The sequence below is a fragment of the Phascolarctos cinereus genome, unplaced genomic scaffold, assembly GCF_003287225.1.
Source record: "Phascolarctos cinereus isolate Bilbo 61053 unplaced genomic scaffold, phaCin_HiC Scaffold_4;HRSCAF=312, whole genome shotgun sequence".
Taxonomy (NCBI): domain Eukaryota; kingdom Metazoa; phylum Chordata; class Mammalia; order Diprotodontia; family Phascolarctidae; genus Phascolarctos; species Phascolarctos cinereus.
In genome coordinates this window covers 275,769,135-275,841,223 of record NW_027555847.1, presented here as the reverse complement: position 1 = coordinate 275,841,223, position 72,089 = coordinate 275,769,135, and the positions used below count along the sequence as shown (strand labels likewise).

General features: G+C 35.5%; 1 pseudogene; it reads left to right on the top strand.

The window, feature by feature from the left end:
- Positions 1-27,196: 27,196 nt before the first annotated feature.
- Positions 27,197-60,762, top strand: LOC110195896 (protein SDA1 homolog pseudogene; annotated as a pseudogene).
- Positions 60,763-72,089: the final 11,327 nt, after the last annotated feature.

Genomic DNA, 72,089 nt, shown 5'->3' with positions numbered 1-72,089 from the left:
AGATTTTGGGTTACATAAAGTTTGGAACTACTCTTAGCCTACTCAAAGCCAAGGATAGGGCTTTGTACCTAATCAGTACTTAGTAAACATTTGTGAAATTGAGTTCATTAAAAAAAAATAACACCCCCCCAAAAAATTTTCCCGTATTTTGGATTTTCCTTTTTTTCTTTTTTTGATAATTCATCCATTCAACCATTCATTAAACAAATATTCATTGGCATTTTCTGTGTGCTGAATACCATGATAATCATTATGGGGGGATTATAAAAGAAAAAAAAATAGGAAAAAAAAACACTACCTGACTTCAAGATGCACAAGATTTTATTGTGAAATGATACAGATGGCTTGGGACTAGATAAATAATATCATTCGTTTAGGGAACTATAGATGAAGAAATGGCCTTTAACAATGAAGATTGTCATTCTCAGCAATTTAAGTGGCTTTCTTAGATTTACTAAGAATCTAAGGTGTAGGGCAGAGCCAAGATGGCAGAGTGAAAGTAGTGACTTGCTAGAGCTCTCCTCCAAAGCCCTCCAAATACCTTTAAAAAATGGCTATAAACAAATTCTAAAGCAGCAGAATCCACAAAATGACAGAGTGAAACAAAATTCCAGCCCAAGGCAATCTGGATGGTTCATCAGAAAGATATAACTTGCCAGGCTGGGAGAGGATCTCAGTTTGGCATGGGCGTGCAGGTAGCATTTAACCTGGAGCAGGCCTCAGAGTACTGAATCCTGGGCAGCTTTGGAGGCTTCCAGACTTCTCAACCCAGGAATGCCAAAGACAACTTAGAAGGTCAGTGGGAAAAGTCTGTTTCTGTGGTGAAGAGAGGAGCCAGGTCTCAGAGTAAGTTTGTGAGCACACAGCATTGAGTGATGCCCTGGGGTGGTGGCTGCCTCCTGAGCTTCTGGACCACAGACTGAGGGGGAATCTAATGGCTGATCCAAAAGGAATTGCAGTGCTGAGGCAGGAATCTCTTGCTTTGCCCATGCTTGGATCTGGGTCACAGTGCTGGGTGGTGGTCCTGGGGTGAGGAGGAGCGCTGGCAAGGTGGAGCTTGTAGTAGCTGGGGAGAGAAAATCTTCCTCACAGTTCCAAGATAGAAAAGACTGCTTGTGGTCACTCACAGACCAGAGCACAGGCCAGGAAAGGAGTAAATACCTTGGACCTTATCATACCATCTTGGAAGAACTGAAAATTTACAGGTCCCTAGAAGTATCTCTGAAAACAGCTGTACAAACCCCCAAAGCCTGGGACAGTACATTCTCCACGTTGGAAGCAGACTCTTACCTTAACAAAGAGTTTAAAACTCAAGTAATTAGTTGGGATCATGAGCAACCTCACACAAAGTGTCAGGCCATAGAATCTTTTTTTGGTGACAAAGAAGATCAAAACATTCAACCAGAAAAGAGAAGAAAGTCAAAACTCCTACATCCAAAGACTCCAAGAAAAATATGAATCAGTCTCAGGCCTTGGAAGAGCTCAAAAGGGATTTTGAGAAGCAAGTAAGGGAAGTAGAGGAAAAACTGGGAAGAGAAATGACAGTGATGAAAGAAAATCATGAAAAACAAGCCAACAGCTTGCTAAAGGAGACCCCAAAAAATACTGAAGAAAATAACACCTTAAAAAATAGCTTAACCCAAATGGCAAAAGAGGCCCAAAAAGCCAGTGAGGAGAAGAATGCCTTAAACAGCAAAATTGGTTAAATGGAAAAGAAAGTCCAAGAGGTTACTGAAGAAAACACTTCCTTAAAAATTAGAATAGAGCAATTGGAAGAGAGTGACTTTATGAGAAATCAAGACACTGTAAAACAAATCCAAAAGAATGAAAAATTAGAAAGCAATATGAAATATCTCATTAGAAAAATAACTGACCTGGAAAATAGGTCCAGGAGAGAGAATTTAAAAATTATTGGACTATCTGAAACCCATGACCAAAAAAAAACAAGCCTAGACATCATCTTTCAAGAAATTATCAAGGAAAACTACTCTGATATTTTAGAACCAGAGGGCAAAATATAAATGGAAAGAGTCCACCGATCTCCTCCTGAAAGAGATCCCCAAAGGAAAACTCCTACCAATACTGTAGCCAAATTCCAGAGTTCCCAGGTCAAGGAGAAAATATTACAAGTGGCCAGAAAAAAACAATTCAAGTATTGTGGAAACACAATCAGGATAACACAAGATTTAGCAGCTGATACATTAAGGAACCATAAGGCATGGGAGATAGGATTACAATCAAGAATCACCTACCCAGCAAAACTGAGTATAATCCTTCAGGGGAAAAAATGGTCATTCAGTGAAATAGAGGACTTTCAAGCATTCCTGATGAAAAGACCAGACCTGAATAGAAAATTTAACTTTCAAATACAAGACTCAAGTGGAACATGAGGAGGTAAACAAGAAAGAGAAATCATAAGAGACATATTAAGGTTGAACTGTTTACATTCCTGCATGGAAAATTAACATTTATAACTCATGAGACCTTTGTCCCTATTAGCGTAATTGGAGGGAAAAAATTATGGATAGATAGATAGATAGATAGATAGATAGATAGATAGATGGATGGCTAGATAGATAGATATAGATATAGACATAGACATGGATATGGATATGGATATGGATATGGATATGGATATGGATATGGATATGGATAGAGATAGAGATAGAGATAGAGATAGAGATAGAGATAGAGATAGAGATAGAGATAGAGATAGAGATAGAGATAGAGATAGAAATAGGGATAGAGATATAGATAGAGGGCACAGGATGAGTTGAAGATGAAGGGGTCATATCTGGAGAATAAAATTAAGGGGTGAGAGAGGAGTATACTGGGAGAAGGAGAAAAGGAAAGATAGAATGGGGTAAATTATCCCACCAAAAAAAAAAAAAACAGAAAAGAAAAGGCTGTTGCAGTAGAGGGGAAATAGGGGAAGGTGAGAGGGAATGAGTGAATCTTATTCTAGTAGTATTTGGCTTAAGGAGGGAATAGCACATACACTGGAAATCTGTTTTACCCTACAGAAAAATAGGGGAGAAGGGGAAAAGAGAGCAGGGGAATGATAGAGAGGAGGGCAGATTGGGAAAGGGGGTAAGCAGAAGGAAACATTTCTGAGGAGGGACAGGGTCCAAAGAAATTCTAGAATAAATGGGGAGGGTGGGATAAGATTAAGGGAAATAGAGTTAGTTTTTCACAACATGACTACTATGGAAGTGTTTTGCATAACTGCACATGATAACCTATATTGAGTTGTTTGCCTTTTCAGTGAGGGTGGGTGGGGAGGGAGGAAGAGAGAAAATCTGGAAGCCAAAGTTTTAAAAAATACATGTTTAATAAAATGTTTTCACATGCAACTGGGAAATAAGAAATACAGGAAATTGGGTCTAGAAATCTGTCCTGCCCTACACGAAAATAGAAGGGGAAGGGGATAAAAGAAGAGGGGAAGAGATAAAAGGGAGGGCAAATGAGAGGCAGGGATATTCAGAATGCATGCCATCTTGGGATGGGGGGAGTGCCGAGTTGGGGTGAAAATTTGGAACTCAAAATCTTGTAGAAGTGAATGTTGAAAAATAAAAATAAATAAATTTGGAAAAAAAAAAAAGAATCTAAGGTGTACTGAGGTGGGATTTGAACGTTGGTTTTCCTGTTTACAAGGCTGGCTTTCTATCCACTACCTGATGGACTGGTGGTGGAGGTGATGGTGTTTAGAAGCATAGATAGTTTTCCTTTATGCAGACTCAACTGTGGACTCTGACCATGCTCACTTGACTTTGGGAGCCAGTGAAGATACCTACTCAGCGTGCACTTTCTGAAGGAGCCACTAGGTGTAAGTGTAAGTGTACTCCTTCAAGTTCTCATGCATTCTGGTCTATCATCAGTCTTCTAGGATTTTTTTAAATTGCCACCGGACTCTGATGACTCTGGAGGAAAGAGTGAGGCTGATGAAGACTTACATGGCTCTGCCTCACTTAAACCCAATTCAGAAACAAATTAAGACATCACCTTATGGTACCATTGGTCTTTTCTGAGAATGAAGGATGAATAAAAAACACTACCACAACAACTTCAAACTATCAGTAATAGACTAATTTTGGTTCTTCCATATCTTTTTGCCTCTTTCAGCCTTCTGAGGTTCTATCTCAACTTGATCTAGCATTTCAAACACAATGATGTAAATCCCTATTTTGTAGACTCACTAAAATTGGCTCCTTTGTGCCATTACTTATTAGGCTTCTTATTTCTTTTTGAGCTTTCTAAATGCCAAAGGAATATAGAGAAGAAAATAAGCAATTATCAAATGCTTGATATGTGAGAGGCAGTGTGCTAAGCACTTTATTGTTTCCTTGGAAGAACGCTTTGGGTAGGTTTTGTAATTATCCCTATTTTAAAATTGAAGAAATTGAGGCAAATAGAGGTTAAGTGACTTGCCCCAGGTCATGGAACTAGTAAGTGTCTGAGGTAAGATTTGAATTCACTTCTTCCTGTCTCCTGGCCTAGTGCACTGTGCCAATTAGCTTCCTTAAATATGCATACATATATTATAGATGCACTTACTAAATGTATTTTGGCATGAAAACATACATTAATGTTTCTCTGGCAAAACTGAAATCCTCACTTTCCTCCTTCAGCCTAGTGCTGTTAGGTATGCTTTGTTGACCAATTTGGATAGTATAGTCCTATGCTACACTTACAGAGACAACAAAGGATAAGAAAGGAATTAATTCACCATTATCTCCAACATTATTCAAGGTACTTTGGAAAGCAAGTCATCAGAGGATTCAAAGTCAGGATCCTTCTTGGACTCCTACCAAGAGGCATTGCATCTGTCATCTGTCACAACTGTAATAAGTATATTGCCAGGTACCATCTCTATCTTCTTTTCTTGCTGGCATCTAGTCAGTCTCTGCAGTGTGTCTTCCTTACTTGTAGACAACCTAGAACCAGCTATACTGATGACCTACAAAGCATGTGCACTCTCTCTCTCTCTCTCTCTCTTTCTCTCTCTCTCATATCTATATCTATATATATATATATATCTATATATATATATATATATATATATATATATATGTATGTATATATGGTGGGGTTACCATAAGGCAGTTAATTTTATTTTTAGAAAACAATTGCAGTGTGATATTAACAAAGAATGCCCAGGACAATTCATTTCCTGCTGTAAAATTTCTTTTCTCTTTTATACAATTAGACAAAGGCAGAAAATTGTGAGGTTTAGGAACCAAGTCATTTCCAAACACAGGTTACTAACAACTTTTCATTAGGGTCACCACTGGGGCAGAGACAAGCATTTCTCTTTGAGTCAGTGGCCTCTAGTCACCACCTTCCTTTCTCACCCTATTATTTTAATCCAAGATCTTTAAAATTTTAAATTATTAACAAATATTTACTTCAGGATAATTTCACAAAAAGGAGATGTTTAAAGGTTAACTTTTAATTTTGAATATCATGGTGTTAGTGGTAGCCTGGCACCAGTGTCCTTTTAGTTCAGGTTCAACGTGAGGATGAAATGAGAAACTCTTAAGTCACAGAAAAGTTGATAAAAAGAAAGTTTATTTCACCCTGGCACAGGAAGGATATGCAACAAGGATATAGTAGCATAGTAGCATAGCTTCTATGCTAGCAATCTCATCTGATCAACAGGGAATGCATGGTGACTGGAATAGTCTTTAGACATCCACCAAATTGAAAGGACCCCAGTGGGTGAGACATGTTATGTCCTTAGGTGACCAGGAGATTGAGTCAATGAAAGGAAGGACCAGTTAGATCCTGGAGATAGGTTTTTGTTGTCTTTTAGGGAAAATCAATTCCTAAAGTAGAGGATAAAGGTGGTGCTTAAACTATTACATGAAAGCTTATCTACAGTTCTGAAAGTTTTAGAAGTGTTCAATGCTCGTTGTCATCAGAAGTAGATCTGAAAGAAGTTGTCCCTGTGCCAATGAACCTTTTCTTTGGAATGTGGGCCATATAGTCACAGAAAACCTTATTTGAATAAGGCCCCTTCTGGGCCTTCCTTAAAAATTAAATTGACAAATTGTAGGCTCAAGTTGATAATTTCTTCAAAATAAGCAACTAGCTAATTGTGCATAATAATTTGAGCTTTAATTAATTTGCAAAAATATTTCATTTTTATCCCATATTTCCCAGAACAAAAAAAATGTTGAGGAAAAAAGAAGCCATAATAATCAGTTATTGCTTATCTTGATGTGACTATTCATGACTAATTTAAAATTCCAGGTCTACTTCTCCAAAGCAGTCCAGCACATTTCTGACCACTTCTTCCCCATGCCTTGAAACTATCTATATATATATACTGACAAAAAAAAAGTAGAAACTAGCCAAACAAAAGGCAACAAGAATATTTCCTCTGCTAAGGAGGATAAACAAGCAAGTTGCCTGAAAAAAAAATCTTTAGAGAAATGTTATTTTGGCTATCTGTTCATCCAGACATATTTTACTTCTACTAGTCGGAGGTGACTCTGCTGACTAGAGAAAAATTTCCATGTTTGGTAGCGGAATAAGATTTATTGAAAGATTTGCATATGTCACATATCACAACCTTCTAGTGTTAATCTGTATCTATGTTTGATTGGAGCCAACCTAGAAATAATGGAATTAATGAAATAAAGATAGCCATTCTGATCCTCATATGACCTAAATATTAGTAGTTTGCATACCAAGAGCTTTTCAAGAAAATTCCTTTGGCAATTTCTGGCATCATAATTTACTTTTTTTTAAACATAAACAATATTTTAGTTTTCTCTGAATCCCGCCCCCCCAAAAAAAAAGCTGGAAGAAAAGGCCTTTTTAGCCCAAAACAGTGATTTCCTTTCTTCAAGGAACATATGAAGAGAAGAGGGCTGGTGATTTCTCCAAGTCTGCACAATTAGCAATAGGGTTCAAATTCAGGGCCTCTGATAAAACTTCTTTTACATTCTTGTGCTTTTGTGTGGTAGGGTAACATGTTGTACTTCTGTAAATTAACATATCCATCAGAGGCTTTTGACAGCCTTTTCTGGTCTGACTTCCTTCTCTTGATTATATGTGTGTGTGTGTGTATACACGTGAGTGTGTGTGTGCGTGTGTGCAATCTTGTTAATACATAGTTGCTTTAATTTTGTCTCCATTGCATTGTGAACTTCGTGAGAACAAGAACTTTCTTTTCATTGCCTATTCAGTTTTTCACACAGTTTCCCATAGTAAGCACTTTATAAATGTTATTGACTGATTTTTAACAATCATTTCCCTTCCTACAAAAAAAAATATTCAATATTCAACCCAGCACTTAGGAATCTCCCTCATAGCATTCTATATACTACTCATAAAATAGGTGATTTAAAAAATCTACCATTTTGTAAATTAAACATCTCAATTGCCTATATTTCACCTGTATAGTTTTTCTTTTGGCTTCTTAGTGCCAAAGGTAAGACATCTTGTTTACAAGTGAATCATATGATACCTTTTCCCCCTCTTTCCTATCAACATCAGACCAACTAAATAAGATTAATACACTGGTAAAAGGAGTATACATATATTCCTCAACTGAAATGAGTCAAGCATTTGGTGATGTGGAAGAGTTAGATATGATTTATGGATTTACATGATAACTTTATGTTGGATACATGCCAGCAAACATGAGTCTTTGAAGGTGAATGAAACAGGGAATTGAAGGGACACAACGTCAACTGAAGCTGTGCTTGTTCTATTTAGATATGAAATTATAAACTGATTTCTCTGGGAACCCTGAGTTGCACTCTATTCCAGTGCTAGATTGATGAAAAAAATAAGATTTAAAACACAGTAATCATCCTATTTTAGGCCCTCTTCCCCTCTCATTTGTAATAGACTTATTTTCAAAATTAATTTTATTGCTAACTTTTGTTTTTACATTACTTACATTTCCCCATCTATTCCTCCCTATCCTCTTCCAGGGAATGATCCAATATCACAAATAATTTTATGAGAAAAAAAAGAGGAAGAAGAGAAAATAAATCAGCAAACTGATTAACAAATTTTAAAATCTAAAAATATTATGCAATGTTCTATACCTGTGTGCTGTGCCTTCTCCCTTTCCCTTGGCTGTAAAAGGAGTAGAAGTATCATTTCATCTCTCTTTTTGGGAGTCACCACTCTTCTTTTTAATTTTGTAATATGTTTTTCATTATTTTGTTGTAAGTACATTGTACTTACTGTTTTATCTTTTTTGCACTCTGTTTTGCATCATTTTGCATCAGTTCAAAAATGTTCATGTTTTCTGAACTCTATGTGTATATATGCAAGTAATATTAGAATAGAATAATACAGTAATTATGTAATATATGATTATACAATATTGTGAATAAGTAGTATGCTACTCAAACATGTAGATTTTTATATTCATATATACATATGTCTATATATATGTGTGATATATGTATATAAGTATGTTATTTCCCTCAATTGAATGTAAGCTTCTTGGTGGAGGGGCTTATTTCTTTTTTGTCTTTTTGTACTAAGTGCCTGATATATAGTATGTCTAATAAGTTCTTGCTTATTGATTAGTTGGTTGCAAGACAAAGTGAGAATAGTTGGGAGAAAGATAAATGGAAGTAGTTAATGCATAAATTCCCCAGTTTGAGAGATATTGATGTTAAATATGTAGAAGTAATTATGAGAAGGATTGAAAAATGGTGTCAAATGGAATGTAGTAAAATATGGCTTCAAAGCAGCAGTTTACTGGTAAATATTTCACAACTGATTTTTTCACTTTACATTTTAATTTTTTAATAAATTTAAATGTTTGTATGTATCCAACTTAAAGTCATCACATTTTTTTAAATCTTAAAAAAAAGATTTTAAATTTTAATTTGCATGATTAATATTTTCTCCATCACTTTTTTGAGACTAGAAAGTCAACAAGACAAATCTATCCTTGATATGAAATGCTAGTGGATTTTAATGATTTCCTTCTTTCCTTCCTTCCTTCCTTTTGAAGGCAATCAGAGAGAAGTGATTTGCCCAAGGTCACAGAGCTAGTAAGTGTCTGAGGCCAGGTTTGAAGTCAGGTCCTCCTAACTCCATATGCTCTATCAATTGCACCTTCTAGCTACTCTGATTTTGATGATTTCTGAGGTGCAAATGCCCACATGAAAATTTAATAATTAGCTTTAGTAACTGGGTAGGAGTTGATTCTAGAAAAACTAGCAACAAAGGCACTGAAAAGGAAAGGGTCAGTGAAGAAATATGAGGAGCAGAGATAATCAGTGATCAACTGTCTACACTCAGGAAGCAAATCAACTTCAGTTCAGATTTTTTTTTTAACATTTTAAGATTCTTGTTTATACTCCAGGACATACGTTGAATCATCTTGCTTTTGATTCCCTATTATTCTGCATTAACCACCTCATTAGATGCATGTGGATTGCACTGGACCTTTTTCGTTTATTAGATATGTTTCACAGTAGGTACAATATGAATGTGAAAGATTTCCCAGTCTCTCATGGTATGTTGATGTACATCAACTAAAGCAAATGTAACACAGTTTAGTGATGCTTCCAGTCATTGTTATATTTGACTTTGTTCATCAAACATGTAATGATTATAATGGTCCAAATCAATAACTGCAATGGTTAAAATGATAAGATTTGCGGTGGTACGTGACCATATCAACATAACCCAAAAATCACCTATGGATTCTTTCCTCTCCAGAAAAAAGAATTTTGAAAAAAATATTTTATTTTTCTACATTCCTATTTCGTCAGTCAGAGCTATTTCTACATGTTTTCTTTGTTCTTGTTTTTCATGGCAATGAGAGGTAATTTCACAATTCCTGTACTTTCTGGATGGTAAATCATAACTAGATATCATGGTTATAAACACTGATAGATTGGCAGAAATTCATTTTCCAAAATCATGCCATAAATCTTTCAACTTCTGGAAAGACTAAGTGCTCCAATTATTTTAAAAAATATTATCATATATCTCTGGGTGAAATGTCACTATCAAACCTATGATAAAGATAAAATTACCCTATATCCTTCTCCACAGCCCCTTTTATTATTCCTCTATCATCCACAGATAATGACAATGCTTAAGAAAACTACATCCTTCGCTCTTTGAATAAGAAATGAATTTGTAATGTTACTTCATGCAATCTGTCTAATAATAAGGTACTCTTCTCACTTCTAAAGTTTTAAAAATACTATGCAGTTTCAAATATCTGTTAAAAATGTCCTTAATATTAAGGCAATTCAAATACTTGTAAAATGTCTTTTGTTTCTCTTGCTGTATTGCCATGTACTTATACATTACCTTTATTTGTTTCAGAAAGTTGTTGATATTAAGCAACATTTGGGGAATGTCTTTCCATTATTGTAAATATTATAAAAGAATATCAGGACTATGCTAAGAAATTGATTTACCCTCTCTTAAGAAATGGTATCTGAATTAAATAAAAATTGCAGATCTATGTAAACTATATAAGAAACCACTTAAATTTTAAATGAAGGTAAAATTTGATTTTGTTTTAACAATTGAATAGATATACTTAAGGTCATAGATTTAGAGCCAAAAAGAACCTTAGAGATCAACTAATGTAATTTTTCACTTGAGAAACTGAAGTCCAGAGAAATTAAATGCTGTGCCTAAGGCCATAAAGATGCCAAGTAGCAGAAAATTATTCTGGCATTGTTTCCATTAATCTCAAAAGTATGGTGAGGCCAATAAAAATAGGTAGATATTGTTGGACTATGTTGTCAATGTATCTAAAACTCATTTTCAACTGTATTTAATTGACCTATGAGCAATTAGAATGTACCCTGCTTCACCACCTAAAACGTGATATGATCTAGTGTCACCTCTTTAACCTCTTCTAAAAGTGGATCATATTAACTTACTGTGTAACAAATCCTCCAAAAGAATCATTCCTTATTTCAAGTAGTATTTAAAGAATCTCTCTTATAGTGACATAAAAGAACTACTTCCCCTTCTAGTACATTGCACTCTTGGAAAAATTATTACTAAAAAAAATATTAAATCAAATTTTCTTTCCCAGTGAAATGATTAGAATGAAATGAGTCAGCTCTTGTTGAGTTTAACGAAGCTTTATATTTGGACAAAGGGAGGTTGACTGCAAAGAACATGTAATTGAAGTTTAGAGTAGCCAGAGCATGGATGGTGTGCCAGGTAGTAATTATAGGGATTTAATAGTCTCTCAGTGTACCCCAAAACTTCATTTGGCACTGTTTACAAGCTTGAACTCCACTGAAACACCTACTCCTTTTCTTTTTTTTTTAGAAAAAGCTTCTTTTTTATCATATCTCACACCCACATAGTTATGAAACTGCCTTTTTGAACCAAAGTATAAGAATTTATATCTATCTCCATCACATTTCATTCTATCAGGTTCAACCAGTGTCCTAATCTCTTAATGCATTTTTGTATCCTGTCTCTATCATCCACTATATTATTTAACTGCCTCAAGTTATGTTATCTGTTGCTAATTTGATAAGCATTCCCCCTATGGCATTATATACATTTTAATAAAAAATGTTAAATAGAACAAGGTGAAGCATAGATTACTATGGAACTCCACTAGTGTCCTACTGTCAATGACGTGGAGCCATTAAAGGGTTACTTTCTAACTACTAACTAGTTCAGATTTCTTGTACTTTAAATATCATGTAAACTTCATCTCTCCATCTTTCCCACTGGAGAATTACAGTATGAGATTTTTAAAAATGATACGTGTTGCTAAAAGATTAGATACCCTATTACAAAATAAATATCATTAGTCTGACATCTCCTGTTCTTAATTAAGCCTCGCTGACTTTTTGTAATAAGTAATAAGTAACTTCATTTACTTATCAATAAACAATTATGTGTTACCCACCTACTAAATGCTAGGTAATGTACTTGTCACTAGTGGATTGTATACTATTTGAGGAGGCAACATGTACATATATAGGCATACATAAAATTTAGGTAAAATGAATCCAATGTGAGAGGGGAAGAACCAGGAAAAGATTCATGTAGAAAGTAGTTCTTGAAGTGACTTTTTCAGACTTTTATGTGAGGTAGTTGGGGTTCAGTGATTTGCCCAGGATCACATAGCTGGCAAGTGTCATGTGTCTGAGGCTGAATTTAAACTCAGGTCCTCCTGACTCCAAGGCTGGAGGTTATTCACTGCACCAGCTAGCTGCCCCTCTTGAGCTGAATTCTAAAGGAGATCAGAGATTCTAAAATGGAAAAGAGGAGTGTTTTCCTGGGATTGGGCATAGTCATTACCAAGGCATGGACAGCAATAGGAAGGCCAGTTTGTTGGAATCATAGAGTACATAAAGGAGAGTCATATGTAATAAAGTGAAAAAGTAAGTTGGGGACAGCTTATAAGAAGCTTTTTTTTTTTGTTTTTTTGGCTAGGCAATGGGGTTAAGTGACTTGCCCAGGGTCACACAGCTAGTAAGTGTTACGTGTCTGAGGCAGGATTTGAACTCAGGTCCTCCTGAATCCAGGGCCGGTGCTCTATCCACTGCACCACCTAGCTGCCCTTAGCTTATAAGAAGCTTTAAATGTCAAAGATAAGAGTTTATATTTAATAGTAGAAGAAATAGGGAGCCACTAGTATTGGTAATTGGAGATTGTAATGGATGGATGGATGAATGAAATCAATAATAGTGCTTATCATGTGTGAAACTGTGTTAGCGCATTGGATAGAAATAGAAAAAAACAAGACAGTTCATGCTTTCAAGGAGCTCCTATCCTAATAGGGAGATAGGCATGTGTGTGTGTGTGTGTGTGTGCGTGTGTGTGTGTCTTCAGTTTCAAGTCATATGAAGACATAAATTCTAAGGGTACAGCAACAAAGCAGATACTAATGAATGTATTTTAATGCCATTTCCATTGATATAACCATTTCTGTTTCTGATATTGAATCATTTGAGAGTTCCATTTGATGGAGATAACTTTGTTTTCCCAGTCTTCAGTAGTTACAGCTACTAAGGAGTTTGGGGCTATAAGACTTAAAGAGACAGTTTCTAGGTGACATATACACAAGAGTTGGTTCCCTGGAGCATGGCATAAGAATGCTGGGCTGGAAGCCAGGTTAGTAGGATGGGTTCTGCTATTCCTAAGGGTCTGGGGCTTACAGTCCCAGGCTATCTCCACCAGATTCTGGAGAGGTTGATAAGGGGATGTTATTTGATCCACCTTGCACATGTTACATGATGTTTTTCAGGGTGACATGATCAGACTTGAACTTCCTATTTATTGCTGGTATTCTGTTTCAACCTTGTTTACTATTTAAAAAAAATTACCTGATTTTATGGTTTTTTTTTAAATTTTTCCCTCTCTTTTTCCCACTCACTGTTTGTTAAATAGAATTTTCCTTTCTTTCCTCCCCTTGAACCACTCCTGTTCACTGATGTTTTAAATTTAATTGTTGTACCCATTTTCAGAGATGACTTCTCTCCCTTAATCTCCTTATTCTCCGTCCTTTCTATTCTTGCATTATTCGTGGAATCTAAACTTCTGCAGTACCCATTTTGGGCCGTTCCTGCCACTGCCTTGTAGAGGACCCCCGTCCTCTTTTCCATTGCCTCTCACTCCCAGAATAATGCCATTTCCCTCTGGTGATAGAGAGAACACTGCTAAATGACATGACTCCATTCACCACATCCCAGATTCTTCAGCCCACCTCTGACCTATATTCTCTCCCTGCTCACTTTCTTCCCCATTTACTTCAAAATTTTATCTCTGTGCCCATGCCCTCCAACTGCCCCAAGTGACAGTTACACCTAAAAGCATTAATCCTTCCTCATAAAAGTGTTTTCTTTAAGCACCAAATCCTTCTGGCAACATCACTCAAGGTGTTCATTTCTCTTCACAGATTATTTCTTTTCTCACTTAGGAGCATTCATCCCTCCTTTTAAACCACTCTTCTCCTCCATGACTCCCTTGTAGGTTCTACTTTTTTCCCTAAGAGACCATAGGAGCTGCCCTCTTCTCGTTGCTGTCTTTGACTTGACAAGTGCACATCACATACTCCCTTGTGTTCTACTCCACCACAACTTTTTCTCTGTTCACCCTCTAATTTGTTAATTAGTCCCACAAAATAATTCACCCATAGGTGAGGCATAAAAAGATTTTCTCTCCATAATGTCCCAGTCTTACCTCTCCATCATCTCTGCCTGAATTTAGGTACTTTTGTATATTTAAAAATAAATTTATTACCCATCTATCTTCTATTACACTATTGCTCTTCCCATCATCAGCTACTACATGTATTCACCCCTCTTCCAATCTGTTGACTTCGGTGTTCAAGAATCAAATATTCCTGGAGGCAGAGCCAAGATGGTGGAGTGAAAGCAGTGACTTGCTTGAGCTCTCCCCCAAATCCCTCCAAATACCTGTAAAAAATGGCTCTAAGCAAATTCTAAAGCAGCAGAACCCACAAAAAGACAGAGTGAAACACATTTCCAGTCCAAGACAACCTGGATGGTTGATCAGAAAGGTATATTTTGACAGGTGGGGAGAGGAGCTCAGTTTGGCATGGGTGTGCAGGCCCCAGCAAACCTGGAGCACACCTCAGAGAACTGAATCGCAGGCAGGTGTGGTGGTTTCCTGACCTCTCAACCCAGGAATGCCAAAGACAACTTAGAAGTCAGTGTTTCTGTGATGAGAGAGAGAACCTAGGTCCAAGCCCCAGTTCCCAAGCACAGCCCTGGGATAGAGGCTGCTTCCTGAGGTTCTCGCCCACAGACTGAGGGGGAATCCAGTGCCTGATCAGAAGGGGATTGCAGGGATCTCTTCTCTGGTGCAGAATTCTCTTACTTTGTCCATGCTTGGATCTAGGTCACAGTTCTTGGTGGCTGTCCTGGGGCGAGGAGAAGTACTGGTGTAGTGGAGCGTGTAGTGGCTGTGAACAGGAAATCTTCCTCACAGTTCCAAGGCAGAAGAGAGTGCTTGTGGTCAGTCATAGACCAGAGCACAGGACAGGAAAGGAGTAAACACTTCACCCCTTATCATAACACCTTGGAAGAACTGAAAATTTACAGGTCCCTAGATGTATCTCTGAAACTGTCTGTACAAGCCCCTGAAGCTTGGGACAGTACATTCTCCACATTGGAAGCAGACCTCTACCTTAATCAAGAGTTTATAACTCAAGTAATTGGCTGGGATCATGAGGAAACCTCACAAAAAGAGTCAAACCATAGAATCTTCTTTTTGGTAACAAAGACAAAACCATGCTACCAGAAGAAGACAACAAAGTCAAAGCTTCTACATTCAAAGCCTCCAAGAAAAATATGAATCAGTCCCAGGCCTTGGAAGAGCTCAAAAAGGAGTTTCAGAAGCAAGTAAAAGAAGTAGAGGAAAAACTGGGAAGAGAACTGACAGTGATGCAAGAAAATCATGAAAAATAACTCAAGCTTGCTTAAAGGAGACCCAAAAAAATACTGAAGAAAAAACACCTTAAAAAATAGCTTAACCCAAATGGCAAAAGAGGTCCAAAAAGCCAATGAGGAGAAGAATGCTCTAAAAAGCAAAATTCACCAAATGGAAAAGGAAATCCAAAAGATTACTAAAGAAAATATTTCCTTAAAAATCAGAACAGAGCAATTGGAAGCTAGTGACTTAATGAGAAATCAAGACACTGTAAAACAAATCCAAAAGAATGAAAAATTACAAGACAATGTGAAATATCTCATTGGAAAAACAACTGACCTGGAAAATAGGTCCAGGAGAGAATTTTAAAAATTTTGGACTATATGAAAGCCATGATCACAAAAAGAACCTAGACATCATCTTTCAAGAAATTATCAAGGAAAACTGCTGATATTTTAGAACCAGAGGGCAAAAGAAATGGAAAGAATCCACCAATCTCATCCTGAAAGAGATCCCCCAAGGAAAACTCCTAAGAATATTATAGCCAAATTCCTGAGTTCCCAGGTCAAGGAGAAAATATTACAAGCAGCCAGAAAGAAACAATTCAAGTGTTGTGGAAACACAAACAGGATAACACAATATTTAGCAGATTCTACATTAAGAGACGGCAGGGCATGGAGTATAATATTCTGGAGGGCAAAGGAGATAGGATTACAACCAAGAATCACCTACCCAACAAAACTGAGTATAATCTTTCAGGGCAAAATATGGTCATTCAGTGAAACAGTAGACTTTCAAGAATTCTTGATGAAAAGACCAGAGCTGGATAGAAAATTAGACTTTCAAATACAAGACTCAAGTGGAACACAAAGAGGTAAACAGGAAAGAGAAATCATAAGAGACTTATTAAGGTTGAATTGTTTATATTACTGCATAGAAAGATGATATTTGTAACTCATGAGACCTTTGTCATTATTAGGGCAATTAGAGGGAAGAAATTATATGTGTAGATAGATAAATAGATAGATAGATAGATAGATAGATAGATAGATAGATAGATAGAGGGTACAGGTTGAATTGAAGATGAAGGGGTGAAATCTGGAGAATAAAATTAAGGTTTTAGAGAGGATAATACTGGAAGAAGGAGAAAGGGAGAGGTAGAATGGGGTAAATTATCTCATGTAAAACTGGCAAGAAAAAGCTTTTACAGTGGAGGGGAAATGGGGGAAGGTGAGAGAGAATGATTTGGCTTAAGGAGGGAATACCATACACACTCAATTGGGTATAGAAATCTATCTTACCCAAAAGAAAATGGGGGGGGAAGGGGAGAAGAGAGTTGGGGATGATAGAGGGGAGGGAAGACTGGGAGAGGAGGTAATCAGGAGCAAACATTTTTGAGGAGAGATAGGATCAAAAGAAAGAATAGAATAAATAGGGAGCAGAATAAGATTAAGGGAAATATATTTCCTTTTTCACAACATGATTACTATGGAAGTGTTTTGCATAGCTGCACATGTATAACCCATATTGAGTTGCTTGCCTTTTCAATGAGGGTGGGTTGGGAGGGAGGAAGGGAAAAAATTTGGAACCCAAAATTTTAAAACACATGTTTAAAAAAATATTTTCGCATGCAATTGGGAAATAAGAAATATAAGAAATGGGGTACAGAAATCTATCCTGCCCTACAGGAAAACAGAAGGAGAAAGGGATATGAGAATGGAGATGGTGATAGAAGGGAGGGTAGATTAGGGGAAGGGGTATACAGAATGTATGCAATTTTGGGGTGGAGGGAGGTGTGAGGTTTGGTGAAAATTTGAAACTCAAAATCTTGTGGAAGTGAATGTTGAAAACTAAAAATAAATTTTAAAAAAGAAACACATATTCCCTTCAGGTCTTCTTTTCTAATGCTGTTTCAAATACTACTGTTATTGGTTGGTCATCTTTTCTTTTCTTTTCTTCATTTATATTTAAACTCAAATTTGCAGTGGAGGTCACACTGAGCCGCTGCTGCATGCTGATCTCCATGGCTGTTCACAACATGTTACTTTATTCCTCCTATGTTTTCTGGTGGATGAAAATAGTCTTTTTTGTACAAATTTTCTTTCCTTTATTTGTGAATATCTTCCTCATGATCACTTGGACAATTTGCTGTTTCTGAATTGAAATATTAAATTTAACCACTATGTATCTTTGAGATTGCAGTCTTGGTTTTTTGTTTGTTTGTTTTTCTGCAAGTGAACTATGCATTTTTTCAATTGACTTTTTTGTTTTCTCTGTTCAGAAGTGGTAGGTATTATGTGTAATATCTTTGATATCAATGTGTTTTGCTTGAGTAGAAAACGTGTTTTCCTTTAACATTATTGCTTTTTATGTCTCTTCTTTTAGGTTATCCTTAACTTCTATGTATTTGCACTCCTAATGAATTGTGTTCTGTCTCTCTTCTTTTTCACTGTCTATTCTGAAAAGTGCTTTGCTTCTTACTACCCCTCCCCCACTCTATGAGCAACTTTTTTTATATCTTTTCCCTCCTACATTTCTTCAGGGTAAAATAGATTTCTATACCCGAATGAGTGTGTGTTATTCTCTCTTTGAGCCAAATCCAATGAGAAAATGTTCATGTTCTCACCTCCACCTCCCTCATCTTCCCCTCTACTATAAAAGCCCTTTTGCACCTTTTTTATGTGAGAAAATTTGCTCTACTCTAACACTCCATTTCACCTTTTTTTTTCTGTAGGGTAAGAGAGATTTCCATATCCAATTCAATGTGTATATTTTTCCTTCCTTAAGACAAATCTGATGAGAATAAGATTCACTTGTTCCCTCTCACCTTCCCCCACTTCTCCTCCACTGTAAAAGCTCTTTCTTGTCTGTTTTATGTGAGATAATTTACCCCATTCTATCTCATCCTTTCTCCTTCTCCCAGCACAATCCTCTCTCACCCCTTAATTTTTATTTTTTAGATATCACCCCTTCATTGTCAACTCACCCTGTCCCATCTCTCTCTCTTTCTCTCTCTCTCTTTCTCTCTCTCTCTCTCCTCTCTCTCTCTCTCTCTCTCTCTCTCTCTTCTGTATGAATGTATATATGTATATACACACCTGCTTACTTTCCTTCAAAGTACCCTAGTACTGAAAAAAGTTCTCATGAGTTACAAATATCATCTTTCCACATAGTAATGTAAACAGTTCAAATTTAGTAAGTCCCTTATGATTTCTCTTTCCTGTTTACCTTTTCATGCTTTTATTGAGTTTTGCATTTGAAAGTCAAATTTTATATTCAGCTCTGGTCTTTTCAGCAAGAAATCCTGCAAAAGAGAAAAAAATGAAATAATTTAATAACCAACTTCATCTTCATGCTACAAAATTAATTTTACTGGTTTCTTCAACAAATTCCACATAACTACTTGTTATTTTAAAATTATGTAGATGCAATTTTCATGAACCAACCTGACAATCTTTCAGTAGCTCCCTATTATTCACCAAATAAAGTCCAAGTTCTTATCTTAGTGCTGAAGGCCTTCTATTACTCAGTCTTATATCTGAGACTCACTAATCTTGTGCACTGTATTCTTTTTTCAAAATTTATTTATTTTTAGTTTTCAACATTCATTTCCATAAGATTTTGTGTTCCAAATTTTCTCCCCGTCTCATCCCTCCACCCACCCCAAGATCATATGCATTCTGAGTACCCCTTCCCCTAATTTTCCCTCCCTTATATCTCTTCCCCCTGTTGTCCTCTCCTGAATTTGTGCTTTGGTCTTCCCTGTCACCAAGATCCTTTGCCATGTTTTGGGTTTTTTTTTTGCTTTTTTTCCTCATGTTGTTTGCCTTTTTTCTGACCTTCAAATTTGATCTCTGCCTCTGGGGTTCAGGGGTCACCATCCCAGGCCTCTTGTGCTGGGGTCACTGGTTTGTTGAGGTAGGCCTTGTCACTGACTTGCTGGGATTCCTCCCTTCCTGTACTGGTCCCCTTCAGCCACAGCAACAGGGACCTTTCCCAGTGATACTCCTAGCCTAACAAGCTGAAAGACTGATCTATCTAGTTCTTTCTGCTGACTCTACTATTTCAGGATTTTTCCTGGGACTATATTCTATGAGTTTTTCAAGATCAGTAAGGGAAGGTGTGAGAGACTTACTGCTTATCCTACTTTCTTGACTCCTGGAAGTTGAAAAAGTGACTTTCAAACATTAAGTCTGTGTCCTCATAGCTCCAGGAGTAGCCAATGGCATTGCTCCTGCTGTTCCGGCTGCCAATTCAGTAACTCCTAAGGCCTGCTCCTGGTTTGCTGGGCCCAGGGCTGTTTTGGCACTTCCTGCAGCCCTGTGATGGTTTGTGCTTCTCTCTCACCCAGAGAAAATCTTGGCAACACCCAAGGAATCACTTGTAAATTAACAAGCTAGTTGAAAATAGAATTAAATATAGATATATTCAAGATTTTAGACCAAATATAACTTTCTAAAGCATCTCTAAGAAGAAATTGCCTGGGCAAAAGGGGTTAAAAGAAGAAGATTCACTCTTCTTCCACCTTGTCCAGATCTATTCTCACCTGCTTTCCAAATACCTTGTCTTTAGTCCAAAATTTGTAAACTCTGAAGGATCCAGAGAATGTCAGACTTTTCATCTTTTCATTAATGTCCTAGGCACAAAACTTGATGTGATGACAATGTATATATATGGAGCTAGAAATAGATGGATACAAATTCACCATGCTCAAGGCAAACTTCTGGGACACCCCATGAATCAAAGAAAAGGACTTCCAGAAACCAGGAATTATGATTTTGCTACATGCATTCTCTAAGTTTGAGCCCACTGTCTCCTGTATTTATGAGACAATGTGTCTCACACTCATACTGTTTCTCTACTTTTGGGGAGAATTTTGTACCAGCTATGCTTACTGTACCAACTCACTAAATACTCTTTTCTTAAAAAGCTCTTTAAGGACAAATGAATTAACTCTCAACTGTTAGTCTTTAGGGGAAACATACTACTGGGAGACTCAAGCAGAAAACATTAGAGAGTCATCTGTGATGAGTCAAGAATAATCCCAGAATGCTGAAAAGAAGCTCTGGGGACCCTTTTAAAGTAAGAATGGATAAAGATTATCAGAGTTTACATAGAAATATTAGTGTTTAAAGATACATTGTGAAAGTTAGATACAGTGTACTCTAGTTCTCAATGCCTTTATTAGTACTTCACAAAGGCTCGTTTTAAATCCTGATAGAAGCACTTTGATTGAATGGTGAAAGTCTTGCCAGGTCAGAAGAGCAACGATTTTATTCCCTGTGATAGCTTTCGATTCTCTAAATGGCTAGATTCTACATAAGCCCTGGGAGAGACTTCTTAACTGTTAGAAAGATGGTCTATATAATTTGTCTCTGGACTCCCTCCTTCCCTTATCTCACAAAGCTTTTTTTCTGTACAGTTAATTTTCCATTCTGCTGCTACCTTCTGATCACTTCCTTATTCTGATTCTACATAAGCAACTGGTACTTAGTAAGGGTTGCAGTAGGACCTGGCCAAGGTCCACTACAGGATCCCAAATTAGAAAAGACTAACGTCTAAGGACACTTCTATTCCTCAAAGACTATTTTAAGATGACTAATTTCTGGCCTAGTAATAATAGCTAAGACCAATTTTTTAAAAATGGCCAGAACTAAATATGGAAGAATTTAGTTGAGCAGTTACTTTTGCCACCTAAATAAGCAACTTATTTTTCAGAAAGAATTCAATAACAAAGCCATGTGAATCATGTTAAGGTTGTGAGAGTGAATACATTCAGCCTGTCTTGTTATTGTCACAGCTGTAATGTTTAAAGCAGCAAGTTGCTGCTTTTTGGTAATCACATCAAATCCTTCTGACAAGCCAGGTTCAAATGGTAATCAGTTTGAAATTCTAGAACAAAATTGTGATAGATAGGGGGCCCTGCCATCACCCTTGAAAATCTCTGCCCCTTGGAGGCTCCTACTTAATTAAAACAACATCTGAGATAATGGAAGGAGAGCTGCTCCACACAAAATATAAAACACATACTGTGGGAAAAGAGCGGATGCCTGTGGTTCAACAAGCATTATTATTTATTAATTTATAGAGTGTAGTTTCTATGTATCAAAGGGCTCCGTGACAAAGAATAAGCAGTATAGCCTTGAGGAAAACAAAAACAATAAAATCCCAGAAACTCTGCACTCTATAAAATAAGGAATACTAGCAAGTTATGTTTCAGGAATGTCCTTCTATTCAATTCAGAGAAATAGCTAGAAATTCTAAGGTCCTTGAAAATACCATTCCTAGAATTATTTGTATGCTAATAGGATATATTTTAAGAAGAGTTAAGGAAAAGGGGGATAATCCTCTTCTGATGCAATACCTTAAAAGCATATATATATATATATTTTTTGAATTGGCCTATGTTCAAAACAATTATTGTTTATAAAACCCTTTATTAATCCAAAATACATACCAATCTATAGTAATATTTTTTATTCCTTTACTATTATCTCACTCCATGATAACAGTATAAAAAGTAGTATGTTTTTCCCAAAATATATCATTATGTTCTAGAAATGAGGGAAATTAGCCATTTTCAAGTCTGAATAATGTTGTTACTAATCTAAACAGACTGTTTGAGAAAAAATGTCAGTTGTGTCATCTAAATCAATAAATAGGGGATAGAACAGAAGCAAGTACAGTATTTTAACTATATAAAAGCTATGACTGGAAAATTTTGATTCTTTGTATATTTTGCTAGATATGTAATACTTATGTATAATATCCCTTAAAAAAACATTTATATTATTACCACATATCTTCACTATCATGTCCTTCAAAAATTCAACACACCAATTAAACGTAATTGATTAATAGGAATAAAAAAGGAAAAAGGTATAACAATTGTCCCTGCAACTAATGTTTCTAATGAAGAAAAATATCATCACCATAAAAGAGATTCAAATAAAATTGAATTTAAAATGACCTGCAGTAAAAACAATTTGGGGGAACCTAATACTGGAGGGGGGTATATCCCTGTATTGGGTATCCAAAAGAATGTCAACATGGGCAAATGGAACCTAATAATTTGTGAAGAGGTTAATGTGAGTTAATCTACAGAGTTCTGATTTGGGGAAGTCAGTTTAAGATGAGATCTTGACCTGGAAAACATTTTGGGTGCCAAGTAGAGGTAGGCCAGAAGCTGTAGTGATGAACACAGTAGTCTGACTTTGCCTTTAGGAGTAGAGAGTCTGATCTGGTTTTGTAGTAGCCAGGGTTGGGGAACCTGCAGCCTCAAGGCCACATGTTGCCCCATAGGTCCTCAGGTATGGTCCTTTGACTGAATACAAATTTCACAGAGCAAATCCCCTTAACAAAAGGATTGTTCTGTAAAACCAGGACTTAGTGGAAAGTCCACACTCAAGGACCTAGAAGGCCACATGTGGCCTCAAGGCCAGAGGTTCCCCACCCCTGGACAGACTAATGGTCTCAAACGTGGGCTATGGTATAATCCAAGAGGTATATGAATCAGAGGGTGGGAACAAGAATCACATCTCACTTTTCCTGTAAAAGTGTGTTCTCCAATACAATCACCCTATCTTTCACACATTAGGACCCAGACACTCCTCTATTCCCCTTCCTCATATTGCTGTAAAAACTCTCAAACAGAGTAAAAGCAGGGACTCACCTGAGCTCTTCCCAAAATCCCTCCAAATATCTTTAAATAATGATTCTAAACAAATTCCAGAGCAGCAGAATCCAAAAAAACAAAGAGTGAAACAATTTTCTAGCCCAAGACGACTTAGAATGTTGGCAGGAAAGGTCTGTTGCACCAGGGTGAGAGAGGAGTGTAGTCCAGTTCAGGTTGCACCATAGCAGAACAGGCCCCAGCAAACCAAGAGCACACTTTGGGGTGACTGAATCAGTGGTAGCAGTGGCAGTTTCCAGACCTCTCAACACACAGATGCCAAAGACAACTTGAAGGGTCTGTTGTACCTGAATGAAGGTGAAACACAGTCCAGCAAAGGCCAGGCCAGCATAGCCCAGGCCAGAGCAAACCAATAGTAGGCCTGGGGAGAGAATGAATGAGCAGCAATAGATGCTTCCAGAGCTTTCAGCCCACAGACAGTAAGGAAGTCAAGCACCTAGTTAGAAGGAGATTACAAGGATCTCTTTGCTAGCACTGAGGCAGGATTCTTTTGCATTGCTCATACTTCTCACAATTCTAGGGCAGAAAAGAGTGCTTGTGGGTCATTTGGAGACCAGAGTACATACCCAAAGACTAGTAAACACCTCTCCTTAGATCATACCACCTTGGAAGAACTGAAAACTTACAGGTCTCTAGAAATATCTCTGAAAACAGTGGCACAAAAGCCCTGAATCTTGGGACAGTATATGCTCCACCCTGAAAGCAGAGCCCTACTTTAACAAAGAGTTAGAAGTCAAGTAATAGGCTGGAGAAATGAGTAAAAAAAAAAAAAAATCTGACCATAAAATGTTTCCATGGTGACAACGAAGAGCAAAACACACACTCAGAAGAAGATACATCCAATGCCTCCAAGAAAAATATGAATTAGTCTCATGCCATGGAAGAGCTCAAAAGGGATTTTGAAGATCAAATAACAGAGGTAGAAAAAAAATTGGAAAGAGAAGTGAGAGTGATGCAAGAAAATCATGGAAAAAAAGAGTCAACAGCATGGTAAAAGAAGCACACACACACAGACACACACACACACACACACACACACACACACAAATACCAAAAAAAACCCCCAAAAACTCTAAAAACCAGACTAGGCCAAATGGTAAAAGAAGTACCAAAACCAGTGAGGAGAAGAATGCCTTAAAAAACAAAACTGGACAAATGGAAAAAGAGACTCAAAAATTCATTGAAGAAGGCTTTAATTTTTACTTACAACATCACTAATGTGAAAACATGTTTAATAGGAATGTAAATATATAGTTTTTATCAGATTGTGTGCTGTCTTGGGGAGGGTGATGGAGAAGAAGGGGGAAAAAATTTTAAACTCAAAAGCATGTTGAAGTGATTGTTGATAAATCAAAATAAATTAATAAAACAAAAAAAATTCACTGAAGAAAAAAAAAACTCCTTAAAAAGTAGAATTGGTCAAATGGAAAAGGAGGTACAAAAGCTGACTGAAGAAAATGTTTCCTTAAAAATTAGAATAGAATATGTGGAATCTTATAGCCTTATGAGAAATCAAGAAACAATAAAACAAAACAGAAGAAGGAAAAAAAAAAGACCATGTGAAATATTGATTGAAACAGATATCACCTTTTCAAGAAGATGATGCTTTTAACTCATAAGAACTTTCTCATTATTAGGGCAGTTAGAAGGAGTATATAAAGACAGAGGGTACAGGTGTGTGTTAAATATGAAGTGATGATATCTAAAAAATAAAATGAAGGGGTGAGGAATGAACTGTGAGACAGAAAAATGGAGAGGTAGAATGGAATAAATTATCTCACATAAAAGAGGCAAGAAAAAATATTTTACAGTAGAGGGGAAGATGGGCAAAGTGAGGAGGAGTGAGTAAACCTTACTTTCATTAGAAATAGCTCAAAGAGGGAATAACATACACATTCAGTTGGGTATAGAAATCTATCTTATCCTACAGGAAAATAGGAGGGAAAAGGGATAAGAAAAGGGAATAGGTGTGATAGAAGGGAGGGAAGATTGGGGAGATTAGAGGAGGGGTAGTCAGAAAAAAAATAATTTTGAGGAGAGACAACTTGAAAGGAGAAAGAGTATAGCAAAAATGAGGGGAGAATAGGATGGAAGGAAATACAGCTAGCAATAGTAACTGTGAAAAGAAAAATTGAAGCAAGTTTCTCTGATAAAGTTCTCATTTCTGAAACATATGTAGAACTTAGTTAAATTTATAAAAATTAAAGCCATTTCCCAACTGATAAATGGTGAAAAGGTATGAACAGTTTCAGATGAAATAATCAAAGCTATTTGTAGGTATATGGGAAATATTCCAACTTGCTATTAATTGGAGAAATGCAAATTAAAATAATTCTGAGGTACTTCCATCTACCTATTAGATTGGCTAATAAGACTAAAAAAAAGAAAATGATGAGTTTTGGAGGGGATGTGGATAAAATGAGATAATATGCGCTGTTGGTGGAGTTATGAACTGATTCAACCATTCTGTAGAGCAATTTGTAACTATGCCCAAAGGGTTATAAATCCATGCAAACTCTTTGACCTAGCAATATCACCACTAGGTCTTCATCCAAGAAGAGATTAAAAAAAAAAAGTAAAGTACCTATGTGTACAACAACATTTATAGTAGCTCTTTTCTGGTGGCAAAGAATTAGAAACTGATGGGATGCCTGTCAGTTGGGAAATGGCTAAACAATTTGTGGTATGTGATTATGATGGAATACTATTGTTCTATAATAAATATTGAGCAGTATACTCTCAGAAAAACCTGAAAAGACTTACATAAGCTGATGCAAAATGACATGTACTGTATTCAAAGTGACAGCAATATTGTAAGATGATCAACTGTATATGACTTACCTGTTTTCAGCAATACAATGATCTAAGATAACACTGAAGAACATATGAAGAAAAATGCTATCAATTCCTAGAAGAAAAAAAAAGTCATGTCTGAATACAGATTGAAGCATACTTTTTTTTAAACTTTCCTTATTTTTCATGATATTTTAAAAATTTTGTTTTGTTTAGTTTTGGTTTTGTCTATGGTTTCTTTCACAACATGACTATTCTGGAAATATTTTGCATGACTACAAATGTATAACCTATATTGAATTGCTTGCCTTCTCAATGGGGAAGAAAGAAAGGAAGTAATACAATTTGGACCTTAAAAGTTTTAAAAAGAAATGTAAAGAATGTTTTACATATAACTGGGAAAAAATACTAAATATGAACTGTCAAAAAAAAAACACACAAGCAAAGATGCTACTGCTAAGCATATACCCCAAGAAGGTAAAAAAAAAAGGGTCTAATACATACCAAAATATTTATAGAAATGTTGCATATAATTTTGAATTTGGATGATGACTGATTTAGATTTGAAGGGTTTTTTTTCCCCATTTTATTTTCAGAGACAGCTCTTTAAGTGGGGGATTAGCAAGGAATATTGGGAAAGATGATATGAAAATAGAAGTTTTTATTTTTTAAAAAGAAAAGCAAGTTATTAGTAGCAAGACTAGGTCATGAATGTTTTCCTTTTCTGTACCATACCATATGTCCTTTTCCAACAGTGATCCTTCTAAATAATTTGATTTATATTTTAGTAAAATAATTGATAAAATGTTGAATGCTATTCTTGTGGAAAAGTTGGAGAGAAGTGGGCTTGATGACTATAAATGTAGCTGGATTCAGAACTGGTGGAATGACTATTCTTACATAGTAGGCATTGACGATTCCATCTTTACTTGGTCTCTAGTGCAGGGGCCCAATGAATTGTGTTTGGCTCTATATTCTTTAAAATGTTTATCCATGACTTGGATAAAAGTATAGATGGCATGCTTATCAAAGTTACATATGATTAAATGTTGGGAGTGATAGCTTGCATAGTTAGTGATTGAATGAGGATGTAAAAAAATGATCTCCACAATCTAAGATACTTGCTTAGATCTAGTTGGCTTAAATTTAAAATACAGAATTTATACTTGGGTTGAAAATAAATTCTTCAAATAAAAGGTGAAGTATAACTAGTTAGAAAATACGCTGTCTAAAATAAACTGGAAATTTTAGTGGATCACAAGCTTAATGTGTGTCAACAATATGATATGGAACCCAAATTCATGGTAAATTTGCCTTTCAGTAAGTAGAGGCTAGATGATTCATTGTCTGGTACGTTACTGTGGGAAATCTTCTTCAGGTATGGTTTGGATTAGAATTTTGCTGAGCTCCCTTCCAACTCTGAAAGATAGTGATTCTCTGAACCATTTCAACCTTATTCCATTTCTATATTAGTTTTAAGAGTTCTTGCAATATGGATAGAAAGTTTTAGAAAAAAACAAACAAACAAATATTTGCTGCCTGATAGTGATGATCCACATTTCCCTTTTTTAATACTCTCCCCCTAGGGAAAAAAAAAATTGATCCTAGGATGGAAGAAAAACAGTTTGGGATACAGTAAAATTTAGAAGCAATTGCCTCAAGTAGGCTCATGCTATAAGTTTAATCATGTTAATTTTCATAATAAAATCTTTTCAGACAAGAAAGCTAAACACTCTGCTTGAAGTTGAGGTGCTCTTCTGTGTGATTATAATGCATATCTCTTGCTGTTGGCCATGTGTAGTTTATGTTGAAAACTGACCAGGGAAACACTGTCTTCATAGCCCAACTGAAGCTTTTGACGTAGTTAATTGCCAAGTTATCCTAACACCTATAACGACCTCTAACTGGAAGCCTATCCAGGGATTATGCCTTCAGATAATTCTTGAAAGATACAAACACTCTCTGAATGGACATGACATTTAAGACTATTTAGGATGAAATTTGCAGCCAGATTAATGAACCAGGGTAAAAAAGCCCATGTGATTGAAAAGTCAATATTGGATCTCCTTTACCCTGCTGGGTGCTCCATCTGTCTCTAAATACTAGGGGCTATATCTATATGGAAAACCATTATTGAAGTCATCAGTTCTTTCCTACAGTTAAGTGCCGAGCAGTGGATTGGATTGCTGAATGTTAAATCTAATTTGGCCTTTAAAATGACTAAAATAACCAGATGGAACATCTGTAGTCCAACTATTTCAGTCATCTTAACAACCAAATCTACAGTTTGGCAAACCACATTATTCCTCAGAAATCAGGCTTCAGATAATTTAGAATTCAGATACTGCCACAAGATGGGATGAATTACAAAAAATCCAATTGAAGATTTCCCTCTTGTGACTATGGAGAAGCAGATGCTTTAGAAATTCCATAGTTTCTAACTGATACAACCATGGACTTTTTCTTTATTTCTGTAAGATGCTTTTTAACACTGTATGTATTTTTTTTTCTTATCTCTTTTTAAGTTTTATTCCTTAATGATTTTTATATCAAATATGTATGTACTAGGGGTTAGAATGGATTTTCTTAGAAGATAAAGAGTATATAAATGACTACAGGCATATTAGTAAAAATAACTTAATCATTTGTAAATTTTGTCAAATATACTTAATTGAGTTCAAGATGTAAATATTCAGTTGATATGTTCCTAGACCCCACTGTCACCAGAGAAATAGAGGATTAGAAAATGTAAAGCAGGTATTATCTGTATATAAGAACAGGGCACAGGCTGCCAAGAAAGCAAATCTAAAGCTTCCCTTGCTGGTTCCCACTTGCTGCTGATTTTTCCATGATCAAGTCCCCATGACTTCATTTTTCTGGCTTCATTATCTAGATTTCTTTTATCTGAGTGTGGATTAAACCTCTGCTTTCTGCAAGATGAATGTGTTTGGTATGCATCATCCTTTAATTGCACACCTCTCACACTTTGTTCCTGCTGAGCAGTCCACTAGTGCCTTACCTTGTCTCCAATAGTACCTGATATATATGTTGTATGTGTGTGTATGTGTGTCTATATATTTATATTTCCCTTGATCCTCACAACAATCTTGTGAGTACAGTAGATGAAAAAAGCTAAGAAGAGAGATTACATGATTTGCAAAGATCATATAGTTTGTAACCAAAGTGGCAGAGAGGGAGTAATAAAAAAAATATAGAGGCAAAAAAATAGATATTATTAAGATAATAGAAAATCACTAGGAATTATATTACTTTTGGATTCATTTGCCAATCATTGCTTCCAAATTGGAAAAAAAATGCATTTTTATAATTGATACAGAAAAATAATCTAAATTCTCTAATCCTGAACTTTTTTTTTCAGCCAAAGATAAGGTTTATTAGAATATCCATCATATTGGGCAGTCTGAACGTTAGTAAACTATTGGCTAGATTTTAAGAATCTGAGCCTTGGTGAGATTATAACAATCCCAGTATCTTAACGGAAACAAAGTGGACCTTATATACAGAAAGACTGTGGGAAGGACCGAGGAGTGGCTATGTGGTGAACAGAACTCCTGGGACCTGGACCTCATGGCCAAGGGAAAATGGAGCCTAGCTAAGATTAAAGGTGGGAAATGGCTAGGGGCCATACATAGGGAAGTGAGACAAAGGAAGGCCAGGCTAGATTAACAGAACTGGGAGATTGGGTGTAGCCACAGTGAAAGGCCAGTTGATTGGATTATAGCCTCAGGCAATTACCATAGATTTGGCTAAGTGGGAAAGTCCGGGGTTTTTCCTTTCTGGGGACCAGATCCCAACCCCGTCATTCACCCCTCAAACAAATGGGACCCAAATTCTTTTAGAGAAAGGGAGAAAGGTCTCAGCTTCTGACATTGCTTTCTGCTGGCAAGGGGTGTAGAGCTGTCCCTGCCTTGAGGGGGTCCCAAAGAGGAAGTTGACTGGAACCAAGCACAGGCTGCATCCAGGAAACAATGTAGGGACATTGGCTGGTACTCACTGTTTCCTACCAACTGTAGGTGAGCGGCCCATAGTCTGGAAGACATAAATCATGCAGAAAAAACTGCAAAACCCAGATATAAAGCAGGAACTAGATTTAGGGCCCAACTTTGAGAGGATAAAATGTCCTTAGCTCTGTTTGGATTCAGATAATTCAGTTTTCCAACCATGCAGTATCAAATCCACCTCATAGCCAGACTCAGGAATAGCCAGGTGGGTAACATTCCCTTTCAAAAGAACATAATTGGGAAACTGAGCCAAGAGGATCCTATCTTAGACTGAGGCTAAAATTGTCCTCTCAGCTTTTCCCAATGCTGACTTCCCACCAGTGATCACCTTCTCTGAGTAGCTTGTAGCATTTCTCTCAGATGGTGGATTATTGATTATTGATGGATTATGACCTATCAGACAACTCAAAATAAAATCCTATGAGCTTTTACCTCAAACAGCAAGTTTTACTAATCTCAGTTTAGGAAAAACTTTTCCAGGATTTACATCTCAAACTTAAATTTGTCCTGGTGTAAAAAAGCCAATGATTAGAGATTTCTATATACTTGCAAATTCTCAGCAAGCCATACATAACCCAAACCAACTTTTTGGCAAGTTTACACATTAAAACAATAACCAACAATAGCTAAATTTAGCAGTAACCAAATTATGAAAAGTTGCTAGACATAACTGATACAGAAAGTTCACCAATTTGAAACTTGAAACAAACCCATTACCAATCAGGTGACTTCAGTTTTGTTAAATGCACTTCTAAATTACTTTACATAGAGAATCAACATCTCATTATTAATAGTTAAAACTACAAATTCAATAGATCGTGCTTGCCCAAGTTTGGAGACTAGCTTCATTAGCAGGCTTGTGCTTGCTTGAGCAGGATGTGCTGAACCTGGGTGATGCTTCTAGGCAAAGGTTGCCCTAGGGCCCAAGGCCATTACCAGGGGGGCCACCCTGTAGCTGCTGCCCCTCCCAGCTCCTTCCTTTCCCAGGTGGGGGAGGGCAAAATCAAAAGTGAGGGTTAAAGGGTGAAACTCTTTTCTCCTATAAGAGGCGTTAACAGATACCCTTTTAACTCAAGCTAATGGAGTAGGAGAAAAGAGTGACCACGGTTGTAAGGAGGAGTTCTACTCCTTAATGATCAATCACAAAACCTGCAGAATATGCCAAGATATTTTTAGGTGTTCTAACTTTCCCTGTAACCTGCATGAAGGAGGATTCAGAGGGGCAGAGGGAAGGGAGTGAGTAAGCCTCAGGGAACCACAAAGCAACTGCAGTTTTCTCCAATTCCATAGTGCTGAGGGAATTAACAGAATTGACCATACACTTCCTGATAGGGTGTCTATCCTTGTCCTCTATGCTGTGGAAGGTGTACCCAGGTTCATGGCCTTGAACTGACCAGTGGACTGAGAGCCTGAGAGGTCAAGCCAAGTGAGAGACAGACTCGTAACTGTCTGCCCAACAAGCACTTCCAAGCCTTGGTTCTTGGAGAGCAGCCTTAATTGCAGAGCAAGAAAGGAGTGAGGAGAGGCTTACATACCTTCCAATCTTGGCTGAAGAAGAATTTGAGGTTAGGCAGTTTCCCTGTACAGGCCACCAAAATTTAGGATTTAGGGATTCAGGGGTCCTGAGACCCCAAAATCACAATACACGGGTCCTGCTCAAATGTATTTGAACCCTTCTTTCAGCCAAAGACAAGGTTTATTGGAACATCCATCATATTGGACAGACTCTTAAGGGGTCTGAACATTAGTAAGCTATTGGCTAGATTTTAAGAATCCCAGCAGTGGCTAGATTATAAGAACCCCAGCCTAATCCTGAACTTTTAATGAAGATCTTAGAAAATGAACTGTGACTGCTTAACAATTAATGAGATAATAAATATTATAATGAGAAGTAGGTTTATTCTAATGAGGGATTGAAAGGATATGACCCTGATCCCATGGTTGTGGTTGTTGTTTGTCCTTCATTCTTGAAGATGACAATGACATCAGAGAGATAATGACAGGACTTGCAACTGAATTGAATTTGAGTGAGGGAGGGCTGTGCAAAGTCACCAGCCTCACTTTCTCCTCCAGAGCCATCCGAGTCCAGTGGCCAGAATCAGATCAGGATCACTGGTAATGGCCCAGGATGCAGTGGGAGACCTTGACCTTTATAAGCTATATATATATATATATATATATGTTTAAATGTACAGAAGACTTTCAGTGCTAAAAAGAAGTCTCTTACTGTTCTTTCTGTTGTCTCTGTTGCTATCCTTGCCTGCTGATTTTATTCATCCCTCTTGCATTTCTATTGTTTTGGGTGTTCCAGAAGCAAATAATCTCTTCAGTTCATATTTTCTTTCTTAAAAATGGCAGAGTAAGTAGGGAGCTAGCTCAGGAATTGCCCTCCAAACAACCTTAAAAAACACCTCAAAATAGATTTGGAATTTGGAAAGCAGCTTACCAGCACAACAGGGAAGGCTTGTATCACTGGGGTGAGATGGGAACGCACTCAGCAAGCAGCAGCAGCAGCAACAGCCGACCTCACAGCAGGGGGCCTGCTGGAAGGTTCCAGGCCCCAAGGAAAGAAACCAGCAAAGCCTGCTCTCATCCAAGCCAACAAACACAAGGCAAGCCAGCAGGCTCAGACTAGCAGCACAATGAGGCCTTACCCGCAGTGTAAACCACAAGTGAAGGCCCACCCCAATTGCTGTCCAGTACCCAGCCTCTACACCTGGAGAGCCAACCAGCAGTGAAACCCTGTCCCTGGAGTGAGCCAGCAGAGAAAACCTGCCAACATATCAATTTAGCAACAGGACACCATAACTGGGGAAAGGCAGCAGTGAGAAGCTATCCCAGGTAAGCGAAGAGAGGGGCTTTGCCCCCAGGACAGGCCAGTTGAGAGGACCCAGCCATCCAGTGAAAGCTAGTAGAGAGCCCTCACACCCACAGCAGGGTAGCAGTGATACCCTGCCACTGTGGCCAGACACCAGTAAAAACCCAGCTCTGGGGCTGGCCCACAGAAAGAACTTCCATCTGTAGAAAACCAGGGAGCACCAACTCCCAGTACAAGCTAGTAGGATAGTTCCCCCTCCAGTGCCAAGACAGCAGGGTACACCCCTATCCCCAGTGAAAGCCAGCAACAGGGCCCCAACCACGGCAGAAGAAAATTCTGACAGTACTGGAACAGAGCCTAACTCTCACATAAAAATACAAAGTCACAAAATAAGCAGAAAAAAAAAATGAGCAAAAAGAAAACAACCCCCCCCCCAAAGAAGAACTTGAATATAGAAAGTTGCTGGGGTGATGGAAAGGAGCAAGGCACAAAATTAGAAGAGGAAAACAGTGTCAACATGGCTATATATGATGCCTTAAAGAAAAATGCAAATTAGACTCAGATCCTAAAAGAACTCCTGGTAGAGCATGAAAAGGATTTTTAAAAGTAAATAAAAGAAATAGAACAAAAATTGGAAAAAAAAAAAGAAATGAGAGTAATGCATAAAAATGAAAAAAGAGTCAACAGGTTGGTAAAAGATACACACACAAAAGGGAAAAGATGTACAGTAATTCATTGAACAAAATACCTCCTCAAAAATAGAACTGGGGGCAGCTAGGTGGCACAGTGGATAGAGCTGCAGCCTTGGAGTCAGGAGGACCTGATTTCAAATCAGACCTCAGACACTTAACACTTACTAGCTATGTGACCCTGGGCAAGTCATTTAATCCCAATTGCCTCACCAAAAAAAAGCAAAAACAAAAAAAATAGAATTGGCCAAATGGAAAAGCAGTTAAAAAAGCTCACTGAAGAAAATAATTACTTAAAAATTAGAATTAGACAAGTGGAACCTAATGATTACATGACACACCAAGAAAAAAAAAGAATAAAAGAAAAAGAGAGGAATATGTGAAATCTTTCATTGGAAAAGCCACTGACCTGAAAAATAAATACAGGAGAAATAATTAATGAATTAGTAATCTTCCTGAAAGCCATGGTAAAAAAAAAAAAAAGAGCTTGGACAACATATTTTAAGAATTATCAAAGAAAACTTCCCTGATATCCTAGAATCAGAGGACAAATTAGAAATTGAAAGAATCCACAGATAACCACCTCAAAGAGATTCTAAAATAAAAAATTCCAGAAATATAGCAAAATTTCTGTTCACAGGTCAAGAAGAAAACACTGCAAGCAGCCAAAACAAAACAGTTCAGGTATTATGGAGCTACAGTAAAGATTACACAGGATTTATGAGCTTGTACATTAAAGAACTGGAAGGCTTGGAATATGATATTCAGGAAGGTAAAGGAGTTCAGATGACAAAGAAGAGTCACTTACCAAACAAAACTGAGCATTATCCTTCAGGGAAAAAATGAATATTCAATGAAGTAGAGGACTTATAAGTGTTCCTAATTAAAAGAGCAGAGCAAATAAGAAAAAAAAATGATCTTCAAAATGAGACTCAAGAAAAATACATAAAAAAAAGTTTAAAAAAAAAGAAAGAGAAAACAAAAATTATTCAATTAGGTTAAATTGTTTATGCTCCTATGTGATAAGAAGATATTTGTAATCTTAAGAATCTTATCACTATGAGGTCAATTAGTGCAGCTGTGAGGACATAATGGGATGATATAAAAAATAAGGTTTATGAAAGATGATTGAACTGGGACAAGAGGGAAGGTTGAGTTAGAATAGGGTAAATTATCTCACATAAAAGTAGTGTGAATAAGCTATTACAATGGAGGGGCAGATGGTGGGGGTGGAGGGCAATGCTTGAACCTTACTCTCATTATAATTTGGCTCAAAGAAGGAATAACATACATACTAAGTTGGATATAGAAATCTGTTCTTACCCTATGGGGAAGTAAAAATGGAAGGGGATAAGAAAAAGGTGGGAACTGATAGAAGGAAGGGCAGATTGGGGGAGGTGATGATTAGAAGTAAAACACTTTTGAGTAGGAATAGAGTGAGAGAGAAAGAGAGAGAGAGACAGAGAGAGAGAGAAAAATAGAATAGAATAGAATAGAAGGAAGTACACAGCTAGCTATTACAGCTAAAAATATGAAAGAGATGAACTCACCCATAAAACAGATGCAGAAAGCAGAATGGATGAAAAATCAGAATTCTATATAATGTTGTTTATAACTGATGCATTTGAAGCATAGAGACATACACAGAGGAAAGATAAGGGTCTAGAGCAAAATCTATTATGCTTCAGATGAAGTAAAAAAAAAGCAAGTATAGCAATTATGATCTCAAACAAAGGAAAAACACAAAAAAATCTAATGAAAAGAGATAAGGAAGGAAACTACATATTGCTAAAAGAAAATATAATGAAGTAATATCAATATTAAACATATATGCACAAAATGGTATAGGGTTTAAATTTTTAAAGAAGTTAAATGAGTTACAGGAGGAAATAGACAGCAACTTTTTCCTCTCAGAACTAGGTAAGTCCAGTTCTGCTTCCAGGAGCCAAGATGGCGAAGTAAGAGTTAAGTGGCTGTCACCCTCCCATATTAACCTCTGAAAACTCAGAAAATCTCTCCCAAGGAAAAACCCTGGAATAGTTGAACCAGAAGAAATATGGGGTGCAGTAGTCCTGTACTCCAGGTAGCTTGAGGGATTAATGGGAAAGGCCACTCTTGCCCTGGGGAAAGGGAAGCAATAGAGAACAGGAGGCATCCCAGCAAGCCAGCAGGAAGCCCCACCTCAGCATACGAGGTGGAGATCCTGAAATCCAGGTGGTGGAGCAGGCAAACACCCACACCTGGACTCCTGAGTTCCTCAGTGAAGTCTGGGGAACCGGTGGAAACCAGCTTGTAAAACCACCAGGTGCCTGGGTATTCTGCAGCAACTGGGTCACCCAGTGACTCAGTAAAAATAAGGAAAGCAGCACTACAAGGGCCCCAAGCAGATAAACATCCTGTGACATCCTTCTGAAAGAAGCTGAAGAAAACAAAAGGAAAGGAAAAGCAGGCAACCTACAATTACCCTGGAGCTCCAGCCTTGCTGATTCCAGCCCAGCACCAGGTAAGCAACCAGAACCCTACAACTTACAACTGCCAATATCAGAGGCTCCAGCACACAAAGCCAGTGACCAGGGCCTAGGCTCCCAACACAAGAAGCTTGGGTCAGTGCCTTCTGCTCCCCAGCAGGAGAGCTCGATCTCTTTAAAGGCCAGGAAATAAGCAAACATCATGAGTAAAAAAGAAACACACTATATATTCATATTGTGAAAACAGTGAAGATCAAGGCAAAAATTATGAAGAGGACAACATTGTCAACAAAACCACATCTGGAAGCTGAAAAGGGAATATGAACTGGTCTGAAGCCCAAAAAGCCTTCTTAGAAGAGCTCAAGAAGGATTTTAAAAGTCAAATAAGAGAGGTAGAAGAGTCCTTAAAAAACACAATTGATCTACTGGAAAAAAGTACACTGAAGAAAACAAGTCCCTAAAAATACAATTGGACAAATGGGGAAAGAGGCACAAAATCTAACAGAAGAAAATAATTTGTGAAAAACTAAAATCGTCAAATGGAAACTAATGAGTCTATGAGAGAGCAGGAATCATTCAAACAGAAACAAAAGAATGAAAAAATAGAAGAAAATATAAAATACCTCATTGGTAAAACAACTGACCTGGAAAATTGATCCAGGAGAGACAATTTAAAAAGTATTGTTCTACCTGAAAATCACAATGAAAAAAGAGCCTGGAGAGTATCTTTCAGGAAATCATCAAGGAAAACTTCCCTGAGGTCCTACAACCATAAGAGAAAATAGTCATCGAAAGAATTCATAGTCAACACCTGAAAGAGATCTCAAATTGAAAACACCAATTAATATAGTAGCCAAATTGGAAATTTACCAGGTCAAAGAGAAAATTCTACAAGCAGCCAGAAAGAAACAATTTAAATATCATGGAACCATGATCAGGATTACAGTAGACCTTGCAGCTTCTACCTTAAAAGACTGAAGGCCTGTAATCTGATATTCCATAAGGCAAAGGAGCTTGGATTATAACCAAGGATCAACTACCCAGTGGAAATGAGCATGATCTTTCAAGGGAGGAAATGGATATTCAGCCAAATAGGGGACTTAAATACCTTCCTGATAAAAAGACCAGAGCTCAACAGAAAATTTGATCTTCAAATACAAGATTCAAGAGAGACATAAAAAGGTAAATGGGACAGAAAAATACAACATGTTGTTAAAAAAGGTAAACTATTTACATCCCTACAAGGGAAGATGACATTTGTAATTCTTGAGAAGTGTACTGTTATTATACCACGTTCAAGGGGTATACATGAAGGGGGTGGATATAAGTTGACTTTGATGTAATGAAAGAAAAAAATCTAATCAAGTGGGTTAAATGGATCCAAGTAAGTGGATTAGTTTGTAGTGAGAGAAAAGGAAAGGAGGAGGCAGACAAAGGTAAATTACTTTACAGGAAAAGGCTCACAAACCTATTACAGTAAAGGGAAAGAAGGGAGGTAGAGGAGCATTGTCTGAATCTTACTCTCATCAGATTTGGCTCAAGAATGGAATAACATAATCAGTTATGTATAGAAATCTAACTAGCTCTGTAGGCAGTAGGAGGGAAAAGGGGAAAGAAAAGGGGTGGATAGAAGGAAGAGGAGACATAGTAAGGGTAAAGGGGAAGAAAAGGGAAAGAGCTGATAGGAGGGAGGTGAGACTGAGTGAAGTGGTGGTCAAAAGCAAAACACTATTGAGGAGGGAAAAAGAAGAAAGGAGAAAGAAAAGTATGAACAGGGGAGAAAAAGATGGAGAGAAAGACACAGATAGTAATCATAACCGTGAATGTGAATGGGATGAACTCTCCTGTAAAACAGAAGTGGATAGCAGAATGTATTAAACACCATAATCCTACAATATGTTGCTTACAGAAAACACGTTTGAAAAGAGCGACACATGCTGGGTAAAGGCAAAAGGTTGGGGCAGAATATATCATGCTTCAGCTGAAGTAAAAAAAAAAGAAAGAAAAAAAAAAGAAAAAAGCAGGGGTAGCAATCCTGATCTCAGATAAAGCAAAAGCAAAGATAGATCTTATCAAAAGAGACAAGGAAGGAAATTACATCCTGCTTAAAGGCACCATAGAGAATGAAGTAACATCATTACAAAACATATATGCACCAAATGGTATAGCATCCAAATTATTAGAGGAGAAGTTCAGGGACTTACAGGAAGAAATAGGCAACAAAACTATACTGGTGGGGGACCTCAACCTCCCCCTCTCTGAACTACAGAAATCTAACTACAAAATAAAAAAGAAAGAAGTTAAGGAGGTGAATAGAACATTAGAAAAGGTAGGTATGATAAAGCTCTGCAGAAAACTGAATGGGGATAGAAAGGAATATACTTTTTTGTATATGGCATATACCCAAAAATTGACCATGTACTAGGGCATAAAAACCTCACAATCCAATTCAGAAAGGCAGAAATATTGAATGCTTGCTTTTCAAATCATCATGCAATAAAAAATTATATGTAGTAAATGGCCATGGAAAGACAGACTAAAAGATAACTGGAAACTAAGTGATATAATTAAAAAAAGTCATTGGGTCAAACAACCAATCATAGATACAATCAATAACTTCATTCAAGAGAATGACAGTAGTGAGAAAACATACCAAAACTTATGGGATGCCACAAAAACAGTTCTTAGGGTAAGTTTAATATCTCTAAATGCTTACATGAATAAAATAGAAAAAGGGAGATCAATGAATTGGGCACATAACCAAAAAAACCTAGAAAAGGAATAAATGAAAAATCCTCAATTAAACACCAAATTAGAAATACTGAAAACCAAAGGAGAAATTAATAAAATTGAAATTAAGAAAACTATTGAAATAATAAACAAAACTAAGAGCTGGTTTTATGAAAAAACCAATAAAATAGATAAACCTTTGGGTAATTTAAATTTAAAAAAGAAAGAAGAAAACCTAATTACCAATATCAGAAATGAAAAGGGTGAATCCACCACCAAGGAAGAAGAAATTAAAACAATAATTAGGAACTATTTTTCCCAAGTGTATGACAATGAATTTGACAATCTGAGTGAAATGGGTAAATATTTACAAAAATATAAATTAGCCAGATTAACAGAAGAGGAAGCAAAATACTTAAATAACTCTATCTCAGAAAAATAAATTGAACAAGCCATTGATGAACTCCCTAGGAAACAATTGCCAGGGCCAGATGGATTTACATTCCAATTCTAACAAACATTTAAAGAACATTTAATTCCAATAATATATAGACTATTTGGGAAAACAGGTGAAGAAGGACTGTCTTACCAAATTATATTTATGATATAAATGTGGTGCTGATACCTAAACCAGGAAGACTCAAAACAGAAAAAGAAAATTATAGACTAAGTTATCTAATGAATATAGATGCAAAAATTTTAAATGAAGTATTAGCAAATAGATTACAACAATGTATCACAATTACAATACACTATGACTGAGTAAGATTTATTCCAGGAATGCAGGGGTGGTTCAGTATTAGAAAAACTATCAGCATAATTGATTATATCAGCAGCAAAACTAACAGAAAGCACATGATCATCACAACAGATGCAGAAAAAAAGCAACACCCATTCCTATTAAAAAAGAAAATTAGAAAGCACAGGAATAGATAGAGTCTTCCTTAAAACCTTTCTTCGTATGTAATGGGCATAACCAAGAAGCATTTACAATAAGGTCAAAACAAGGATATCCTTTATCATCACTCTTGTTCAATATTGTGCTGGAAATGTTAGCTTTAGCAATAAGAGAAGAAAAAGAAATAGAAGGTATTAGAAAAGGCAAAGAAGAAACAAAGATATCATTCTTTGCAGATGATATGATGATATACTTAAAGAATCAAATAAAAATACTTGAAATAATAAAAAATTTTAGTAAATATGCAGACTATAAAATAAATCCACATAAATCACCAGCATTTCTATATATTACCAACAAAGCCCAACAGGAAGACACAGAAAGAGAAATTCCATTTAAAGTTACTGTAGATATTATAAAATATTTAGGAGTCTACCTCCCAAAACAAACCCAGGAAATCTATGAACACAATTACAAAATACTTTTTCACACAAATAAAGTCAGATCTAAATAATTGGAAAAAAAATTAGTTGCTTATGTGTAGGCTGAGCTAATATAATAAAAATGACAATTCTACCTAAGTTAATTTACTTATTCAGTGTCACACCAAACTACCAAAAATTATTTTAAAGAGTTAGAAAAAAATAATAACAAATTTAATTTGGAATAACAAAAAGTACAGAATATCAAGGGAACTAATGAAAAGAAATGCAGGCAAAGGTAGCCTAGCCATTCCAAATCTTAAATTGTATTATAAAGAAGCAATAATCAAAACTTCTTTTTACTGGCTAAGAAATACAGTGGTGGATCAGTGGAACAGGTTAAGTATGCAAGACACAGTAGTCAATGACTGTAGTTATCTATTATTTGATAAACCTAAAGACCCCGGCTTCTGGCATAAGAACTCACTCTTTGACAAAAATTGCTGGGAAAACTGGAAAAGAGTATGGCAGAAACTAGGAATAGATCAAAATCTCATAACATATACCAAAATAAAGTCAAAATGGGTTCATGATTTAGATATAAAAGGTAATACTGTGAGCAAACTGGAGAGCAAGGAATAGTTTACCTATTAGATTTATGGAGAACAGAAGAATTCAGGACCAAACAGGAGATAGAAAATATTACAAAAAGCAAAATGAATAACTTTGATTACATTAACTTGAAAAGTTTTTGCACAAACAAATACAATGCAACCAAGATTAGAAGGAAGTTAGAAAATTGGGAAACAATTTTTATAACCAGTCTCTCTGATAAAGACCTCATTTCTAAAATATATAGAGAATTAAGTCAAATTTATAAAAAAAAAAACCAAGTCATTCACCACTTGATAAATGGTCAAAGGATATGAACAGGCAGTTCTCATATGAAGACATTAAAGCCATTAATGTTCATATGAAAAAATCCTTGAAATCACTATTGATTAGAGAAAAGCAAATCAAAACAACTCCGAGGCACTATATCACACCTATCAGATTGGCCAACATGATAAACCAGGAAAATGATAAGTGTTGGAGATGTGGTAAAATTGGAACACTAGTGCATTGTTGGTGGAATTACAAAAAGATCCAACCATTTTGGAGAGCAATTTGGAGCTATGTCCAAAGGGCTATCAAAATGTGTGTACCCTTTGACCCAGCAATAGCACTTCTAGGGCTATATCCCAAAGAGATCATACAAATAGGAAAAGGACCCACATGTACAAAAATATTTATAGCATCTCTTTTTGTTGTGGCAGAGAATTAGAAATTGAGAGGATGCCCAGCAATTGGGAAATGACTGAACAAGTTGTGGTATACGAATGTAATGGAATACTTTTGTGCTGTAAGAAATGATTAACAGACTGACTTCAGAAAAACCTGCAAAGAATTGTATGCTCTGATGCTAAGTGAAATGAGCAGAACCAGGACAATGTTGTACAAAGTAACTGACACGTTGTCCAATGACTAATATTGATAGACTTAACCCTTCTCAGCAATACAAGGATCTAATACAGCTCCAAAGGCCTCATGTTGGAAAATGCTATCCACAAAGAAGTAATAACTATGGAGTTTGAGTGCAGATCAAAGCATACTATTTGCTATTTTTTTTTCTGTTGTGATTTGTTTCCTGTTTCTGATGGTTCCTCCTATTGGTTCTAATTCTTACCTACAACATCACTAGTGTGAAAATTTGTTTAATAGGAATATATCTGTATACCTTATATCAGATTGCTTGCCATTTTGGGGAGGGAGTGGGAGGGGAGCAGGAGAAAAAATTAAAACAAACAAAAGAAGAACTAGGTACGTCGAACCAAAAATATATAAGAAAGAAGTTAAGAGGTAAATAAAATTATAGAAAATTTACATATGATAGATCCCTGGAGAAGATTGAATGGGGATAGAAAGGAATATCCCTTTTTCTCAGCTGCAAATGGCACCTCCAGAAAAAATTGAGCATATGTTAGGGCATAAAATCCTCATAATCAAATACAGAAAAGCAAAAATATTAATTACATCCTTTACAGAATAAATGAAATAAAAAATACAGGTCAGTGGAAAGATAGATTTAAAATTAATTGGAAATTAAATAATCCTAAATAATAAATGGGTCAAAGAACAAATCGTAGAAACAATCAATAATTTCATTAAAGATAATGACATCAATAAGACAATAAACCAACATCTATGGGAGACAGGCAAAGTAGTATATATGGGAAAATTATATATCTAAATGCTCACATCAATAAAATGGAGAAATAACAGATCAGTAGATTGGGTGTACAATTAAAAAAATTGCAAAAGTAGCAAATTTGAAATCCCCAATTAAATACTTGAAAATCAAAGGAGAAATCAATAAAATTTAAAGTAAGAAAACTCTTTAACTAATTAATAAAACTAGAAGCTGGTTTTACAAAAAAAAAATAACAGTTGGTCAATTTGATTTAAAAACAAAAGAAGCAAACTGAATTACAACTATCAAAAATGAAAGGGTTGAATTTGCCACCAATAAAAAGGAAATGAGGTATTTTGCCCAATTATATTCCAATAAATTTGACAATTTAAATGAAATGGATGAATATTTACAGGAAAAAAAGCAGTATGTGAGAAACTAGGTATAGATGAACATCTCACACTGTATACCAAGATAAAGTCAAAATGAATAAATGATTTATACATAAAGGACAATAGCAAAAGCAAATTCAGAGCATATGGAATTGTTTATCTCTAAGATCTGTGAATTTAAAAAAATGACCAAAAAAGATGTAGAGAATATTACAAAATGTAAAATGAATAATTTTTATTATATTAAATTAAAAATTTTTTTTTCACACACAAAAACAGTGCAACCAAAATTAGAAGGAAAGCAGAAAACTGGGGATTTTTTTTTATATCAAGTATCTCTGATAAAGGCCTCGTTTCTAAAATATGTAGAGAACTGAGTTAAATCTATTAGACTTTAACTCATTCCTCAATTGATATATGGTCAAATCACATCAACAGGCAGTTTTCAGATGTAAAAAAAAATGCTATTTATAATCTTATGAAAAAGATCCTCTAAATAACTATTGATTAGAGAAATGCAAATTGAAACAACTCTGAGGTACCATGTCACACCTATCAGATTGGCTTATATGATAGAAAAGAAAATGATAAATGTTGCAGGGTAGTGGTAAAAATTGGGACAGTGATGTACTGTAGGTAGAGCTGTGAACTGATCTAACCATTCTGCTGAGTAGTTTGGAACTATGCCCAATGGTCCATAAAATCCTTTAGACCCTTTCACAAAGCAATAACATTACTAGGTCTGTATACCAAAGAAATAAGAAACAAAAAAGGAAAATGACCTATTTTAGTGGTGGCTAAGAATTGGAAATTGAGGGGATGCCCATCAATTGGGTAATGGCTGAACAAGTTGTGGTATATTATTGTAACAGAATGTTATTGTGCTATCAGAAATGATGACCAAGATGATTTCAGAAAAACAACTACAACAAGAAAACAACTGTAATGTCTTACATGAACTGATGCAGAGTGAAGTGAGGAAAACAAGGAGTATACTGTGCATAGTAACAGCAATATTGTACAATGAATATCTAAGAATGATAGCTACTCTCAGCAGTACAAAGATTCAAGATAATCTCAAAGGACTCATGATGGAAAATGCTATCCACCTTCAGAGAAAGAACTGGTGGCATCTGAATACAGGCCAAAATATACTCTCTCTCTCTCTCTCTCTCTCTTTCATCCTTTCTTCACTTCTGAAATGATTTTATATTTATTCAATAGCTTACATTCTCTTTTCTTCCAGTAGAGCATAAGCCCTTTGAGAGCATGGACTGTTTATTTTTGGTTTTCAATCTCTAAGCCTGTCACTGAGACTTTTCCACAGTAAGTGATTAAAAATGCTTGTTTAATTAATTAGATTAAGTGATTCTGCCACTCTTCAAAACTAGGACAAGAGGCTCATGCAGCATATATTATTGCTGTTCTTCCCTGTCTTCCTCTAGACTAGTTGTCTCCAAAAATTTTGGAGTGAAGTCCTATCAGCTTCAAAAAAGAATAATAATAATAATAATAAAATGTAAAAATTGAGGATGGACCATGAATAGATGCACATTCACTTAATCATAAATGTGCTGCTTAATTCCACATGTACTGGTATAGTAAAGTCACATATATTATAGAAGTTGCAAAAGTGCATATTAAAGAGGGATCATAAAACCAAAAGGGAACCTCTGGAGTTCATTTATTAGACTCAGTCAGAGGTTCCCAAACTTATTTAGCCTACTGCCCCCTTTGAAAGAAAAATTACTCAGTGCCCCCCAGAAATCTATTTTCTTTAATCCTTCTACATTTTTAAAATCTGTGTCATTTCAAACTACTACTGCCCTACCCCCATCATTCCAACACCCCCAGGGAGGCATTATCACCTACTTTGGGAACCAATGGATTAGAGAAATGACACGGGGGAAAGCATTAACAAATGAAGGGATGTTAGTTTTATTCTAATGCTCTTGTAGGCACACCTGCAAACAATTGAGAAAGATACTTGTCTTTGACTATTGCCAGTTTGTACCTGCTTGAAGAAGACAATGCCTGTAAGTGGAGAGTCAAATATATACAACCAATAGTTATTTGATTAGACTTCATATATTCTTGGTAATAGTCTTGCCCATTTCTGTTTCTTCTCAAATGTTATTCTTTTCTTTTCCCTAATCAATTTCTCTTTTAATACAACTTTTTAAATTTTATCTGTTATCAATCTCAGATTGATTTGTTAGGCCCAGTAGAATTATTCTGGCTTAACTGAAGATTTTTTCCGATTTACTGATATCTTCTTTTAACAAATATTCAAAGTAGCAAGTTGAGAGCCCAATTTCTTTTAATTTCTTACATTTATGCAACTAAATTGTAACTTGAAATTTTAATAATCTATCTAATTTTCATATTAAAATCTCATCCTTGTGTGTCTCTCACTGTTTGTTGACTTTCCTACCATTATACCTCTCTTGATATGTTTTCTTCATTATTTCTTAAATTTCTTCGTGTTATTTTCTTGTAGTCTTTGACAAATGATCTCTTTGGAATCTTTATATGATTATGTGCCTTGTTGGCTTGTGAATTTCTCCTTTCATATACAATTTGATAGATTTAAAAATTTTATTATTACATCTTCTAATTCTATAATGTTATATTCTACTTCTAAAAATACTAATTAAGTTGATTTATGTGTCTCATAAGCCCTTTCCTTTTTGTCGACTGCTCTACTTTTCAAGTAATCCACAGGAGTATCTAAATTTCTTGAACTCCTGGTAATTGAACTTTGAACACATACCATTTGCCTTACCTACCCTTCACTCTTATTTAGGTTCTGATTCACACACAGACACACACACACACAGACACAGACACACACATACACACATATTTTCTCACTGGCACAAACATGTTTATATCTGTGGGGGATCTCATTGGTTCCCAAAACAGTATATGCTAAAAATGATGAATTCTCCTCGTTTGGGTGAGTAAGGAGAGTCATGTGTACTTCCACCAAATAATATAGTTCATTTGTATTGATTTCTACTCATATTTTAATAGTATTTTTTCCTTTTTTCTTTCATGTGTGATTCTCCTATCCTGCAAATGAAATCAATTAATTAGAGCTTTGGGAGAATATAAATTACCTTTTTGAGAATGGGTAAACATTCACTTTACATGCCAACTTCTATGTATGTCAGCATAGCTCAAATATTTTAAAGCTGAACTGATTGTTAAAATGTCTGTTACTGTTAAATTGAAAGCAGGAGATTAGAATGAAAAATAGTTGATTAAAATTTGCCCAAACTGACCAGTAAATCTGGGACATTTGATCATTTACTTTACCATTCAGTTATTGATCATAAATCATATCATAAATAGGTCAAACATAAGGACTGCAACAGAGACCAGTTTTGCAAATGTCCATTATCTTCCTCAACCTTCTTTGAACACCTTCCAACCTTTCAGCTTTTATTGTGAGGAGAAAATGCCATCTATTTTCAAAATGTACTGAACTCATAAGTGTCTTTATTTTCTTTCTGCATTAGCAATTTAATCACAATTCTACAGTTACTCATATAGTTACTTTTGAAAGTGTGATGAAAGAGTCCTGTGAATATGTGTGTGTGTGTGTGTGTGTGTGTGTGTGTGTGTGCTTCTATGTTTAAGGCACACTATATAGCAGTGGAAACAACTGTTCTTAAATCAACATCTAAAGTACATTTTTTCTTCAGAGACATCATAAATTCAGGTAAATTATTATAGATAAAACATGTAAAAAATAAAATCTGGTTCAAAGCATTCTGATGTTCTTGTTGAAATGGAGGAAGAGAATGAACAGTTTAACCTTGGCAGCAATTCAGACACTGAAACAACTCAGGTTTTACAATTAGTGACCTCTAATGATTTTATGGGGAAAAATATCAGGTGAAGTCATTACTCTTTGTGTCTCTGGGTCCCATTCATCCTAGATTCACTCATCTAACTTTTTTGAAAAGAAAACCATTATTTATTTTAACATTAATTTTATTTTGAACTCCAAATTCTCTCCTTCCCCAAACCCCGCTCCTACCCATTGAGAAGGCAAGCATATATCAAATATACATGTGAAATCAGCCAAATATAATTCCATATTAGCCATGTTGCAGAAAAAGGAAAAGATATATACTTCAATTTACACTCAGAATTCATCAGTTCTGTCTCTGGAGGTAGATAACATTTTCATCATAAATCCTTTAGCACTATCTTGGATCATTGTCTTGATCAAAGTAGCTAAGTTTTTCACAGCTAATTATTGTAACAATGTTGCTGTAATGTAAAATAACCTGCAGGTTATACTCACTTCACTCTCCATCAGTTCCTTTAAATCTTCCCAGGTTTTTCTGAAACCCTCCTGCTCATCATTTCCTCTAGCACAATAGTATTCAATCACAATTATATACCACAACTTGTTTAGCCACTCTCCAATGGATAGATATGTGCTCAATTTCTAATTCTTTGCCACCACAAAAAGAGCTGTTATAAACATTTTTGTATATATAAGCCTGTTAACTCTTTCTTTGATATCTTTGTGATTCAGATATAGATGGACAGTTTTGTAGCTCTCTGGGCCTAGTTACAAATTACTCTACAGAATGGTTGGACTAGTTCACAACTCCACCAACAAAGCATTAATATCCCTTCTTTTCCACATCTTCTCCATTTGTCATTTTCCTTTTCTGTCAAGTTAGCCGATCTGAAAGGGGTGAAGTGCCATGTCAAGGTTGCTTTCATTTTTCATTTCATTAGTTATTTAGAGCATGTTTTTATGTGACTCTTGAAAGCTTTGAGTTCTCCTTGTGAAAACTGCTTCTGCAAATCCTTTCATGATTTATCAATTGTGGAATGGCTCTTTTTTAAAAAATAAATTTGATAAAATTCCCTATATATTTGAAAATGAGGATTTTATCAGAGAAACTTGCTGTAAAAATTATTTCCTAGATTCTTGCTTTACCGTATTTTCCCTCCATTGTAAAAGCTTTTCCTTGTGTCCCACTTTTTATGAGATACTTTTCTGCGTTCAACTTTCTTTCACTTTCTCCTGCTGCATGTCCCTCTTTCACACACATACTTTCATTTTTTAGATCATCCAAATAAAATGACTCACACCCTTGACCTCTGTCTAAGTAAAGTACTTCTAACTATCCTAATAATGATTAAATTCATAGAAGCAGTATGTATCATCTTCTCTTATAGGAACATAGACAGTCTAATCTTATTAAATCCTTTATGATATCTCTTTCATATTTACCCTGTCATGCCTCTCTTGAGTTTTGTGTTTGAATGTTAGATTTTCTATTTAGCTCTGGTCTTATCATCACGAATGCTTTAAATTCTTATTTTTCATTAAATGACCATTCCCACCCTCCTCCTGAAGGATTATACTCAGTTTTATTGGATAGGTTATTCTAGGTTGAAATATTTAGTCCTTTGCCTCCTTGAATATCATATTCCAAGTTCCCACTCCTTTAACATGGAAGTTGATAAATCTTGTGTGACCCTGACTATGGCTCCATGATATTACAACTGTTCCTTTCTGATTGATTGCAATGTTTTCTCCTTGACCTCAGAGCTCTGGAATATCTTAATATTCCTGTTTTTTTTTTTTTATTTTGTGATTTCTTTCAAGTGGTGATCACTGGGTTGTTTTAATTTCTACTTTATTCTTTAGTTCTATGAAAACTTTATAATTTTTTGAAAATTATGTTGGGCTCCTTTTTTCCCAAGTAGTTAGTTGTTTTTTTTTTTTCCCAATGAGATATCTCACATTTTCTTCTTTTAAAAGAAATTCTGACTTTATTTTATTGATTCTTGATGTCTTATGAAGTCATTAGTCTCCTGTTGTCCAATTTTAATTTTCAAGTAATATTTTCTCCAGAGAGCTTTTGTAACTATTTCATTTTGGCCAATTCTGCTTTATGAGGGTTTTTTTTTTCTTAATGACTTTTGTGCCTCTTTTTACCATTAAAAAACAATTCTGTTTTTTTAAGATTATTTTCTTCAGTATTTCAGCACTTCTTTTCCATGCTGTTAATTCTATTTTCATGATTTTTTTATACGCTCCCATTCTTTTCCTAATTTCCCCTCTACTGCTCTTATTGTTCCCATTAGCTCTTTCAGAAATTCTTGTTGGACTTAAGTCCAATTTAAATTTTTTGAGTGCTTGTAGCTCTTTTCATAATGTTATTTTCTTCTCAGTGTATCTTTTTCTTTTCTGTCATCATAGCAGATTTTATGGTTGGGTTGTTTTTTTTTTTTCTTTTTTCTTGGTATTTGCTCCTTTTTCCAGGATTTTTCTTGAATTTTAACTTTATGTTTAAGTTGGGCTCTGCTTTCTTGGCATTAGGGATGCATTTTCCCAAGCTTCAGAATTTTTCACACTGCTTTTATTAGGGCTAGTTTTGGGGGTCTCTAAGTGTTCAATGCTTCGAAGATTTTGCAATCCAAGGAGAATGAATGATCACTGCTCCCCTGGTCTATACTCTGATCTTAACCTAGGTAGGGCCCTTGATCTCCTGCAGCCACAAGCCATGGTGCTCTTTTCTACTCTGGAACTGTGACCTAGAACTGCTTATGGAAATGAAGTTGCCATAAAGTGAAAAGTCATGAGCCCAGTGCCACCTAAAGGTTCTATGAAATCTCTTTCTGTTCAATTTTCTGATTCCTTTACTATCTCTGAACTGAGAGCTCCTGACACTGCTGCTGCTTCTTTCACCATCTTTAAGGCCCACTGCTAGTGTTGCTACCAACTATACTCCTGACTATCTCTGACCTGGATGTCATAGACCTCTCCTTCTGACCTCCTAAGTTGTTAATGTCTCCCTTCCCCCTTTTTTTTTAAACTATGGCTACTCCAAAGGTAAATATGATGCATTCTTTTAAACTTAAAGGGGAACTTTGGGATAATTCAGCTGGTTTGCTGCCTCTACTCTGTGATTTTGATTCTGCCCTTATTCATCTGCTATTAAGAGAAGTAAAGTCAATTAGTGTTGACTATTGAATAGTGTTACATAACTTGGTTAGATGGAAACTTAGGATTAGTGATCATTCTACTCTAACATGAAGACTTTGATTCTGGGATACAATCTGCCCTGTTTTTATGGGAACCAAAGAGACTATTCATGTGCAAAAGAAGCTTCTTTCATTTTTGCCATACTTCTGAATTGGGGGGTGGGGAGTCATGAGGAAAACTGCACCCACTCATTCAATTATCTTTATCTGGATATTTTGTTTGGGCTCTGGTAATGAATTTTATTCTTCTTACCGCAGCCCTTTCCATCCTAGGATACTATAAGAATAGAGGTAGAACAAAAATATTTTTTGCCCTTTTATGTCAGATTCTACCATTTCTCTTGGCATGCCCTTATTTGAGAATAGGACATAGGTCTGTTTGTCATCTTGTATTTTATAAATGTAATAATTCAATTTGACAAATTAAATTTAAAAAACAACAGCTATTAAACATTTACCATGCGAAATGATCATGTGCAGTTTGAAGACATTGTATGAAATCACGACTCTAGAAATAGCTAGTTGTGTAACTATTAACCAAACAAGCAGTTACCTTCTTTGAATCTGTTTCTTGAATGAAAAACATGGGTAATTATATTTGTATGACATACATATGTAAAGTATTTTGCAAAATTTTGAGGACTATATGAATGTCAATTATTATAGTTCTTGTACCTGTTCTCATCTTATATTCAATGGTGTTTAGCCCAGAAATAGTGCTGGGACAAGTCACTATTTTAATGTATTGTGATTTTATATTAGTGATCCATGGCCTCATGCAAGTGGACAAAATGATCATGTTGTTGTTTTTAATTGTAATTGAATTGAAGTGGTGGGATACATCTCATCTTCTGTAGATTCATTTGAATTATTGTTGATACCTTTACAATAGAAAACATCAAACTAGAACAGATCAATGGCCAATTTCCTCTGTTTGTCTCATTTCACTCTCTTCACGATGTTTGAAAACATTCAAGTTCTAAAGAGAACCTTACTTCTTCTCCTCTGTTAGAATATAAACTCTTAATCATTGTACAATTCTTTCCAATTTTTCTCTAAATATATATTACCTTTTTTGGTTTCTCTTCACTCCTGTGTTCAAATTTTAAGTTTCTATTCAACTCTGGTCTTTTCATTCAGAATATTTGAAGTTGCTGTACTCCATTAATGCTTCTTTTCTTCTTATTGTAGCATGATATTCAGGTTTTCAGGTTAAATTTATTCTGGTAGTAAGTCTCTATTTTTTGCCTTCTAAAAATCATATTTCAAGATCTATTTTTGCCTGTGGTGCTATTTTCTATAATTTGTGTTTTCCTAACTGTGGTTACCTAGTGCTTACATAGTTTATTTCTGTTTGAAGTTTTTTTTTTATTTGTGTTTTAAATGCTAGATCTTAGCTATGGTGTTCCTAGGAGTTTTTATGGTAATGTATCTTTTAAGAAGTCATAAGTCCATTCTTTCTGTTTCATTTCATCCTCTGGTCCTGACAGGAACAATTTCTGTTTATGATTTATTGAAATATAGTATACAGACTTTTAAAAAAAATCATCGTTTTTAAGGAGTCAGTGATTTTAGTTTTCTTTCCTTCACTTGTTTTCCAGGCTGTATCAGGGTGTCAAATGATCTTAAAGTTTTCTCTTCTTGTCTTATTTTTCAGGTTTGTTTCTGATATCAGATATATTATATTTTCTTCTGTTTTCATTCTTTTGGTCTTATTCTAATCTTTCTTGCTTTCTCATGAAACTGTTAATTTCTATTTGGTCTATTCTAATTTTTAGGTATTTCTTAGATGAGGTTTACTAGTTTCTCTTCTAATCTATCAATTTGCATAAATATGTTCTCCATAGATTTCATTTCATTTGTAATCTCTTGCTTCATTATTTTTTTTTAGCTACTCTTTCTTTTCTGTTACCATTCTTTTCTGGGAGGCCCTATTCACACTTGTTATAGAGTTATTCACTTATTTTGGATTTTCATCTTAAATGATTCCTGACCCATATAATTTTATGGCTGATGTTTATTTTATATCTCTCCTTGGTTCTTAATTAGAACTTAGTACCAGGACCAGGCTTCTCTCTTTCTCAGCCTCTTGGATGGGTTGGTCAGGTCCTGCATTGTTTTGGCCTAACTTTCTTGTGTTCCTATTTTTATTTTCCACTTTCCTTGGTGAGTCTGTGCTCAGAGAACTGGCTGACTTCAACATTCCTGGTCAAAGCCCTATAGTTGCCTGTCTCTGATGTGGGTGCTAGCTAGTCTTGAGTCTGTCAGATTTTCCTTGATCTTCCTTTTTTCCTCACCAGTTAGTGCAAAGGGTAGTCTTCTGTTCCACCTGAACCGGTCCTCTGTCAGGATTCTGGGTAGTCTTCTTTCCCCTAGGACTTTCTGGATGAAATGTTATTTCATTCCCTTGTGGACTTACCTGGTCATGGCTCTCTTTGGCGCTTTTCTAGTAAGAGAACTGTGTTCTTTTTTAGTTTGCTTGTTTGCTTGTTTTCTGTTTTTAGCACTGTTGGAGCTTGATTGGCCACTGTGTTTGCTGGTTAATATTCTCTTCCCTGTAGGACTTCCTTAGTGGAGCACTTCTATTTGCATGCCCATAACCCTAGGGTTTTCCTTATCATAACTCTGGGTAATCTTTTTCACTCATTGGAGTTTGCCCAGTCAGGTTTCTGTCTAAGGTAGGAGTGGAGAACCTGTAGCCTTGAGGCCACATGTGGCCTAGATACTTAATTATGACATTCTGACTGAACTTGAATTTTACAGAAGAAAGCATTACAATTTGTCCTGTAAAATTTGAATTCAGTCAAAAGGGTACAAGTAAGGATCTAGAAGGACACAGGTGGCCTCAAGGCTGCAGGTTCCTGACCCCTGGTCATGGGTTTTTACTTTCTTGGTGCTGCTGTTTTTTCTTGTCTTGTTCTCATGGTAGCTTCTATGGAGGATTACTTTTCCAGCGTCCACAGATTCTGGCTATAATTTTGTGCCATTTTGACCTGGATTCAAGAAATCACTTATTCTTTATGAAGGGGGTTATCAGTAATCATTCAATCTCTGATATTTCTATGTCATTGCTAAAGTAAAAGTTGGAGAATTGAGCTCCTTTATGACTTGTAATGCTGCCTTCTCACCCAACAGCATTCTCTTAATATATTCCTAATGTGAAGAATTAATTTTCATTTCTAAAGCAAACAAACAAAAAACCTCCAGAGCACATTCTTAGCAAAATAAATAGGTTAAGTAACAAAATATCAGTCCCCACTAAACTATAAAACCCATTTGCAAATGAAAAGAAAATTACTCTCAGTATTTCAAAGGCAGGTGGTTAAGCTAGAGAATCCAGTGTATAACTACTAGGTAGTTATGAAGGTCTTTTTCAGAAAATCAATCGGTTGCAAAACCAATAAAATAAGTTCCCTTGGATTTTTATGAAATAGAGGAGTGGTTTTATATTATAATTTTGAAACAAATGATTCTTAGACCTGAACCCTGAACATCCAAATTCAAACATATGTACATGTATATATATATATATATATATATATATATATATATATATATATTTAAAAAGACATTAATTTCACTGGGTATAGAATAAGTTTTCAAGTTTACAAATAACAGCAGTTTCCTTAGCTTTAATGTTTTTCTCTTTTTATGCCTCTTTAAAGAATTCAAGTCAGCTACTCTAAATCCATAACCTAAAGCAAAGAACACAAGAACTGTTGCCATTTAAGACACTCTGTTATACATTTTATAAAGAAAGCTTCTCTCTATCACTGTTTTTAGTGCTATCATTCAGTGCTTGAAGTGAGAGAAAAAAAGCAAGAGGGATAATCTAAGCATCTCTTCAGCTGAAGAAAAAAGGGAAATAGTCTGTCAAGAGGAAAAGTCCTTTTAGGCAAATCTGCTAACAGATAGTTTTTTAGGCCATTTTGAAAAGAAGGAGGAAAAAAAAAACATTCTGCCTCAATTCAAATCCTGATAGAGCTACATTATTGTTTCAGTAGTGACTATTGTTGTTCCAGTCCTGAACATTTTCTTTGAAACTGTTTCCTAAGAAATTGAAATTACAAGAATTTATCAAAATTGCACTCATTGCCCTCTTTTTAACACCAAAAATTTGATATGTTGAATAAAGTTTAGAAGGGATATCTTTGTAAGCAGCTAAGAAACAATTTGCAATCAAATAATAGTTGGCATTATAAAAGCTATGAGCTTGTCTGGGTTCCAGTAAATATATTAGCACCTACTCTAATTAGAAGCAACATCTAAATCGAAACAAAGACTGTAGGGCAAAGTAAAAAGAAAAATTGATACAATATGTTTTTCCTCAAACATTTAAGATATTTTTATAATATGTAAGAATATGGATGGGTTTGCACATATAGATTTAGAGTTGAAGGGAATTTAGAGCTCTCCTAGCCTAAATCCATTTTTTATAAAAATAAATTAAGACAGAGAGGGACTAAGTGACTTTCTGTCAGTCAAGCAGAAATTAAAGGATAGAAGCTGGATTTTAATGCTCATGTTCTGATGCCAAATCCAGCATTGTTAGCAATAACTATCCTAATTTGCAAAATGTCATGGTCTAGTGGGGATAGGGAGTGGAGAGTACTAGAGATCTGGATTCTAGACCTGGTTCTACCATTAGTGGGCTCTGTGACTAGTGACTGTCACTTCACTTGTCACTTGGATAATGTCTAAAGTTCCTTCAACTCTAACAGTTTATTTCTTGGTCTGCTACTATTCTCTACAAGATTTGCTATTCCCAGTTTTTTCATATCAGTAAGTATTTTAAGCATCTGCCAGGTGCCAAGCACTGTACTAGAGGTGCAAATGCAATAAATGAAACAATTCTTCAAGAAGATTACTTTCTAATGGAGAAGACAACAAGCATACATATAAGCATATATAGGATAAATACAAGGAAAATAAAAACAAAAAAAAACCCCAAATAGTTTATTGCAAAGTAGTCTGAGAAGGAGAAAACTGTCACTACCTTCAAAGAGTTTTTAATTTGAGTCAATGATATTTTAAAATAAATTAATAGATTTAGTATATTATCATCACTGACTGTTAGGAACAATATGTATGTGAATGTATATATGTGTGGGGTATATATTGTCTTCTTAATATTTACTTTGTTAATTTGGGGACCAAATTGCAAGCTTAATATCCAAAGATGATATCTTGGAACTTAAGTTTAGTCATATAGCATAGTTTATATTTATAAATGATATAACATTTGAATGAAAATAGGGTCATGCCATCAATTAACTGGTGTTTGGAAACATCCAGTGGCTCACAATTTCTCACCATTCATGAAGCTACTTAATAATAAGCAGAAGGAGATATAAACCTAACACAATAATTAACAGAAAAGTAATGAGGAGGAGTTGACTGTTAGAGAAGAAATAAACAGAAAATGTACTCAAAGGAAAAGCATCAGAACATTCAAAGCAGAAGAGATAATTCATAAAGAAATCAACTAGGAGTAAGAGTGAAGAGAATTAGCAACCAAAAAATCCATAAGATCTCATTTCTCATAAACTAGCCTTCCAAATGAGTAAAATAATTTTGTAACACTTCAGTTGCTTTTTCTATTGTAAGAGTGAAAGATAAATGAGCATATTTACATATAGGTGAATTAAATTATTCCATATAGTTCTGGAAGTCCATTGACAAAGAGTGATTGAGACCTACCACTATGATATGAAGACAAATCAATGGCCTTCAAACACTCAACTAAAACATTTGACATATCTATCCACAATAAGTGGTCTGAAAAATGTAGAACTTTCAGAGACTTCAAAAGTTTAACATATTACTTATTTTTTTTAATCCATTAATGGACAAAACTGCTTCAAATGTAACAAGCCTGCAATAGGCTGATGTCCTGGGTCATGTTTTTTGACCACATGTTATCTCATAGTGTCACAGATTTAGATCTGGAAAGTGCCTCAGAATCTGTTATACAAATGAGGAAAATGAACCTCAAAAAGGCTGTGACTTCCATGACTCTACACTGTTTATCACTAATTCAGATTAAGATGTAGAGGAAATTGCTAGTGCCAAAAGAAAGGAGTTTGGTTCAGTATTAGATAAACTCTGTTGATGCGTTTTTGGGATAGTGAGAAAAAAAATAAAGACATACAGTAATAATGATGATGATGATGATGATGATGATGAATCTTAATGTTTAGAAAGTTCTGATCTTGAATAGCTCATATGACTTGCATAGTACAAATATTTCATCCCCATTTTACAGATAAGAAAACTGAGGTTCAGAGAGGATGAATGATATACCTATAATCAAATAATAAATACTAAAGTTAGGATGTGAGCTCAACATATCTGAGTGAAATAAGTAACTTTTTAAAACACATGATACTGTCTCTCAGGCATAAGCAGAACATAGACTACACATCCACATCTATGGAAATATAACGTTGTTTGGGTAAGACATAGTCAGGTTATAGAGGATACTAAAGGGGGTAGGCAGAGAAGGAAATAGAAAGATATGAAAAGTTTTTAAACAGGAGAGTGATGGGATGAAAGAAGCATGGGTCTTGTATATATGAATGAGTAGGAGAACATTGAATCAGTGGACACACTTAGGAAAATGTTGAGCTAATCTGATCAAGTGAGGAACTAAAAGACTACACTTGGATTTTGGCAGTGGGAATAGAGAAGAAGGCAGGTAGGTAGCACAGTGAATAGATCCAATTATCTTAAGTGAAGAAGACCTGAGTGAAAATCATGCCTCAAACAATAACTAGCTTTGTGACACTGGGAAAATTATTTTTTGTTTCCTCATTTGTAAAATGGAATAGAAATTACATATGCTCCCCAGGGTTTTTGCAAGAATAAGATGAGATAATATTTATAAAGCACTTTACAAACTTTAAAGTGCAAGATAAATGCTATCTATAGTGTTTGTTTTCTGATTTAAGAGACATTTCAAAGGAAAATGGTTAGGACTTGAGTGCCCGTGTATGAGGTAAGGGAAGGGAGGAATTGAATTAGAGAAATGTCAAATATCAGTAGTTGGGTAGGGAGATCTACATAAGCCACGTTTCCCTGTTAATAAAGGTAGGTAGTGTCCCTAGGAAACAAATTTCCAGCCTGAGAAAACTTGGAAGGTTGATGGAAAAGGTCTGTTGCACTGGGCTGGGATAGGAGTGCAGTTCAGTGTGAGTAGCACAGCAAAGAATGGGCCTTAGCAAACCTGGAATGGGCCTCAGGGGACTGAAACAAGGGAAGTTATGGTGGTTTCCAGACTTCTGAACCCACAAAGTCCAAAGAAAACTTAGTAAGTGGGAAAGCTCGTCAGACCTGGGTGAGAGAGGAGTATGGTGCAGCCCTGGCCCTAGCACAGCCCTGGGGTGGTGACCCCATCAGCAAGTGCTGGTTCTGGAGCTCTTGGCCCACAGATGGTGGGGGGAATCAGGTAGCTGATCAGAGGGAGATTGCAGGGAACTCTTTGCTGGCTCTGAGGCAAGAATCTCTTGCTTTGTTGTTTTTAGATCTTGTTTCAGTTGTGAGTGGAAGTCCTGGGGAGAGGAGAAGCACTGGCATAGCAGAACTTATGGCAGCAGTAGAGATGGAACCCTCCTCTCATTTCCAGGGCAGAAAATAGTGCTTGCGGTCACTCACAGACCAGAGCATAGGCCAGGAGAGGAGTAAACACATCACCTTAGATCATACCACCTTGAAAGAATTGGAAACTCACAGGTCCCTAGAATTATCTCTGAAAACAGCTGCACAAAAATCCTGAAGCTTAGGATAGTACACCCTCCACACTGTAAGCAGCGCCTACCTTAACAAAGAGTTAAAAAGTCAAGCAACTGTCTGGGAAGATGAGCCAAGGAAAAAAACTTAGACTATAGAATCTTACTTTTGTGACAAGGAAGATCAAAACATACAACCAGAAGAAGACAATAAAGTCAAAGCTCCTACATCCAGAGCCCCCAAGAAAAACATGAATTGGTGTCATGCCATGGAGGAGGTCAAAAAGGTTTTTCAAAAGTAAGTAAGAGAAGTCAAGGAAAAAATGGGAAGGGATATGAGAGTGATGCAAGAAAATCATGAAAAACGAGTCAACATTTGCTAAAGGCGACCCAAAAATACTGAAGAAAATAACACCTTAAAAAACACCTAACCCAAATGGCAAAAGAGGTCCAAAAAGCCAACGAGGAGAAGAATGCCTTAAAAAGCAGAATTGTGCAGATGGAAAAGGAAAACCAAAAGCTCATTGAGGAGAATAATTCCTGAAAAATTAGAATGGAGCAAATGGAAGCTAATGATTCTATGAAAGCAAATAGTATACTTCAATCTGCATTCAGACTCCATAGTTCTTTCTCTGGGTGTGAACTGATCCAACCATTCTGGAGAGTAATTTGGAACTATGCGTACCCTTTGACCCAGCAATATCACTTCTAGGATTGTGTCCCAAAGAGATCATAAAAATGGGAAAAAGACCCACATCTACAACAATAGTTATAGCAGCTCTGTTTGTGATGGCCAAGAATTAGAAAATGAGGGGATACCCATCAACTGAGGAATGGCTGAACAAGGTGTGGTGTATAAATGTAATGGAATACTATTGTACTATAAGAAATGCTGAGCAGACAGACTTCAGAAAAAACCTGGAAAGACTTATATGAACTGATGCTGAGTGAAGTGAGCAGACTAGGAGAACACTGTACACAGTAACAGCCACACTGTGTGTTGACTAACTTGATAGACTTAGCTCTTCTCAGTAAAGAAGGATCTAAGACAACTCCAAAAGATTCATGGTGGAAAATGCTGCCCACATCCAGAGAACTAAGGAGTCTGATTGCAGATTGAAGTATACTATGTGCTCTGTGTATCTGTCTCTCTCTCTGGTTTTGTTTCTTCTTTCTTGTGGTTCCTCCAATCCATAATAATTCTTCTTTACAACATTACTGACATGAAAATGTTTAATAAGAATATATATATATATATGGAGAAAGCCTGTATCAGATTGCATGCTGTCTTGGGGAGGCAGGCAGAAAAAATTTAAAACTCAAAAACTTATGAAAGTGAATGTTGAAAACCAAAAATAAATTAATTAATTTTAAAAACAATATTTTTTCACATCTATTTTTCTATGGGAGTTCTGGTATGTCATAAGTGGACTATGCAGTTTATTATTTGTTGTGATTTGATGGGCATCAGGAAGCTCTCACCCTACTCTTCCCTAAAAGATATGCCCCACCCAGTAATCCCCCAAATTCAAACACCACCATTTTTCTTGTAAAATGTTAACACTTTAGATATAAGATATCAGTTTAAGTAAATTGACTTATTAGCTTCTTTTCTGAACAAAAATGGTGTGGCACACATGTATACAAATTCACACATATATCTTCCTAAAATTTGATGTTGACAAAATACTAAATTTATTAATGTGTTTGTTAAAATATCATTGACTCAAATTACAAGAAAAGAGAAGTGGGACAAATTAAAGAGCAGTGTTCCTACTTTCAAGTTTTGCCTAGATTTGTTAGGCCTGGCTATAATCTCAAAACAAATCTTTGAATAATGCTAGGAATGATATCTAAAGTCTGGTCAGTCCTTTAGAGATCTCACATATTTTTCCTCATTTTCAGTTATCATGACTATGAGCATGATTTCTGAATCTATATCTCCTGTTCTGATCTTTCCAGCTGCCTCCAAGATATCTCCAAATAAGTGTCTCCCAATTACTTGAGGCTCACTTTGTCTAAAACTTAACTTACAATGTCCTGATAACCAGCTCCTCAATCATAAATCACGTTGCTACCCTCCCACCCTACCCCACCTCTTCATATTTGAACCTGCACTCTTTAAAATTTGTTTCACTCTGTCTTTTTGTGGGTTCTGCTGCTCTGGAATTTGTTTAGAGTCATTTTACAGGTATTTGGAGGAGTTTGGGGGAGAGCTCAATTGAGCCCCTGCTTTTACTCTGCCATCTTGGCTCCAGATGTATTTAATTTCTCAGGCATTCAGTTGATTCATGATCCCCAAGATTTTTCAGTGAAGCTTCTGAAGCAGCTGGAGACTTTAAAGTGAGATATGAAGTAAAGACAAAGCTCATGGACCTTAACTCCCGACTAGTGGGAATTAATTAGCTCTTTCTTTTTAGCTTCCATTGCTTCATACAGTAGTTCCTCCAGCCCCATAAGAGAAAGATTCTTCTCTTTGCTGCACAAGCAGCCCATTAGCTGGTACCCCTGGAGATTATCACATACTTGCTAATGACTGTGTCCAAAAGCTTTGTCACTGATGAGAACTCTGTGGAGGTTATGACTGTTGCAATCAGTGCTATAAAAGAGAAAATGGCTTGATGCCCTCTGGCTGTGATTGGAGATTCTTTCCAGGATCTGGCCCAACAAAAATCCTGTAAAGACAAGAATGTGATGGTGTCGGCTAGAACCTTGATTCAGTTCCTCTGAACCCTGAATCCACAGATGTTGCACAAGAAATTCAGGGAGCAAACCCACAGAGTCTTCTATAGAAGCAAGAATTCAAGAATATGGTGAATTAGATGCTAAAGATAACATTCCAGTGGCTGAAGCTCTTGATGTTGAGAAAAGAGGAAGCAGATGAAGAGGATGATTATGATGGGTGGGAGAGTGCCAGTCTCAGGATGGTGATGAAAATAGTGAGTGGGTCCAGGTACACCATTCTGCTGATGAAGAAAAACAGGAAATAGTTGAGAAGCTAGAGAATGTACCGATAGAGGAGTGAAAAGCCAAGGTGGCTGCAGTAAGCACCAGCTGGGTTCTCACCTAAGAAGACTTCTAGAAAATCCACCTTGACTGGTTGAGGAAAGAAATGAATGCCGCCCCCAGGAAATCCCAGAAGAAGAAGAATTTTGACATAGACAGTGAAGAGGAAGAGAGGGGAGAGTTGCTTTCCTTGAGGGACATTAAAAATCTCCATAAAAATAACCCAAGTTTGACAAAGAGATGAGACTGGCAACCAAGATGGCTGGGAAGACAGACAGAAAAGAATTTGTGAAGAATAAAACGAAGCTGAACCCATTTGCTACTTCTACATGTAAAGAAAAGAAGAAACAGAAGAATTTTATGATGATGAGTACAGCCATAACATCCAGTCCAACATGAAATGTTCCTTCAGAGAAAAACAGTTGACTCTAGGGGATGCACTTTTAAAAAAGAAGAAAAAGCTAAGGAAATAACAATCTCACAGGAGTGACAAAGTGCCATTTTTGCAAATACAAGACTCAAGATAATGATAAAAATGTAAACAGGAAAGGAAAAAAAAAGCTATTCAGTAAGATTAAACTTTTTACATCCCTACGTAGGAAGATGATACTAGAAACTCTTGAGAACTCTATCTCTATTATGGTAGTTAGAAGGAATATGCATAGATGGAGGGTATGGGTATAAGTTGACTTTGATGTGATAATATAAAAAAGGGATGAAAAAAGGATTGTAACAGGAGAAGGGGAAAGGGAAGGCAGAATAGGGCAAATTACAACCCAGGAAGGTGCAAAAGACATATCACAATAAAGGGAAATAAGAGAGGGGTGTGAACATTGTTTGAATATTACTTTCATTGTATTTGGCTTAAAGTGGGAAGAATATACACACTCAGTTGGGTATAGAAATTTATCTTACCCTATAGAGAAATAAGAGGGGAAAGAAAAGTGAAAGGGACATGGGGCTGATAGAAGGGAGGTTAGAAGTAGGAGTAGAAATGGGAAAGAAAAGGGGGCATCATATAAGGGAGGACAGATTGAGAATGATGGTGGTCAGAAGCAAAACATTGGTGAGGAACGACAGAATGAAAGAGAGAGAAAAGTATAAACAGGAGGGAAAATAGGATGGAGGGAAATACAGAGTAATCATAACTGTGAATGTGAATGAGATGAACTCTCCCATAAAATGGAAAGGGATAGCAGAGTGGATTAAAAACCAGAACCTAAAAATGTCACTTACAAGAAACATATTTGAAACAGAGAAATACACACAAAGTAAAGATAAAAAGCTGGAGAAGAACATATTGTGCTTCAGGGTAGCAAACCTGATCTCAGACAAAGGAAAAGCAAAAAAAAAATAGATCTTATTAAAAGAGATGAAGAAGGAAACTATATCTTGTTAAAATGTACCATAGACAATGAGGTAATATCAATACTAAACATATATTAAATTATTCTTAGGAGAGAAATTAAATTAATTATAGGAAGAAATAGACAGCCAAACTATACTGGTGGGGGACTATAACTTCTCCCTCTTAGAACTGGATATATATAACAAAATAAACAAGAAAAAGGTGAATAGAATTTTAGAGAAGTTAGGTATAGTAGAGCTCTGGAGAAAAGTTAATGGGGATACAAAGGAATATACCTTTTTCACAGTGATACGTGGAACCTACAGAAAAACTGACTGTATGTTAGGACATAAAAATGTCACAATATAATGCAGAAAGGCAGAAATATTAAATGCACTCTTTTCAGATCAAGATGTAATAATTACATATAATAAAGAGTCATGGAAAGACAGACTAAAAACCAATTAGAAACTAAATAATCTAATCCTAAATAATGAATAAGTCAAAAAACAAATTATAGAAACAATCAATAATTTTATCAAAGAGAATGACAATGAGAAAACATATCAAAATGTATGGGATACAGCCAAAGCAGTTCTTATGGGAAATTTTATAACTCTAAATGCATACATGATTAAAGTAGAGAAAGAGGAGATCAATGCATTCTGCATGCTACTAAAAAGAAATGCCAGAAAAAGAACACATTAAAAATATCCATTTAAATTCCAAATTCGAAAGTATGAAAATCAAAGGATAGATTAACAAAATTGAAAGTAATAAAACTGTGGAACTAATAAATAAAACTAAGAGCTAGTTTTATGAAAAAAGCAATAAAACAGATAAACCTTTTGTTAATCTGATAAAAAAAAGAAACACCAAATCACCAGTAGTAAAAGTGAAAATGGTAAATTCCCCAACAATGAAGAGCAAATTAAAACAATAATTAGGAGCTATTTTGACAAGTCTATACCAATAAATCTGATAATATAAGTAAAATGAATTAATATATACAATAATATAAATTTCCAAGATTAAATGAAGAGAAAACCAAATACTTAATAATCCCACTTTAGAAAAAGAAATTGAACAAGTCATGAATGAACTCCCTAGGGGGAAAAAAATTGTAGGGCCAAATGGATTTACAAGTGAATACTATCGACCATTTAAAGAGTAATTAATTCCAATACTATGTAAATCATTTGGAAAATAGGCAAAGAATGAGTTCTACCATATTCCTTTTATGAGAAAAATATGGTGCTGATACCTAATCCAAGAAGAACCAAACCAGAAAAAGAAAATTACAGAACAATTCCCTTCCTGATGATAGACACACAAAAAAAGTGTTAGCAAAGATATTACAGGAACTTACCATGAGGATAATATACTATAACCAGGTGAGATTTATACCAGGAATTCAGGGCTGGTATAATATTAAGAAAATGATCAGCATAATTGATCATATCAATAATAAATCTAACAAAAATCTTATGACTATCTCAACAGATGCAGAAAAAAAACTTTTGAGAAAATGTAGCACCCATTAATATTAAAAAAAAACTAGAGAGCAAAAAAAAATGAAGTTATCTTCAAAATCATTAGCAGTAGCTATCTAAAACCATCAGCAAGCATTATATGTAATAGGGATATACTACAAGCATTCCTAATAAGATAAAGGGTAAAATAAGGATATCCATTATCACCATTGTTATTCAATTTCGTAATAAAAGTATATTTAGCAAGAAGAAAAAGAAATTGAAGAAATTAGAATAGGCAATGAGGAAACCAAACTATCACTCTTAAAGATGATATGAAGTATACTTGTAGAATCCTAGAGAATCAATTTAAAAAGCTATTTGAAACACTTAACTTTAGCAATGTTGCAGGATATAAAATAAACCCATATAAATCATCAGTATTTGTATATATTACCAACAAAGCACAGCAAGAAATAGAAAGAAATTTTATTGAGAATATATATATATATATATATATATATATATATATATATATATAATATATATATATATATATATATATATATTATATATATATATATTTTAGACAATATAAAATATTTGGGAGTCCACCTTCCAAGGCAAACCTAGGAGCTATGTGTACACAGTTACAAAGCACTTTTCACACAAATAAAGTCAGATCTAAACAATTGGAAAAATATCAATTGCTTATAGGTAAGCTGAGCAAATAAAAATAAAAATGACAATTCATCTAAATTAATTTACATATTCACTATCATACAAATCAAACTAACAAAAAATTTTACAGAGCAAGAAAAATAACAAAATTCTTTTGTACGAACAAAAAGTCAAGAATACCAAAGGGATTAATGAAAAAAAAAAGGAAAGCAATTTGGCCTAGCCATACCAGAACTAAAACTATATAATAAAGCAGCAGTCATCAACACTACTTGGTACTGGCTAAGGAATAGAGTGCTAGATCAATGGAATAGATTAAGAACATGACACAGTAGTTAATGAGCATAGTAATCTACTCTTTGATAAACCCAAAGACTCCAACTTCTGGGATAAGAACTCAATATTTACAAAATCTGCTGGGGAAACTAGAAAAGAGTATGGCAGAAATTAGGCATAGGACAATATCTCATACCCTATACAAAGGTCTAAGTACCTTATACCAAGTCAAAATGATTGCATGATTTAGACATAATGCATAATACAATGAGCAAATTCAGAGAGCAAGGAATAATTTACTTGTCAGATCTGTGGAGAAGGGAAGAATCTATGACCAAACAAGAGATAGAGAATAGTATGAAATTCAAAATGCATCATTTTGACCACATTAAATAAAAAGGTTTTGGGCAAGCAAAGAAATACAGCCAAGGTAATTATTTATGATAAAGTTCTCATTTCTAAAATGTATGGAGAAATGAATCAAATTCATAAGAATATAAATCATTCACCAATTAATAAATGGTCAAAGGATATGAACAGGCATTTTTCATATGCAGAAATTTAAGCTATCTATAGTCATATTAAAAATGCTCAGAATCACTACTGGTTTGAGAAATGCAAATTAAAATAACTCTGAGGTAACACCTCACACCTTTCAGATCGGCTAATATGACAGAAAAGGAAAATGGTAAATATTAGAGAAGATGTGGAAAATTGGAACACTAATGCATTGTTGGTGGAGTTGTGAATTGATCTGAATATTCTGGAGACATATTTGGAACTATGCCCAGATAGCTAATAAAACTATGCATACCCTTTGATCCAAGTATACCACTTTGAGGTCTGTACATCAAAAAGGTAATAAAAATGGAAGAGGCCCATACGTATGAAAATATTTATAGCAGCTTTTTTGTGGTGTCCAAGAATTGGAAATTGAGGAGATGCCATCAGTCATGGAATGGCTGAACAAGTTGTGGTATATTAATGTAATGGAATACTCTCGCGGTATAAGGAATGATGAGCAGATAGATTTCAGAAAACTTTGAACAGACTTATGTGAACTGATGCTGAGTGAAGTGAGCAGTACCAATAGAACATTGTACAGAGTAACTGCAACATTGCTCCATGATCAACTACAATGGATATAGTTTTTCTTAGCAATACAGTGATCCAAGGCAATTCCAAAAGGCTCCTGATGAAAAATGCTAACCACATCCTGAGGAAGAGCAATGGAGTCTGAATGCAGATAGAAGCACATTATTTCTATTTTTTTAAATTTTTTTTCCTTCTTGTGTTTTTTTTTTCCTTTTTGTTATTATTCTGCTTTCACAACATGTCAATGTGGAAATATGCTTAACATGATTTTACATGTATAACCTCATGTGCTGTCTTGGGGAGGGGAGAAAGAGGAAGAAAAATGTGGAACTCAAAGTCTTACAAAAATGAATGTAGAAACTATCTTTATATGTAATTGGAAAAAAATAAAATGCTATTAAAAAAACCTTTATTTTTTTTTAACTTTAGCTCCAAATTTTCTTCCTTCCTCCTTATTCTCCTTATTGAGAAAGCAAGCAGTTTGATATTTGCTGTACCTGTGCAGTCATGCAAAACATATTTCTACGTTAGTCACGTTGTGAAAAAAAATACAGATATAAAAGCAAGTAAAATAAAGAAGTTAAAGAAAAATGCTTTGATCAGTATTCAGGCTCCATCAAGTCTTTCTCTGGTGATGTATAACATTTTTCATCATGATTCCTTTGGAATTTTTTTGCATCATTGGATTGCTAAGAATAGCTAAGTCATTCACAGTTGGTATTATGTACCATATTGCTGTTTCTATATATAATCTATTCCTGGTTCTGCTCATTTCACTCTACATAAGTTCTCACAAGACTTTTCAGGTTTTTCTAAGAGCATTCTGCCTATCATTTCTTATAGCACAACAGTATTCTACCGCAATCATATACAACTTGTTCAGCCATCCCTTGTTCTTTGCCACCAAACAAAGAGCTGCTATAACTATTTTTGCACACATATATCTTTTCTCTTTTGTTTTCTCTTTCAAATACAGACATAGTAGTGGTATTGCTGGGTCAAAGTGTAAGCATGGTTTTATAGCTCTTTGAACATAATTCCAAATTGCTCTACAGAATGGTTGAATTAGTATACAACTTGACCTACAGTGCATTAGTGTCTTAATTTTTTTCACATCACCTCCAGCATTTTCCCTTTCCTTTTTTGTTTTATAAGCCAATCTGACAGTTATGAGATGGTAACTCAGGGTTGTTTTAATTTACATCTGTCTATCATGATTTAGAGCTTTTTTCATCTAACTATGGATAGTTTTGATAACTTTGAAAACTGTTCATATCCTTTGATCATTTATCAATTGAGGAATGGCTCTTATTTCTACAAATTTGACTTGGCTCTCTATATATTTGAGAAATGAGGTCAGAGAAAAAAAAACTTGTAAATGTTTTCACAGTTATGATTATTAACTGCACATTTCCCTCCATACTATTTTCCCCGTTTATTTTATTCTCTTCTCCTTTCACACTGTCTCTTCATTAAAAAAAAAATTTGCTTCTGTTTTTTACCCCTCTCCTCAGTCTGTTCTCCTTTCTATAAACCCTCTGTTTCTCCCACTTTTCTGGACAGTAAAATATATAATTTTAATACCCAAATGAGTGTGTATGTTATTTGCACTTTAAATTAATTTGTTTAAAAGTAATGTTCACACTCTCCACTCTATCTCCCTTATTTTCCTCTCAGATGTAGAAACTCTCTTTGTGCTTTTTTTGGCAGATAATTTATTCCATCTTACTTCTCCCTTTCCCCTTCTCCCAATAGATTCTTCTTTCTCACCCCTTAATTTTATTTCTTTAGATAATTATCCCATGATATTCAAATCACACTTATTCCTTCTGTCAATATATACTCCTTTTAACTGCCCTAATAATGAGAAAGATTTTAAGAGTTTCAATATCATTTTCCCATTTAAGAATATAAATAGTTTAACCTTTTTGAATCCCTTATGATTTCTTTTTCTTGTGTACCTTTATATGCTTCTTCAGAGCTTTGTATTTGAAAGTCAAATTTTCTGTTTAGTTCTGATCTTTTCATCAGGATTGCTTGAAACTCCTCTATTTCACTAAATGTCCATTTCCCCCTGAAGGATATACTCAGTTTTGCTGGTTAGCAAATTCTTGCTTGTAATCCAAGATCTTTTTTCCTTCTGAATATTGTATTCTAAGCACTTTGACTTTTCAATGTAGAAACTGATAAATTCTACTCTCCCAACTATGTGTTCATGATATTTTAGGGGTTTCTTTTTGACTGCTTATAATATTTTCTCCTTGGTCTGAGAGCTCTGGGATTTGGCTATAACATTCCTGGAAATTTTCAATTTGGGTTCTCTTTCAGGAAGTGATCAGAGGATTCTTTAAATTTGTATTTTATCCTTTGGTTCTGGAAGATCAGGGCAACTTTTCCTGATAATTTTGTGAAAAAATGATATCTAGGCTCTTTTTGTTTTAGCATGGCTTTCAGGTAGTTCAATAATTTTTAGATTATTTTCCTTTCATCTATTTTCCATGTCATTTTCCACCCCCAATGAGATATTTCACATTTTTCTTTTTTTATTCATTTCTTTTTGTTTTATGGTTTCTTGCTGTTTCATAAGTCATTATTTTCCATTTGCCAAATTATAAATTAAGGTATTATGTTTTTTTAAATTTATTTTTATTTATGAACAATCACTTCCATAAGCTTTTGATTTTTAAATTTTTTCCCTTTTCCTTCACCCCTCCCTCACCAAGATGGCATGCAGTCATTTAATGTAGGCTATATGTATATATTCCTATTAAAAATATTTTCACATTAGTGATGTTGTAAGGAAGAATTACAACCAATAGAAAGAACCACCAGAAAGGGGAAACAAAACAAAACAGTAGAAAAAAATAGCAAACACTATGCTTCATTCTGCATTCAAACTCCATAGTTCTTTCTTTGGATGTGTATAGCATCTTGCAGTATTAGACTTTTGGAGATATCTTAGATCCTTGCATTGCTGAGAAGGGCTAAGTCTGTCAATATTAATCATTGCACAATGTGGCTATTACGGTGTGCAATGTTCTCCTGGTTCTGCTCACTTTAGCAGCATCAATCCATGCAAATCTTTCTAAGTTTTTTTTTTTTCTGAAGTCTTATAGTTTCTTATAGCACGATAGTATTCCATTACATTCATAGAGCACAACTTGTTCAGACATTCCCGATTGATGGGCATCTCCTCAATTTCCAGTTCTTTGCCACCACTAAAAGAGCTGCTATAAATATTTTTGGACATGTAGGTCCTTTTCCCATTTGAATGATCTCTTTGGGATACCATAATAGCACTAGAAATGCTATTGTTGGGTCAAAGGGTATGCACATTTTTATAGCCCTCTGGGAATAGTTCCAAATTATTTTCCAAAATGATTGAGTCATTTCACAACTCCATCAACAATACATTCATGTTCCAATTTTTCTGCATCTTCTCAACATTTATCATTTTCCTGTTTTATCATGTTGGCCAATCTGATAGGTGTGATGTGGTACCTCCCAGTTGTTTTGCTTTGGATTTCTCTAATAAGGCCTCATTTCAAAAATATATAGATAACTAGGTCAAATTTATAAGAATATAATACATTCCTCAGTTGATAAATAGTCAAAGATATGAATAGGCAGTTTTCAGATGAAGAAATTAAAGCAATTTATAGTCATATGAAAAAAAATCCTCCAAGACAATATTAATTAGAGAAAGGCAAATCAAAATGACTCTGAGGTACCACATCACACATATCAGTTACTGTAATCTCTTTATTGTCAAGGTTTTTTTTTTTTATTGTTCTTGTTTAATCATTTCCACAGTTTTTCTTGACTTTGAATTTTATTTTAAAGTTGAACTCTGCTGAACTGTTTGTGGCATCTGGCTTTCATGTACTGCTTTTATCAGAGCTAGGTCCAGATATCTGCAAGTTGGTAGTGCTTCCAAAGTGGTGTGATCATGAGAAAGGTACGGTCATTGTTCTTCTGGTCTGTGCTCTGGTCTTTACCCAGGAAGGTCTCCTGCTCCTCTGAAACCATAAGCACCAGTGCTCTTTCTGCCTTGGAACTTCAACGAGCCCCTGCTCCATTGTGACTGAACACAGGTGTTTCTTTCCACCTTGGAACTGTAACCCAGAACTGTTTGTAAGCAATAAATTTGCCAATCAGTGCTACCTGCATCCAGTGCCAGCAAAGGATCCCCTGTAATCTTTTTTGTACCTGTTGTCTGATCCCCATTCCATCTCTGGGTTAAGAACTCCAGAAGCTGGAGCTGCTGCCACTGCTGTTACAGCTTCCAAACCCAAAAGACCAGTGTTGCTGCCACAATTGGGGCTGGCTTTCCATTCAGTGTCATAGACTTTTTCTGCCTATATCCTAAGTTGTCTTAGGCTGGAAAAATGTCTCAGTCTGAACTTTTGTCAGCTCTGCCACTCCAAAATTTGATTTGGAGTTATCTTAAAACTGCTTGGAGTACATTGGGAGAGTTCAGCTGGGCTGCTTCTTTTGCTCTGCCATCTTGGCTCCCACTTCCATATTATTCTTAGAAATTTTGGTGTTATTCTACCAGAACCACCTCTTCCTTCAACCCCTCCAAAATCCATTTGGTGCTCATCCTGAAAGCCAGGTTTATTTTTTTCCTTTCAAGTCCACCAAATTTATCATAACTTTAGTCTTCTGACTTTTTATATATGGTTTCAAGTTGGTTTTGAACACTTAAAGATAGCCTTGACCTGCCATGTGTTTGTTTTGACTTGGTAATATAGTCTTCTACTCTTCCCTTGTCAGAAGTATTTTTGTTGAGTCATCTCTCAGTCATATTCAACTCTTCATGAACCCATTTGGAGTTTTCTTGGCAAACATACCAAAGCTGTTTGCCATTTGCTTCTCCAGCTCATTTTACAGATGAAGAACTAAGGCAAACAACGTTAAGTAACTTGCCCAGGATTACACAGGTAGTAAGTGTCTGAAACCAGATTTGAACTTAGGAAGAGGAGTCTTCCTGACTCTAGCCCCAGCATTTTGCACTGCAGCACCTAGCTGCCAGTCAAACCTGTACTTCTTCAGATTTTTTATTCTGGCTTTATTAACAGGGAGATATGGCTTATACAAATCTGATCCCCACCAACAGTTATAATTCTGCATCTTTTTAATTCCTCTCTTATCACTTATTTTACCATTAACTATAATGTATTCATTTATGGGCCGGCCACATTGATTGGAGAGGGCGTGAATTCAGAAAATGGATCATCTGAGCTGTCAAATTTCCTTCTTTCTTGTGATTTGAGGTTGAAAAGTATCAGATATGGTCAGAAAATGATCCTATAGCATAGTTACTAACTTTCGTTTGTTTCTTGACTCCTTACCCTTTCCCCCTCTCTTAGACAGTCTTTCATATATACTTATTTGGATCTGACTTGTGGAGATATAATTGTGGGTGTTCCAATGTACTACTTCTAATACTGAGGGATGATGTTGCATAGTACATAAATGTCTAAGCTATAGCCTTTTACACAAGAAGAAATGCTCTACAGTAGTCTTGCTTCTCACGTATGCTGTCTCTGTGACCACTGACAAGTTCTTTTAGTGCCCTGGGAAATACTCTAAGACCACTTGTTGGATTACTTCAGTAGAGTGAGTCTAAACATCAGTCATTCCACATCATGATGGAATCTCAGGTTAAGCCTCAAAACAAAACAATTACTACTTTTTTCTGATAATAACAGGGTGTTATATGTCTTAGTCACTTAACCAGTTATTATGTGTCCCTGGGCAGTCCATTTAACATCTTTAGTTTCTTCATCTCTAAAATGGAGGATATTAATAGCACTTCCCTCACAGGACTGTTGAGATGATCAAATAAGATTACGTATGTAAATTAAAAAAAAATTTGCAATGCTATATAGATACTACTTATTATTAATAATGACTGATATTTGTATGAATGATTTTCAGTTTTCACAATACTTCCTTTATAATTCTCTCAGGTACTGTAGGATGTATTATTTGCAGAGCATGGGGAAACTGAGGGATTGAAAGGTTAGGTGTAGCATACTGTAAAAAGAAAAGAAACAAAATTTACTTAGTTCAAATCCTAATTCTGTTGCTTACCAAATTTTGAAAAATGTCCCCCTCTTTTTCCTCATTTCTTCACACTACATTCCTCTTCTCCTTGATATTCCACCCTCTATTAAATAATCACCATTTACATATTGTTAAGAGGACAAAAGACAGTTTCCAATGATGTCTCAGTGACCAGAGGTGATATAAATTGAATTGATTGGTGTATTCAACCAGTAATTCAAGAATAATGCTCTACTGGTGAATCCTCATCTCCCATTAGGTCACAGCAAAGTTATTCTGAGAGAAAACACCACCTCTGATTAAGACTTCTCTTTGGAAGAGAAACATTTTTAAAAGCTATTGAACATGCAACTGCTTCCTTATCAGTTATTTAACAAGTATTTATTAAGCACTTGATTGCGTGCCAGGTGGGTAGCTAGATGGCTCTCTGGGTAGAGTGCTGGGCCCAAAGTCAAGAAGACTCACCTTCCTTTGTTCAAGTTCATCCTCAGACACTTACTAGCTATGTGACCCTGGACAAGTCACTTAATCTCTGTTTGCTTTAATTCACTAGAGAAGGAAATGGCAAATCACTCCAGTATCTATGCTAAGAAAACCCCATAGACAGTATGGTCAATGGGATAAAGAAGAATGAGAAACAGTATGACTAAACAAGAATAATATGTTGCAGACACTATGCTAAGAGTTGGGAGTACAGATAAAACCAAAAACAGTTCCTAATCTCCATGTGCTCACAGTCTAATAGACAACATGCAAATCTCTATTTACAAACAAAATATATAGATTTACATGTATCTAGATATGTATATTAAAACAGAAATATAAATAAAATACATACACATATATTTAACATATC